The 60948-nt window shown below is 44.7% G+C and overlaps 2 protein-coding genes across 5 annotated transcripts in view; both read left to right on the plus strand.

Moving 5' to 3' along the window:
* Positions 1-15221, plus strand: part of celsr1a (cadherin EGF LAG seven-pass G-type receptor 1a) — a 64012-nt gene extending 48791 nt beyond the window's left edge. Inside the window, exons 10-36 of one of the 4 annotated variants that reach the window (XM_030113402.1) lie at positions 1-105; positions 218-403; positions 476-589; positions 667-841; positions 934-1075; positions 1729-1849; positions 2708-2891; positions 3607-3708; positions 4559-4650; positions 4939-5148; positions 5248-5431; positions 5520-5663; positions 5744-5930; positions 6308-6475; positions 6616-6742; positions 6826-7026; positions 9924-10098; positions 10250-10362; positions 10570-10649; positions 10737-10863; positions 10979-11104; positions 11217-11350; positions 12804-12904; positions 13010-13150; positions 13277-13543; positions 13634-14030; positions 14538-15221. The exon at positions 1-105 is cut by the window's left edge and continues 62 nt beyond it. In XM_030113402.1, coding sequence (XP_029969262.1) covers positions 1-105; positions 218-403; positions 476-589; positions 667-841; positions 934-1075; positions 1729-1849; positions 2708-2891; positions 3607-3708; positions 4559-4650; positions 4939-5148; positions 5248-5431; positions 5520-5663; positions 5744-5930; positions 6308-6475; positions 6616-6742; positions 6826-7026; positions 9924-10098; positions 10250-10362; positions 10570-10649; positions 10737-10863; positions 10979-11104; positions 11217-11350; positions 12804-12904; positions 13010-13150; positions 13277-13543; positions 13634-14030; positions 14538-14562 — 4128 coding nt within the window. In that variant the 3' untranslated portion in view covers positions 14563-15221. The remainder of the gene's footprint in view (positions 106-217; positions 404-475; positions 590-666; positions 842-933; positions 1076-1728; positions 1850-2707; positions 2892-3606; positions 3709-4558; positions 4651-4938; positions 5149-5247; positions 5432-5519; positions 5664-5743; positions 5931-6307; positions 6476-6615; positions 6743-6825; positions 7027-9923; positions 10099-10249; positions 10363-10569; positions 10650-10736; positions 10864-10978; positions 11105-11216; positions 11351-12803; positions 12905-13009; positions 13151-13276; positions 13544-13633; positions 14031-14537) is intronic. The other 3 variants (XM_030113401.1, XM_030113404.1, XM_030113403.1) reach the window with 3 other exon arrangements.
* Positions 15222-23299: 8078 nt separating this feature from the next.
* gramd4a (GRAM domain containing 4a) lies at positions 23300-60176 on the plus strand. Its single transcript, XM_030113560.1, has 19 exons — positions 23300-23658; positions 29467-29680; positions 34421-34541; positions 46949-47069; positions 48451-48515; positions 49959-50100; positions 50557-50582; positions 50744-50835; positions 51932-52023; positions 52593-52641; positions 52727-52798; positions 52885-52928; positions 53052-53161; positions 53666-53820; positions 55213-55357; positions 55994-56087; positions 56477-56567; positions 56682-56750; positions 56859-60176. Exons 1-19 carry the CDS (start codon positions 23630-23632, stop codon positions 56967-56969), a joined length of 1842 nt encoding a protein of 613 aa, XP_029969420.1. The 5' UTR covers positions 23300-23629; the 3' UTR covers positions 56970-60176.
* Positions 60177-60948: the final 772 nt, after the last annotated feature.

The following is a 60948-nucleotide window of genomic DNA, read 5'->3' on the forward strand; positions in this document are numbered from 1 at the left end:
ACCGTGGCCGTTCCCTGGTACATGGGCCTCATGTTTCGCACCAGGCAGCCTGCCGGTACTCTGATGCAGGCCAATGCTGGATCGTCTTCCACCATCAACCTCATGGTGGGATTCTGCACTGTCAACTCATTTTGCCAGATAAACTCGTTCATCATCGGCGTACAGTGGAAGCAGTTCCCCTGAATACTAACTTTTAGTTCGTTGTCCTTCCATCCAGGTGAGCCAGCAGCAAGTCCGCATGGAGGTGCTGCTCAGGCAGCAGCTGGTGGCATCCCTGAGCTTCTCCCAGGTCCGCGTCAACGACGGGGAATGGCACCACTTGCTGGTCGAGCTGACGAGCGTCAAAGACGGCAAGGACATCAAATACGTGGCCGCCGTGTCCCTGGACTACGACATGTACCAGGTGCGTGGTTAAGGTGGTTTAGAAAGTTAGTTTAGAAAAAGATCCGAGAAATAAATGTGTGTTTCTAAGCAGAGGTCGGTGGTGATTGGAAATGACCTCCCGGGTTTGAAGCTACAAACTCTTCACGTTGGAGGTCTGCCTGGAGAGGGGAACCACGTCATCAAGGGATTCGTCGGCTGCATACAAGTTGGTCTTTTTTCGCATCTTCTGAGATATTTCATTGTGTTTTACTGTCACTCGTAACGTGCGCTCTCTCCTGTCAGGGTGTGCGTATGGGCGAGACGTCCACCAATGTGGCAAACATCAACATGGCTCAGGGCCTGAAGATCCGCGTGGAGGACGGCTGCGACCTGGCCGACCCCTGCGACTCCAACATCTGCCCCGAGAACAGCCACTGCAGCGACGACTGGAGCACGCACACCTGCGTCTGCGACCCGGGTAACGCCCGCCGCCCTTAACACACGCCACGAAGCACGATGAACTCTTTCCCCCACCCCGGATGGTTGAAGGGTGTCTCTTCTCCGTCGCAGGGTACTTTGGGAAGGAGTGTGTGGACGCCTGTCAGCTCAACCCTTGTGAGCACGTCTCCACTTGCGTCCGCAAGCCGAGCTCCTCCCACGGCTACACCTGTGAATGCGGACTGGATTACTACGGCCAGTACTGCGAAAACAAGTAAGGAGAAAAAAAAATGGACAGGAATCTGATATCAGCAGTGCGTGTGTGTGTGTGTGTGTGTGTGTGTGAGGGAAAATAGAGAGACTTCAGTAAGAAGTAACCAAATATCAGACATCTATCGGGGATTTCATCTGGCACTTGTGTGACAGTTCATGTGAATAAGCAGCCCTCGATCTTGAAGCACTCGTTTCCTCCTGAACCCCGACCTCCATGATACGCACCGCTCCCCGTCTTCACCGGGATGTGGGATTCCCCCTCCACGCCTCGCTGAGCCTCCATAGGTGTTTAGTCTTTCCTGCCCTCATCCTGCCGCCCGCTCCGGATCGGATCGCGGCGCAGCGATGGAGATCACATCTCTCTCCGGGGAGGAAGAAGCCGTGTGCGTGTTTGTCTGATCGAGCCAAGCAGAGTCACTCATGTGGAGGAAGTTTACTCAGTTTGGAGATAAACTGTACTGATAATCAGCCGGTTGATTTGTTTTAGTCGGTGCCAAGTGAGTAACACATAAAAGTCAGATTAGCTGCCAGAAGCACTAAGGCATTGAACACTTTTTAACAATTCTGTACCGACAGAAAATCCAGATAAACTCAGTCATTAGAGAAATGACAGTTTGAACAAGCTTCAATTAATTTCTTATTTGTCTTTGGTAGAGTGGAGAGGCCTTGTCCTCAGGGCTGGTGGGGCAGTCCCATGTGCGGCCCCTGCAACTGCGACACAAGTCGAGGATTCCATAAAGACTGCAACAAGACCACTGGAGAGTGTCGCTGCAAGGTAAAACAAGCAGAGTGTGATTTTTTTTTTTTTTTTTACAAACGCAATGCAACACTGGAGTGGATTTCTTCTGGTTTGTGTTTCAAGCTGAAGAGAAAATATATAAATCAAAACTAGGATCCAGCTCAATACACACATTTCCCTTGGACAGTGCTTTTAAAAGTGTGGGACGTTATTTTCATTAAGATTTTTAAAATGACGAGAAGAGAAGCTTATTCTTTCTGAATTTACTGTATGAGCAATGAAAAATGAAAAAATAAAACAAATAAAAGAAGATAAGCTTCAATTTAAACTTTGAGTGCAACAACTACGACTGGTGCATGCTGGAAGTGATGCGTTTGGCATAAAATAGGTATTATCGGTATTTTCTTAAGCCTTTTCTACCTGCTATTGACGAATGTATAAACACCATGCATTCATTATGTGTCATGGTGGAAAAATGGAATGGTTTTTACAAAATTCATACAAAAAAAATCTGAAGATGTCAACGCTATAAAGTAGGATTTTGTTTAATCTGAAAATCAAGAGATGTTAGAATATTGATTTTACTCTTCAGTCTGCACAGCATTTTATTTCATGTTTGATTTATTCGTTTTTTCAGTCTTTGGCTTTCCAGTGAAACTTGAGCCCATCTTCTCCACTTTAATGACCTTGAATGTAAACGAAAAAAGAAAAAAAAATAAGTTAAAATGCAGACTACAGATGTACTGTAAACCACACCTTCATTTGTGATTTGTAATGCGTGCTCAGATGAGAATAAAAGAATTAAAAAAGAAGAAATTATCAGAACTCTGACTTTTCAGAATCTTTCCATTTACTGCAAACTCGGTAATCTGCGTCTTTTCCTTTTTCCTGCAGGACAACTACTACCGCCCAAAGGGCGAGGACACATGCTACCCCTGCGAGTGTTTCTCCACCGGCTCCGAGTCTCGAACGTGCGACCCCGTCACTGGGCAGTGCCTCTGCAAGGGGGGCGTCATCGGGCGCCAGTGCAACCGATGCGATAACCCCTTCACTGAAGTGACCGCCACCGGATGCCAGGGTACGTGGAAGCATCTGTTTCATGTAAACCAGCAATTAGATTTATTTACAAGCACATGAGCAATCAACTGCGTAACCATGGCGATCACACGATTTTAATAAATTAGATGGACAGTGATAAGAAAGAAGCATTCGGGCGTCTTGTGTCTGGAAATGTTCCGGGTTCACAAAGTGGGTCTGGATGAATCGGTGGAGTGTCAAGAGGAGACAAATGGTGTCGCTCACATCTGCTGGTGCTGCGCTCGGGCCGGCTTCACATCTTTGTCGCCACCCAGTCAAGCAGAAGAGGCGAGGCCGACTGTTGGGCTGAGTTGGCAGCGGGACTGCACACACACAAAACAGTCCCGAGTGAAAAGGAGACAAAAACCACAAAAGTCACTCCCAGAAACTGGACATTGCTCTGCTTACAGCTTGAGCCTATATGAAACCCCTCCGAGCTGGAGAGCGTGATGGGACTTGCGAGGACTCGACGGGACAGTGTCTTTCTTCTGTGTTCAGTTTTGATTGACAGAATGGCTGAAATGGTTCCGGTCCCAGGGATCAGTGAGATTTAAATACAGTCAATCTTAAAAATCAAAGTGAGTGAACACAGAGAGGAGAATTTGTGCCAATAAACCAAGTGTTCAGATGTGAATGATGACTTCTCACACCAGTAATCCCACTGTTTACTTTCTTTAAAATGACATTCGTGCTAAAGCTTCATTTCTTCTCCACAGTGGTGTATGAAGTCTGCCCGAAGGCCTTCGATGCCGGCATCTGGTGGCCCAGGACCAAGTTTGGGCGCCCTGCTGCCATGAACTGTCCCAAGGGATCCCTGGGTGAGCACGTTTTCCCTCCCTTTCCTGTAACTAAAGCCAGCACTGGCTGTGATCAGTTTTATTTCAGCGTAGTACAGAAAGATTTGACACTTTTTATCAGTTAAACGAGTTTACATTTTATCACCACTCTGTATGCTAAACTCTGAGGCTTCACAGTGCAGTAAGGCTCTCTGATTGGTCTGTTTGTGCCACGGGAAGAACTCGTTTGGTTGTAGAGATTTTTGGAAAGACACCAGAAACATTAAGAGCTGATAGTAATTCTCTTCTTTTCAGTCCTCAGTGTGTGTGTGTGTGTGTGTGTGTGTGTGTGTGTGTGCGCGCGCGCATTGATCATCGCGTCACTCGTTCCCAGTTAAACACTCTCACTTTCCTGGTTACCCTCTCAGCAACCGCCATTGCCATGGTTACCCCTTTGTTGTCCCCTAAAGCCCGTTGGGGGATTTATGTGCGAGCATCCCTCTGTGAACTCTCTTAGCTCCAACTGGCAGCCAACAATAGCATTCGAGGAGACTTTTGCATGCGGTTGGAGTCTTTTCTTAAACTCTGAAAGTGAGAGTTAGATCTTGAAAGTCTTGACCTAATTTGACTATTATTAAAACAGAATGCTGCCTTGAAACCTGATCTGACAACATCGTATCTGTCCTGGCACCACGTTTACTACACTTTTTGGACTGATATTTATTCCTCACATTTACCTGTACATTTAATTGCAGATCTCATTTGCCTTTGCAGCCTGAACTTCAGCCACGTAAACATAAAGTGAATGAGAAGTATAATAGATGTCGTGTAGATGCAGCAGTGACTGAGGTACTCATGCAATAAGCTGCTGTTTCTCTGACTTTTTTTCCAGGTACTGCCATCCGCCACTGCAGTGAGAAGGGCTGGCTTTCACCTGAACTCTTCAACTGCACCACAGTCACCTTCACTCATCTGAAGAAAATGGTAAAAACTCAACATAATAGGGCACACTGTCATTTTCTGCTAACATTTTTCAAGTATTTTCAGTAATTCTTGTTCAAATAACCAGAGATGAAAACTCTGCATTGTAAAGAAGCTGGTGTGTCTTTAACAAAGTGTAATTTGAGCGCCATTCAATATGTGATCTGAGTATTTGACCTTTTGTGTGTGAGCGTGAACCTAACACTCCAGCTAATCACAGGATTGACTGGTTCTCATTATTTTCCATCACCCCTCCCTTCCTCCCTCCCTCCCTCCTCCCGACTCGTCCAGAACGAGGACCTGCGTCGCAACAGTTCGAGGATGGACGGTGAGCTCTCCAAAGCCATCGTGCGCTCGCTTCACAGCGCCACCAACGACACGCCGCATTACTTCGGCAACGACGTGAAGATGGCGGGCCAGCTGCTGAACGACGTGCTGCAGTACGAGAGCCGGCAGGAAGGCTTCGACCTCACCGCCATGAGGGACGCAGAGTTCAATGAGGTAGAGAAGAGCAACTTCAAGCTGCTTGGAAAACACTCATTTGTACGCTCGTCGTCCATTAAGTCTTCGGTTTGAACCTGTTCCTTCCACTTCCCCCAGAACCTGGTGCGAGCCGGCAGCGCCATACTGGATCCTGAAAACAAAGACCACTGGGAGCAAATCCAGAGGACGGAGGGCGGGACCGCGTATCTGCTCCGCAGCTTTGAAGACTACGCCAACACGCTGGCCCAGAATGTCAGAAAGACCTACCTGAAACCCTTCACCATCGTCACGGAGAACATGAGTGAGTGGCGGACCTGCGTTCGCTTTCTCATCTGTAGTTAAACCGATGCATCATATTTCTCCTCTGTCACCTCGTGTGTGTTCTTCAGTTCTGACCGTGGACTACTTGGATGTGTCGGACCCAGAGAAAGCCACGTTCCCTCACTTCGGCGACATCCACGAGACGTACCCCAAAGAGCTGGGCTCCTCCGTCCACTTCCCGCAGTTTACCCTGCGCCCTCAGGTCCACAAAGGTAAGAACAGGAGAACCATCAACTAACTCAAGTTTCTTCTCTGCTTTCATGCCGCCTAAGCTCACACCTTTTGTTTACAGTCGTGGAGCAAACTCCTGCCCCCCCAGCTCAGACCGATGCCCCCGTGGAGGAGGAGCACACGGTGTCTGACAGGAAACGGCGCCACCTGGAGCCCGCCGCCCCTCTGCCCGTCGCCGTGGTGATCGTGTACAAGTCACTGGGGATGCTCCTTCCGGAGAAATTCGACCCCGACCGCAGGACTCTGAGGTGAACACGTGAAAAGAATCCACCTTCAAGCTCTGCGTCCACGATCACGACCTCTTTCAGCAGCGAACTCAACAAACTTTCTCACGTACTTTACTTGGATTAGATTACAAAGAATAATCCAGTTAACGGCTGATTTGCTGCAAAGAATACAAAGTGATGCTTAAGGGGGCAGAAATAGGCACACACACTCTATCTGAACCCTACAAACTCTAAAGTACTCTCAGCAGCGTGTACGCACCCCAAAACCTCTAATTATTCATCTTTTATTGCTATTATTAAAAAGTAAGAGTGTACATGTTTAACTACTGTATGTGTGTGTGTGTGTGTGTGTGTGTGTGTGTGTGTGTGTGTGTGTGGGTGTGTGTTTGGGTGTGTAGGGTCCCCAACCGTCCAGTGATCAACTCGGCCATCGTGAGCGCCACCGTCCACAGTGAGGGTCCGCCTCTTCCCACCATCCTGGATCCCCCGATCACCCTGGAGTACACGCTGCTGGAGACCGAGGAGCGGACCAAGCCCGTGTGTGTGTACTGGGATCACTCCATCAGGTGAGTCACGCTCTGAACACACAAGCAAAAGGATGAAGCACATATTATTGATATTTGTAAAATTATGAGGAAGATGACACAATTCAGTGAAACTTTTTGAATGATTTTAAGATCTGTGCTGACGCCTGTTTGTCCGTTAGCATCGGAGGTACCGGCGGCTGGTCCTCCAAAGGCTGCGAGGTGCTCAACAGGAACAGCAGCCACATCAGCTGCCAGTGTAACCACATGACCAGCTTCGCCGTGCTGATGGACATTTCCAAGAGAGAGGTACAGCTGCAGCTTCCCGTCCACACGAGATCGTTTCAGTTCCAAGTGGGATGAATGTCTTGGATCTGCTCTTTCTCCCTCAGCACGGCGACGTCCTCCCCCTGAAGATCGTCACCTACACCATGGTGTCGGTTTCCCTCTTCCTCCTCCTCCTCACCTTCATCCTGCTGTGCCTCTTACGCCGGCTCCGCTCCAACCTCCACGCCATCCACAGGAACCTGGTGGCGGCTCTCTTCTTCTCCGAGCTCGTCTTCCTGCTTGGCATCAATCAGACCGACAACGTGGTCAGTTATTTTTTTATCTCCTATAGCTGTTGGATGTCGTTCAAATTAACTTGTTTCCAATCGCAAAATCAGAACTAAAAACCCTGTTGAGGCATAAATTTAACAATTAAGTTAGTGATCAACGGGTGATCGACCAATGAAACATCAGCTATGCCACATCAGAAACATACGGCTTCATGCCCCCATCTGAAAATTTCCCAAGATGGGACACATAACGCCTGATTCATTCAGATATAAAATAGATCAAAATCAGTAAATTTACCGGAGCGTTACAGTAAATAAGTTCAAATTTGGGAAAAAAAAATGGAGAAAAAAGTCAAAATTTAAGGTACAACCCAGAGAATATGTTAGAATAAAGGTTGCTAACAAAAAGTCATGGTGGGCCAGTTGAGGAAATGCCTCTAACTATAATGACAGTCTCAAAACATAAAAATACATTTAGGGAGCATTTTCAGGCAGTGGACATCTCATTATACATTGGTTGTAGGTAAAGATATTCTGCACAAGGCAGGTGAACAAGGTTTTCACTAAAAATAATGCCAGAACAATTCATTTCCTTGACTTTCTAAAGAAAATTCTCCTGTGCAAATGTTGCAAAACATTCCTTAAATTCCTAAATTCCTGCATGTTTCTCTGTTGCTTACTGTATTACTCTTAAAGAAGTCAAAAAAAGATCTGGTGTGGCCTGCAGGCAGCCCAGCAACGGCATCTTAAAGCTTAATGAGGCAGGGCCTTCCAAAAGTCTTTCTTCATTCATCAGATTCTGTGTTTTGATGATTGAATAATGTGGGTGAAAGTCAGGAATGCGCTGCCTGCCAAGTTCAACCTGCCATAAGTGCATTTTAGTGAACTGACAGGGCCGGGTGGATGTGCCTTTGTCACTGTAAGCCTCCATAATTAAAGTGGCGCAGTTGTTAGCGGAGCGGGTTTAGAGTCTGATGGAAGGAACACAATGTGCTAATTGTTCTCGGCTGATAACGTAATTGGATGTTGAGTTTTGTCACAATCACAGCCTGAAACACGTACTTACACACACAGCGAGGGATCAAAAGGTGCAGGATTTCTTTGAAGTCAGCTCACACAGATATTTGGACTCACACACACACATACACACACACTCATGTGGCCCGGTGTTGGAGACATGCTCTGACTGGTACCTGTCTCCAGCAGCAGGCCTCAGGGTGGAAGGCCCTGGCACAGCTTTCCCAAAACAACTTTAGTTTTTTCCTTGATGACTCTCATGTATGTCTAAGAGTCGCGTAGCATCGTTGATCTCTTAATTGACGAGCGATCCGCTTGGTTTTCATCACTCCGAGTGAGTCTAGAAAATGCAGATTCACGGGAGCCACACGAGGACAGATTTAAAAAGCATTAAAGATCTTATGTGGACTTTTTTTCCTTTTTGATTTCTTGCCAAGAGTCAAAACAGAAAGTCAGGAGCGCCCTCATCTTTGTAAACCCTCACTGAACATTAGGTATGCTGTTCAATCCAACAGCTGTACTGAGAGGGAATTAAGAACGATATAAACTATAAATGAATGGTGGAGCTTCGAAAGTTGTTACAAGAATCACAAATGTGTAACTTTAAAACAGCTAAAATAGCTCACAAAGTTGAAACCACTAAAATAAATCGATCACACCCCCCTCATGCTGCGACAATCCGAGATAAATGTGTCAGCTCTGACTCGTCAGGCTGAACCAGATGTCTGCAAAAAAAAACCGTGAAGACAGACATGAAGACGTCGTCAGATCTGACCGTAACGCTGCAGCCTTCAACCAGATGTACGTCCCGGCTCCGGTAGTCACAGCTGAAGTGATCGGAGATGAATCCCTCCCTCTATCGCATATAACCTCCCTGCTGTGTTTACGTGCTCCGACAGCGATAATTTAGAGGCTTTATGGCAAGTTCACGCCTCGTCGTTCACGTGGCGAGAGACATGACGTCAGACGCATATCTCCTGCTTAGATACTCTGTAATTACCAGTGTGAAAACAAGAATGCACTTTAAATTTAGCCCTCATATCTAAAAGTTGCCCACAAATTAAAAGAAGTGCATCCAGAGTTGACAGAACTGAATGACAGAACGAGTGTAAGCTTCCTGATCTTCTCTCAACCTGACGAAATGATAAGAAAAACAAAAATCAAGCGTGGGAAAATTTCCAGTCCTTGGATAAGTTATGGTAGTTTTGACTCCTGCGCTGTAGAAACCTTCTGACTCAGTGTGTTTTGGCTGAAGTGATGAGTGGAGTCGAGTCAGCGTGCGTTGCGTTATCTGCAAGCCGGGGCAGAGAGGAGATTTTTAAATAACAGAAAATGAATCAGATTGTGTCTCTCCCAAACAAATCATAAGCTCCTCTGTGTGTGAGTGTGTGTGTGTGCGTGTGCAAAATCTCCATCGAGAGTCGACTTGTGTGTTTGTTTGTGCCAGAGTAGTGGAATGCTGCTGGTGTGCCTCGGGCTTTCTGTCGTGTGATTTATAACCCTGTCGAGGTAGTCGCTCTTTCTTCTTCTCTGATCTCAGAATAGCACTAAAATATGCAATGTCTGAAATGGCTGGGCATTCCCGAACACACTGCAATTATATAATAAACCAGAGACCTAGAGAAAGGAGGAAAAGAGGAGAAAACGCTTTGGGACAGTGTTGTATTACCTAAACGGACATGAAAACGTTGTTGATAACATGAACTAGTCTGATGTTGTCTGCTTGTATTTTTAAATGTGTAAATTTGTTGAAATCTGCAGATTACTTCAGTCACTTTGTTCTCCAAGCAAGTGTTGCACTGGAAACATCTCTTCAAACTACTACGCATCAAACTACTTTACTTCAATTCCAAAAACAAAGGGAAGAAAGTACAGCAAAGAGATAAATCAGAGATCTCCGGCTCTCTTCCTCCTAGTTTGTGTGCACGGTGATCGCCATCCTCCTGCATTACTTCTACATGTGCACCTTCGCCTGGATGTTCGTGGAGGGGCTGCACATCTACCGCATGCTGACCGAGCTGCGCAACATCAACCACGGGCACATGAGGTTCTACTACGCCATGGGCTGGGGAATCCCGGCCATCATCACCGGTAAGACGCTGCTTCACACCGGTTTGTGTAGTGAAGGCTGAGAAAACCAGTGAGGAGAGGGGTGAAAGTAAAAAAAAAAAAAAAAAGAATTTAGCTTTGTGAAACTTTTTAAGTCTAATGCTGTGTTTTTCACTTCCTCTTTGTTGCGCAGGCTTGGCTGTAGGCCTGGATCCTCAGGGTTATGGAAATCCAGACTTCTGCTGGCTTTCTGTCCACGACACACTCATCTGGAGCTTTGCTGGACCCATCTTTGTGGTCGTTCTGGTACGTGCAACAACTTCTAATGTCTCTCATGTATGTTTTTGTCTTTGGCTTTTCAGAATTTAAGGGTGCAGGAACTTTCAGTTCATTTGTTTTACTTCAGTCAGCATATTTTTTTGTATTGTTGAATTAAACATACGTGGGAAAAACATGCCTTCTCCAGGAAAACAGTGAACAAGATTGATCAAGTATCTCGGTCTTCCCCTCCAGGTGAACATAGTGATCTTCATCCTGGCTGCGAAGGCGTCGTGTGGCCGCAGGCAGAAGGCTGCAGAGAAGTCGGGCGCCATGTGAGTGTGTCAGCCTCGCACACTGCATTGATTTTCTGTGTGATTTTTAAAGATGGAAAACAAATGTGTGTGTGTGTTCCTTTCCAGTCCTGCACTGAGGATGGCTTTCATCCTCCTGCTGCTCATCAGCGCCACCTGGCTGCTCGGCCTGATGGCCGTCAACAGCGACATCATGCTCTCCCACTACCTGTTCGCTGTTTTCAGCTGCTTGCAGGTTTTCAACGCTTGCCAATTCTCAGTGAACACGTTTAATGTCAGGATTTGACATATGGTGGAATGTTTTCTTCATGTGCATTTAGGCATGAGCCTCTTTCTTTTTGCTGTCACAGGGCATCTTCATTTTCTTTTGCCATGTGATCTTCAACAAAGAGGTGAGGAAAAACCTCAAGAATGTCTTCACTGGAAAGAAGAGCGTCCCGGATGAGTCCAGCACCACGAGGGCGTCTTTGCTCACAGTACGTGAACAAACACATTTAAGTTTTGACATGTTTCAGTTAGTTTCTTAACATTTGTCCGTCTTCCCCCCCCCCCCCCCCCCCCCCCCCCCCCCCCCCCCCTTCTCTCCAGCGTTCCCTCAACTGCAACAACACGTACACGGAGGACGGCCTGTACCGCTCGGGCATCGGGGAGTCCACCGTGTCCCTGGACAGCACGCTCAGGTCAGCCAAGAGCCGCAGCAGCTACCTGGCTTACGCACTCAGGTACAACACGCTCACTGACCGCATGGCCGCTTCTCCTGCGCCACCTCCGTGCACGTCTGCCCTTCGTCCCGTCTGCGCATTTCACTCGTTTCGTGTCTCCCCTCTCCGCATGTTTACCACTAACACACACCCGAGCCCCCTAATTTATCACTGTGAAACACAAATACACACGTTCTGCGTCTGTGCCTTCCTTCTCTGCGTCATCTTAGAGGATGTTTTTTTTTTCCATTTCTGGCCAGCTTGCATGCGTGCAGCCAATTATGGGTAATCCTTCTGAAAGCACGGCTGGTGCATGGCCCGGTGGCAAAAAAAACTGATACACACATCCAGAAAATGTTTACTGAAATCAACCAAAGTGAACGAACACAACTCTGAGTATCACCGTATTCATTCATTCAGCTGTGTTGTTTTGCTGTGTGTGTAATTGATTGATTAAAAAAAAGCTCACACCAGTTATTACAACTGTTTAATGCAGGATCTCCTGAAACATAGATCATCTGTTGCTTCTTTGATCATAGAACTTATTACATAATTAATACTGGAATTTAATTATGCATATAATGTCAGATCATGTGAGTAATGTATTGAATCGGCGTCATCAATTTGTGAAAAATGGTATTTTATGGAAAGGTATGCATCAACATCGTGCCGTATGTTAAGTCATTTAAAAAACCATCTTCAGTTAATGTTACTTCTCAGTCATGTACATCTGTGTGTTTTCACTTTATCACAGGCATGTTTTCATTGCGGCAGAGTCATGTTACATTTACGGGCAGATTTGAGCATTTTTCACATCGAGCTTCGGCCTGACTGTGCGCCTCGGCTCGTAAAGCTGTCATCTGGGTAACGCGAGCCCGGACGTCGGGTCAGGGAGAGCAAAAACGCCGCGGGGGGAGAGTCGAGGAGGCGCAGCAGGCAGGGAGCAGAAACTTGAAAAGAGGAAGGAGGGGAGGAGACACGGGGGACGATGCGATCGTACCTGTTGAGGTGTGAATGCAATGTAATGCACACCTCTTCCCTGCAGCCGTTGGCTCGTCTTCAGCTGCTTCCAGAAGCTTCTCTCAGATCAGACATCAGACAGGTGAAGCCTCCAGAAGCAGGTTTGCCCCACAGGCGACTTGGGCCGCCTCATTCTGAAAGGACCGGTCCATCAATAGAGCTCGCTCCTGTCTGTTGGGATCAAGCTCAAATCCTGTGGCTGCTTGAAACATTAAACTCAAGGCCAAGGTTGAGGTGTGATAATGAATTTGCGGTCTGTCCATGAAAAACTGGCTGTAATCTGAAACACCTGAACCACATTTTCAGATGCAATCAACAGATGTTTGGGAATGAGAGACGCCTTGTGTGTCAGCTGTTCAACCTTAGAAGTCTGCCACGCTGTACTTCCCCTCTCCGTTTCCTCTAAACCTCCGCTCATTCTCCTTCCTCCTCCTCTCTGCCCTTGTTTTCCCAGGGAGGAGTCAGGCCAGAAGCCCAGCTTTTCTTCAGGAACTGCTAAAGGACACACAGACCTGGATGGACCTCTGTTCCACAGGAGCGGCTCCAAAGGAGACGGTGAGTTTTGCGTTTCAAATTCGATCAGGTCCGAGCGCCTTGTACCGCATCTGTCGCCCCCGGCTGAGGTCACTCAGACAGTAAAACCACTTTCCCGCCCATCAGACTCCGATTCAGACAGCGAGCTGTCGGTCGATGAACACAGCTCCTCCTATGCCTCGTCCCACTCCTCCGACAGCGAGGACGACGACATCGACGTCAAGCCGAAGTGGAACAACGAGAGGCCGGTTCACAGCACCCCCAAAGGTCGGTGTCGGTTTCCGCTAAGTGTGCTCTGAATAGATTAGAAAAAGCATTCATTCTTTTGGAAGATTTGCCAGTTTTACAACACAAACCGAAGTTCTTGTTCCACCCGTGTTTTTGTCTTCCCAGCTGACGGTGGGTCCAATCACGTGAAGCCTTACTGGCCCACCGAGGCCACCACGGCCAGCGACAGCGAGGACCCGGGCGGGGCCGAGAGGCTCCGGGTGGAGACCAAGGTCAACGTGGAGCTGCACCCCGAGAATAAGCTCAACCACGTCGGCGAGAAGGAGAAGGAGGCTCTCCAGGAGAAGGACAGACAGACTCCCGGCCATGCTAACCCGGCTCCTCCCGCCACGCCCAACAGCAACAGCAACCACCAGCCGGAGCAGAGGAAGGGTGAGACGGCAGACATTTCTGTTTTCAGCTCGGATGAATGAAAGAATCGGTTTCATCGGGCGGAGTCATGATTGTCTTTGTCCGATTCAGGTATCTTGAAGAACAAGATCAGCTACCCTCCTCCGCTCACCGACAAGAACATGAAGAACCGCCTCAGGGAGAAGCTGAGCGACTACAACTCCCCCACCATCACCTCGCCGCCGCCCAACAACAACAACACGTCCTCGTCTCCGCCGCCTCCCTCCTCCGTCAACATCATGGCTCCGCCGTCCCGCACGTCCTCGCTCACGTCCAACGAAGGCGGTCGCCTGGGCAACCACGGCGGTGGCGGCGGTGGCGGTGGCTCCCTCATTAAGCCGCCGATCGCCCCGCGGCCTCAGATCCCCGCCGGCCCGCCGCCAGCCGGCGTCTACAGGGAGACCAACGGGGGCGTGGCCATGCACTTGAAGTCCGGGACGGTCAACGGAGGGAACGAGTCGGACTCAGAGTAAGGCGGTTCGGGGGGAAATATATTTCCTTTATACACAGTGGATCAGAACCTTGATCTTAAACAACCTGTGAGAAATAAAATCTCACAGCTTCTTAATGTGCTTAGAAATACTATTCTAACATGTGCTCATCTCGCCAAACCTAATTCGACAAGTCATTTATACTTATTCAAGCATTTATTTAATAGATTGAAAAACCTTTGTTGAAGTTGTTCATGGTTAAATAATAACAAAAGATCTCTATTCACACTGCATGCATGATGTTAAAGTTAGATTTTTTTGAATTTGCTCAATCGCTTTGTCAATAGGAGAGGTTAATGATGTTCAGCATGAAATAACTCCACCGCCCTGTTTAAATCTGCTGCATGTTGACCTCCTGCATCCCTGCACTCACCCTCACCTCGCATGTCCGTGTCCTGTTTTTTTTTCATCCTCACATCCACCCCCTCCCCTGCTACCTCCCCCCCCCCCCCCCCCCCCCCCCCCCGTCTGTCCTCCGTTAACAGCGGCAGTAATGAGACTTCCATCTGACCTGTTAGGAAAACCCTGACCAGCCCGCCCTTGTGAGAGGAAGAGGAAGCCGGACGAGCCGCCGAAGACGAGGGGAAACCGAGAGGAGCCGAAAAGCTGAAGACGAAGGGGGAGGCCTGAAGGTTGGGCCGCGGTGGGGAGAAAAAGACTTCCCCGAGCCCGACCTGTCCGTCCGTCCCTCTTCTACATCTCCTCTCTCTGGAGAGCAGTATTACTTGCAGACTTCAGGACTGCCTTGGATTAAAAAAACAAAACAAAACAAAAAAAAAAAAAAAAAACAAAAGCAGAGATGATGGAAATGTGTGAGAAATACTAAAGGGAATTCTGTGTCGGACGAAGTGGAGCCACGTGTGCCAAAACCACGACGAAGAGTCAAAAGATGAAGAATCCTTCAAGAAATAATGAAACAAGAGAGAGACAGTCGGGAGCACAGTCGCTGTGGTACAGTCTCATCTGTAGTCCAGACCGATTTCAAGGACTACAAGTCCCTCAAGTGTCGGGTCCAGCCTGTCCTCAAAGACCCCGACACTGAACTGCACTGTCTCACACTAAGTGCTCTTTACTTCTTTTACCTTGATTTATTTTTTTTTTAACTCAAAGAAGGGCTTCTGCTGCCTTTCGCTGTATTTAGAGTGTAATTAATGTGTAGATAATTTTTTTTTTTAAAGGTGAAGAAGAAATGTTCTATTTTGTATCGCAGCGGAACCCAGGACGGGTTCGCTAAACTACAATAAATTAAAATTCACTTCGTATGCTGGTTTGAAAGACTCGGAACAACAGTCCCCCGTGCCTTCCTCCCCCTCCGAAGCCTTAAAGCGCTCACACACCGCGATGGCCTGTAGCAGGCTCTGTGGTGGCATGTTGGAAGATGTGTGAGAGTGCAGGTAAACAAAGAACAGGAAGGCCGAAACGAACATTAATCACACGTTATGAAGAGGACTTTTTTGTTCTTTTTCTTTCTTTCTTTCTTTTTTTCCTCTCTCTGTTGAAAACATTGTTTTTCAGTTCGAGCACTGTAGAACATGAAGCCTTCTTTTCCAGTGTCCGTCCGGCCGGTTTATGCAACGCAGCGCACTCCACGCCAGCCGAAGTCCTGAGGATTACGGTTGGAATTCAATCAACTTAACTCAGTTGTCCTTTAGAATTAAAAAATCGATCTTTTGGCACACAACGAGCTCCATCTTATCAAGTGAAATTTCATCAGATTGTTTTCTATTTCTATTTTTTTTCAATGACTTAAAAGTCAAAATGACACAAACTCCAATGTATTTTGCAGCTAATACATAAAAAAACTTGCATTACAGTACGTTTACCACTCACTGAATGCCTTTCTACACCCCAGTGTTTTGCCTTTGCATAATCAATGCTGTTTGTAACTGTTGTTGCTTTTTTTTTTTTTTTTGTATGATCCCAGACACTGGAAATGTTTTGTAACATATTGTATATTTATTTTTTATGGTTTCAAGACACTGGAAAGAAAAATATGATTGTGACTGTCAAATTAAAACCAACCTGATGAATTTTTTAAACGTCTTGTCGCCTTTGCGCCGCTCGGGAGAAGTATGGAAACGTTTGTTAGTTCACAGAAGAACCGATTTTGGGACTTTTTGGTTTCGGTGCGAATAAATTCAACACCGTAAACCTACAGCAGCACAGTTATGAAACGTCTATAGTAATATATGCTGGTATTATCTGCAAGTCTAAACTTTTAAGTCTCATTTTTGAATTTCAAGTGAATAGAAACTGTGAAGCACGGGTCTTAATAGCAGTTTCCCTCACAGACTTGTATTAGCTGGAAAAAGAGGAGAATGGGTTTGGAAGAACAGGTAAGTCAGTGTTGGAGTAATTCCAACAGAAGCAGGGTTCACACTGAAGACGTTATGTCCATACAAGGGCATGTAAGAGGAGACAGTTCAGTCGGTCTGTATTGTTCGTCTGTGTGTGTGTGGGTGTGTGTGTGTGTGGGGTGGGGGGTGGCACTGAGGAGCAAGTTCAAACTGTACACGACCTGGAGGTCTTCAGCGAGGGTTTACTGTCAGCTCGGGTAATACGTCTACTTGACAATGACCACGTGTGTAACTAATAATGACCGTTTAAACCGTCGTTCTCCGTCATGTCGGCGTTGTTTTCCACAGCAGCTGCAGTGGGACACATGGATGGATGATGAGGCAGCGAAGCCTCCGGGCACAGACTTGTTAAAGGCCTCTTCTCCACCTGTACCATGGAAGCAAGACGTCCTAACAGAAAAAAAAAAAAAGTGCCATGATTTATGTGTTTTGAGTCTTTGTTTTATCATTGTTTGCGTAATTTTGTCATTATTCGAGTTCAATTTCTTTATTATCATTTTATGCCTCAGCAGTATTTCTCCCCTCTGCCATTACTTTTCGCATCTTTATTGTGTTTCTTTGCCAGAGAGCTTCTCCTTTTATTTCTCCTTGTCTTGTTTATCGTTGAAGTTGTCTGTTTTTTTCTTTTTTTTTTTTACGAGACTCTTGCAGATTTCTCATTTGTTTTCCAGGTTTTTCCTTCTTATTTTAACTGTTAAACATGGATTTTGAGTTATTTGCAATAATTTTAAACATCTGTGTTTTCTTTGCCTGATTTGTGTCTATTTTAGTAACTTGCTGTGTCCACAAAATCTCATTTTCAGCAAACTGGTGCAGGTAGCAAAATTTTTATTTATTTGTTTTTTTTTTGATTCGCCATGTTTTTTTTCCTTTGTGAAAGACAATTTTGTGAGGCATGAATTACTAGCCACAGCTAATAATCTAGTAATGGCCTATAACCATGTTAGGTGTAATAAAACCAATAATAACAGTAATTTTCATTTGATTCAGGATTTCCCAGTTGACACCCTGAGGGCCGCTCAGTCAGAGCTAAAGGGCCACAATATGGCCCGCAGGCCTTATGATTCCCAGGTTTTACAACACATTCATGTAAAAACAGTATCAAATGTAGAAGCTTTATAATTGGTTTAATTGGTATGAAGGTTTTTTTTTTTTTTTTTTTTTTTAACCCCCAAGTAAATATTTTTCCCTCTATGTCCACATTTTTCCACAGCTAAATCCACTTTGTTCTGGTATTTCAAGGTAAGCCAGCTGCTGTATCTAACATCTCCCCACTGCAACACTTACATACCTTAGATGGTGGTGGATCAAAGGCCGGGGTCTGGTTTGGTTCTTTTTCTTCATGCCTCTGCTAAAATTACATAATAACCTTGTGGCATGAATGTGGAAAAGCTTCTCAAGGGTCAAATGTCACGCCCGGGCCCGGAGACCAGCGTCTGTGCCAGCCGGGTTGCATAAAGGCGTGCAGGTGCTGCCGCTGGTTCTGCCAGGTGAATTATTGTGGGAGGCAGAGTGAAAGGTGAGGCGTCGGGCTCGGGTTTCACAAGCCTGTTGGACGCTATAGCAACTGAAGGCAGTCCTCCCCTCAGGTGACAGAGATGAAGTGAGGCGCTTGGAACAGACGGAGCCTCTCAAAATATGATTTGTGGCGGGATTAGTTGTCACGAAATCTTGTAGTCATGAACCCTGTAAGTCTGAAGTATCTACACCAATCTGTGTGCATTCCCGTATCATCTTTTCTTGAAGTTACATTACTTTCACTTCTCTAATCAACCTGTCAAAACACGTCTCGTCCCATCAAGCGGCCCGTGCTTCATGTTGGAATAAAACCTTCAGCCTGAAACCCGAGGAGCTGATCCAGTCCAGGTAGCTGCTATCACACTGACCCTCTGCCCTCCTCTTTATCTCCTCACATCACAGGACTGCAAGCTCAATAATTTACTCTCCAGAGGACCACAGGTTGGCATCAGTGCAGAACACACGTGGTTGTTACAACAGCGCCATCTTCTGGTGAATGAAATGCACAAAACAAGCAACTTAGGGTTCACCAACAGTATGAAAGCTGCACTTAAAAGCACTTTTATAAACTGGCAGCATTAACAAAATAAGGACTTTTGTTGTCTTTGAGTCCATTTAAATCATTGTCATAACTCACCAAGTCATAACTTTGGTTTCCTTCAACATGATTACCTGGAAATTACCTGGATGATTCCATACTGTGTTTTTCACAAGTCAGGACCCCTCTCACCTGAATGGAAATTGCGACTTTTTCCATTAAAAATGAGCTATCCATTTATTTAACGGAAGTTTCTTGTACTGCATATCACATACATTTGTTATCATATGATTTAGTGATGTTCTTATATCTCATTCTTCAGAAACAGAACCTTGAATGTTGTGGAGGGGGCTGAGTACGCGTCCCTGCGGTGTGCCTGTATTCAGGATTACTGCAGATGATGTGTGATACTTTGACCTTGGGCCTTCTTTCCCCAAGACGTCCAGCATTCAGGCACATGGAGATGTCAAAGGTCATCCACTTCCTGTAAGTTAATAAAGTAAGTGTTTGAAGACAGACAGGCTTTCCAGGTCTGCAGTTTTCCACTTTTGAAGTACTTAACTAGACAGAGTGGGTCAATGAAGTGGACTGACTTAACTTTGTAGTCCAAATTACTTGAATGTATTACAACTAAAATTTGCATGTTGATATTAACATCACCACACTAAAAAAAGCTCATCAATAAATGAATAAATATTTTGCATTTTACTGGAAAAATTATTTGATAATCTGTAAATATGATTAAAAAAAAGAACAGTGGGTTCATATTGAAAATCCAAATCTAATTCAACTGAAATTATAGCAGTAATATACTGAATGCAATTACAAAAGGCTAAGTGAAAGAGCCGTTTTGGGAAGGGAAGAAAAAAAAGCTTTTAGTGCTGGCACACCAGCTAATCCTGATGTTTTTCTTTTTCTTTTTTTTTTTTGGACAGGATTTTGTTTTCGCACAATATCAAATCTGCACATCTGGCACGGAGCTGGATTGAGTGGCTGTTTGGCCGTTATGTCCAGCAGCAGCAGGCATTACTGACTGACCAGCAAGCAAAGTTAATTGGGGAAATCGGCTTTTTAAAATGCTTTCAGAATACAGATTCATCTGATTTGCTCTCTTTAAAATGAATGGGGCGAGTAAATATATTTGATTGAGAATTAAACAAAGTCAGATACAAAGGAATTAGGTTCAAATCAGCTAAATAAAATATCAACAGTCCATTATATTTCACCATACTTCCATTTAAAAATACATCCATATGAAATCTCTCCTTTTTGTTTATTTGCTGAAGTGAAACCCAAAGGAGGAGAGATTACTATTTAATCAACCATCCTGTCAAAATGTGCTTTGCATCAACAGCCCTGGCGTCTTTCCTCTCGACTGTTCCATCATTTACTCTCAATGCTCTGCCAGTTGCATAAGAAACACGCAGTTGTGCAACCCTCCAGAAAATGCCGGTTTGGGATTAAAGGGTTTATTACAGGGGTTTCTAAATGAGTGCAGGGAGAGGATTTAGGAAATCGCAACAGTGGCGCGCTTTCTAGAAGACACCAGAGGAAGATCAGAGGCCAGGAAACCCACTGTGTGCATGATGAATCCAGCCTTTATTCATTCTGCAGCTGCACAACAGGCGATCACCTTGTTTCTATGTGGAGATTATTACATTTACAAATCAGATTTTAGAAGGTCATTTATAAGGTTCCAGAAGGCTGCTGGGAGATATCAGAGGCGTGAAGCACAGGGACCGAGAGGAGTTTTGAGCAAAGAATGATCCGTTTCAGTGACCTTCAGAGTGATTATATAACAGGGATTAACAAGGAATTTTGATTGATTCCATAGTGGATCAAACATCTTCATAATAAATTGGTTGGGGGGAAAAAAATCCAACATAATCTTACCTAAGCTTGCAAAAAGTATGAGTATTTTACATTCCTGGTGTTGCACTAGAAACACATCAAGTTGGAATTCAATATATTTACTGAATGCAGAACTGTTCATGCTGATACACAATCAGATCGAGATCTATACATGACAGCTGTAATCGATGAAGCTGGAAGGAATCCCTTTAATCTCCCAGAATCCTTTCAAACTGAATGTAATTGAGTAAAATTATGATTTTGAATTGATGATGATTGCACAGTTTGTGTGTGTGTGGAACCTCATAAATAAGAACAGACTCTATTGAAGTCCAAATCTGTACTAACGCAGTACAGCCAGTAGGAGACATTTTATTTATTTGCTGTTTTAGCTTTTCCCCCTAAAAGTGTTTTTTCCTCCATCCAGTAACCTTGGCAGTGAAAGCAAATGAGTCTTTCGATTGAAACTTTATTTTCCTCTCACACTTATTCAGACTCAACCATGCTGCAATCCAACAGGTGGATTTTAAAACTCAGCATTTAACACCTGAAATGAAGGGCAATGTGCACCCTGTGGAGTAGGATACATGTTTTAATTGACAAACTGCACGACTATAGTCACTAAAGTCACATTTCACTTCACATAATGTGGCCCAAAAGACACAAGGCATCAAGATGGAATCTACTCTCCAACAATACCTGGACTTGCAGCTTCATTAAGAGCCACACAAACTGAAACATTGAAATGAAATCCTAAATTAGACGACCCGTTCTGCAGGTTTCCAGCCTTTTATCCAAAGTCGTGATAAAAGAATGATAACCTTGCTATGGAAAAAGCCTGTGGCTCCACGACTCACATATTTGAATAGTCAAATGAGAGGCGAACCCAAACGTGCGCCGCCTCTCTTGATGTACTGATGGTTTGAAATCCGACCTGCTGTCTTGTTAGTTTGTTGTTTTGCAGGTTGCTGACGATCAGTGTGTTTGTGATGGTGTGAAAACGTCTGAAAAGACTTGAAAGGTCAAAACTACGAGGAGGACTCTGGTGATCCTGGGCTCAGCAGACATCGAGCGTTGTTGTGGTTACTTCCCTGTAATCTCTGGTCCCATCTCAGGGGTCAGGAGTCAGTTGACTCCAGTTTCTCTCTCCCTTCCAATCCTGCTCACAATCCTCTCCCTCGCTGCTCATTTGAACTCAAGCTGCGACAAGAGGATTGGGGAAGCAATCTAATGATTTAAAGAGCAAACAGTTACAGGAAAAAGCGGGACTGCTTCAGTGAAGACGAGGAGAATCAGACATCCAGGAAAAATGCAAAGGTTAGTGTCGTTTTCTTTTTTTGTGTGTGTTTGTTTTAAGGATGTGATTTGCAGCTGTGAGCTTTCAGCTTGTTTGAGCACCTGAGGCGAGTATAATGGCACAATCCACCTTTAACGGCCTTGAAATCAATGGAAGCAGCAGAGACGATGGCTCATCGAAGAGAATCAGAATCATTGTGGTCTAAGAAACAAGGAGACAATAGATGGTAGCTGGCAGCACAAAATCAATAAGATGCTTCATATAAAACAGCTTTGGAAGTAGTTGATAAAACTGAGAACATTAAGTCTATATTTTTTTCTGTCTATAGGGGAATTTTGTAACTTTGCTGCAGTGTCAACCGTGATAAATGTTCGTCAGTAAATTTTAATAAATAGTTTCCACAGAACAATATGTTTTGTAAGTTCAGGAAAAAGAGTGTTTTCCTCAATATGATGAGATAATTTCATCACTGAATGAACAAAACGCAGGTCTTCCTTTTCATTGCAAATAATTTCATAGTGCTCAGATCATTTTTTAACTTAATTTGTCAAAACAAATTGTCTTTTTTGTAGTTCTTTAAATAACGAGTGACATTAAAACTGATTAGTAATTAAATAAATTGTTTCAGCATTCTGGATTGACAACCATTGTGAAAGTACATATTTAAGCTTTGTTATGAGTTTACACAGTCTCAAGAGGAACATGATGCCAAAAAAAAAAAAATCAGCTCACAACATAATCATCCTGTTAAATAATTTTCTTGATTTGGAAAAACAGATTATTTTTAACCAGGAGATAAGAGTTTTCTCCATGATCCTCTTAAGAGAATTTTCTTATTAGTTAAAGCTACTGTGTTCCCATGCCTACTCAGGAATGTGAAGTTATTTCCCCATGTTCTTCTTTTGTTGCTGTTTTTGGTGTTATTCTCAAGCAAAGTTAAACATTTTTTTATGTCTACCAGTCTTATTTGAGCGAGATTCCTCTAACACCTCAATGGCAGTAGATCACACCCTTTTCCCTTCAGATCCCCCAAGATTACCGCAAAACTGACTGCAGATCCCTTCTTTGATATCTCATTTGATGTTGATATGATATCTTAAAATTAACAACAGACATTCTTATGGATAAGTTGCTGAAGTTGGATCGCGTCTGTGAAACTACCAAGTCCCAGGAGAATATGGACTGGAGGTCATCCCACTCTGGAGTCTGCCATTAGTGTTGATCTAGAAGAATTGTGTACTCCAGCAGCGTTTCAGAATATTTCTGTTTTCCGGTGTGTACATGGGGACAGAGGCGGGGCACTTTGTGATAAAGAAACAGGACCAAAGAGACTGTTAATGAGGGTCCCGAACCTTAGATTGGCAACCTTTGCTGTATTCAAAAGGAATATATGAGGATCTTTTTTTTATTATTATTATTATTTCTTTTCCATTTCATTTTAAACGGAGACAATATGACTCAGTGATGCTGCTATTTATATCGATTGGTATTGACTGGATCACGAGCCCATTGTTTGCCCACCTGATGTATAATTTATGGCTACATGACAGTCGCAGCCACAGGGCGGTGGTATGGAGGCGTTTATCCCCACCCACCCTCCACCCTCCACCCCCGGTGTCGGCGGAGCTCCCGGCCCCTTTAAGAAAAGCAGCGCCGCACACTGACGACATTTCCCCGGCCCTGCTCTCCGCCAGTGCCCGATTCTGCGAAATCAACAAGAGGCGAAGGCACGGCGAGCCGCTCCGGTCAGAAGGCTCCATCCAGGAGGAGGAGGCGGCGGAGACGCAACTGGTATTTCCCCCCCACCCCCAAAACCAGCTCTCTCGTCTGGTTTTCCTCCATCGGCCCCGGTGCTACCAGCGGGAGACGACGCGCGTGGAGCGCGGGGAGCCAGGCGGTCGAGGCGGGGAAGGATGCGGGCGGTGAGCGGTTCGTCCCCGGGAGCCTGGCGCTGGTTTGGACGTCCTGAGCAGCAGGTGTACTGAACGGATAGACTACAGGCAAATCTCAGTGTTCATGAAACTTTGCTACGATTTACGTGCTGGGTAAGGAGAACCTTTTTTCTTTTATTTTTTTTAATGAAGAATTTGTGTCCCAAACATGACATCGTCCGTTTCTGCGTGTTATTTTATTTTTTTAATTCCCATGTGGTCTCCCGTTAGGTTGCGGGTAATTAAAAAAAGATATCGGACCGTCACGGTTTTGTAGGAATTAATAACCCGAGGCCTAACTTCTAACTGCGCCATTTAATTCAGTTTTTGTTCTTAAATAATCAAATAAAAGTCGCTTTTGTGTTGAGCAGCGTTAGTTTTGGCCTAGCCACTGGTGGTCCTCGTCAGTACAGTTTAATACTACTAAAACCACCACTGCAGCTTTTTAGAGGGACATTTCGCTCTACTCAAACTCGCACAAACGCCTTCGCCGAATAACACTTTATTGAATCTTTGCTGTTCCATTTATCTGAACGGAGCTCCTGCAGTTACATTGTATCGGATGCAGTTAGAATGTATCTGGACTGTGGTGCGTTCAAACCGGTGGGACACTTTGACACTCTGTTCCCTCTCAAATCCAACAAGTATTCATTCATAAACGAAGGGACTGAGCCGAAGTGGAACAATTTTATTAAGAAATTCCAAAGAATCCACATTCATGACAGCAAACTTCCATGCAAGATTCAATGTCAAGGCAAGAGGTGAACATTGAGATGAATAAAAAGTATTCTTCCCAGTAATGAGAACTTTGGACTTGTTCTTCCACGTGGTGTATTGTCATGATGGCCTGAAGCTTTTTCTATGAATTCATCCATCGTTCTTTTTTTTTTTCCAGTGGACAATATGTGTAAGGAAATGTATATATTTTGCAGGGATGATAAAGTTACCATCCACTATGCATTCATGCTCTGCAATTTCAAAATGACAGAACTGATCATCTTGTTAGAAAATTGTTTTCATGGATTGGCAGCTTTAATTAAGTCATACCTTTGCACAGGGCAGGAGCCAGACGCACAAAAATCAAAGAAAAACAACAAAGTCAATACACTTCTGAAACGGTGTAGCCCTGAATGTGATGTGGAAAAAAAAGAAGTGGTTCAGCTGTACTTGGTTTGAATTTGTGATGAGAGGTAAGACACATAAAAGAAGTCCAGCTTGTATAGAAAGTGTTGTGTTATAGAATTTGTTGTTCAGCATGACTCTGTTTAGGCCGACCCTAAATTGAGGTATTTTTATGGGAACAGCTTGTGAAGCTGTGTGGTTGTTTGGACATTCCCGTCGGATTCCTCTTTGATCTCTATCACTGCTGTTCTGTGTCCAGTTTTATGAGCTGGAGAGCAGACTGACCAATTGTCAAGGAAGTATTGATTGTTTATGTCTCTTCTTATATAACTGCATGATGAGATAGTAGCGGCAGGGTCGGACTGCTGCGATATGGCAAATACGTACATGAACAGGGCTGCAGGATAACAACAAGTGTGTACCTGTGGACTTCCTAATATATTTCACATTATAAGATATTGTTAACACCTGTAGAGAAAACCAGCATTGTTCTTGTAGTTTCAGGCTTTCAATTTGAAATCTGATAGGTCCTCACATGCAGACTGCAGCTGTTGTTGGAATAATAAGTGGGAACAGAAAATACAAGATATTTTTTGCTTGTCAAAAAAAGTAAATAAAAAGATGAAAAGAAATCTGCTAATGGAACAAATGATAATTTGCTTGCTAATATTTCTTCAAATAAGACATTCTATTTAAGAATCTTTTTTTTTTTCTTTTGCAATCCCTGTCATCCTCTTCATTTCAAGTGTGTTACTCATTTTGAATTCTGCTCTCCCAACACCTACTTGAAATAAGATTAGAAATTGGCATTTCTTTAAGTTCCCAGTGCTTTTTTGCCATAACAAGTAAAAATTCTCCAACCTGTCATCACGTTTTCACACAGTGCAAAAACGTGTTTGAGATTAATCCTAATATAACCTGTGAAATGTGTGTGTGCAGCTTCTTTTCCCTGAGTCAGCATAGTCAGCCTCCTGCAACCCGAAGTTCGATAAAGTGGTTAAAGAAGATGGATGGCAAACATCTGCTTTGTAACAACGCTGACAGATGGGCTGTTTCCATTTGTCAATATCAGTCATAAGATGCACATAACTCGTGTCCTAAAACCGTCCCCGCCACCAAAAAAAAACCTCTGTCTGATGTTTGCTTCAAACAAGTAAGCAATGACCGCCTTTTATTTTATGCCTGGTCATCTGCCTCCTGCCCAGAGGCTTGCATTAGTTGGTTAGATAAAAGCCAGCATGTTTTTTCCCCTTTTCTGACCTTTTTATTCTCCTGTCAGAATTTGTTGACGGGACTCCACTTCAACTGCAAACATTGCAGGATGCGTCTGTCTAATATGCCTTGTTAAAATTAATCCAATCTGCCCTCTCTTCCCTCCTTCCTGCATCGAATTATAAACGGCAAGAACACATTAACTCCTCCCACGCATTACAAGCGTGTGTTTTGTTTGAGATATGCGAGTATGTAAGTGGACTGGTTAGGGTATTTAGATATTTTTACCCTCTTTCAGTGACACCTGGCAGCTTGGTTTGTTTTCAGGTATTATCCAGCTTGACAGCAGCCCGATGCTTTCTACTCCTCTCGCCATCTGTCACCTCTCACTTCATTAGAAATGCAAGAAAGTGAACATGTTGCAGCTTTCTGGAACATTCCAGCCGCTGCCTGCTAAAGGTCACTCTAATCCCACTCTGTGTCTCAATGAGAGTCTCAGGAAACTGGCCAAAGTTGAGGATTGCTCCAGAGGTGTGTGCCTTGCTATATTTTGAGATGGATGATGATGATGATCAAGCTTCTCATCTGAAACACTCCACTGCAGCATTTTCACCTGACTGATGTTTTCTGGCCATGTTAGGCGGACTGTGGCCTACTTGCGTGAGCGCCGGAGCCTTATTGTGTTCGCGAGCGGCTCTTTGAGTGGCTCCTCTTGTGCCCGGGTGATCGACAGCAGTGATATAGGATGAATTGCTCCCTTCTCATGTCGCTATAGCATGCCAGTATCCTCTTATACACAGTCCGGGGAGATTGGGAAGGCATGCCTTATCAGAGTAAGATGAGAGCTTTGGTATACGGCAGAGAACTTGTAGGTTTATTAGCTTACCAGCGAGTGCTCCAAGTCAAGGAAATTACTCTTTATCTGAAAGTGTAGACCTACCTGAACCGAAAAGATTAAAGATGACTTGAAATGCAGTGTTTTGGATATTAGCATTACACGAACCTCAACACATCAGCAGATAATGCTTTGTGGACACACTTAAAAAAACAAAACAAAACAAAACAACAGCAGTAAAGTGCCAACCATGCTGTGACAAATATATGATGTTTGCTTTGGCTGCTTTCTCATAGCAGGAGGATTTTTCTTGCATAGTGGTGTTACCCTGCTATGTTTGCATTCCAGACAGCTTCTTTCAGCTCCTTTACAAAGGAAAGACAGTGAACAGTCAGCAGCACAGTGTAACGCTTGTGCCTTATCTCATGTGAAGACAATTAGAATTCACTCAGTGTTCAAACAAGCACAATTAAATAAATGAGATATTTTAATTGTACAAACTCAACACGTAGTGAAAATGTGGCATTTTATATCATGTTTTTCTGTTGCTAACTCAAGGACCACAACAGTTGTTGATCAGTTTTCTCCTAATTGGTTGATAAGTCCAGCTGCCGGATTTCATTGAAGCCATAGAAGAAGCCTGATTGGCTGCTGAAGTTAGTGTGGCCTGCGTGGCCAGGAGTAACCTCCCGCCACTACGGGTCATTAGCAGCTTACCGACAGACATAAGGTGAGACACACACACAAACACACACACACTCACACACAGGGTGATTAGGTTTGTTTATTGCTGGATCCATTAGTCAAGGGTGAGTCGTTTCACAAGCCCGATGTGTATCCATACACAAATCTAATATGATGTGTGTATGTGTGAGATGCCTTTTGGTTGTGTGTTGCTGCACGTGTTTCAATACTCAGGCCTCTTTTATACTGAACAACAACACTTCTGGAGAAAAACTCAATTTCAAGAACTGTTGGACGACATTTGTACATGTATTGCAAAACACTGGCAGGCGCCAGAAATTCCTGTTATCTGGGTAATATGGTGCAAATTTTGAGTGGATGTCCTGGGCCATGCGTATGTACTGCGGATGAAGCTCATGCAGCGTTCTCGGAGGTGTTTATGAGTTCGTACAGATCTAAGTGAAAGAGTGATAATGGCTGTTTGGGTTTAGATCACCACGGTAACACTCTGTGGTTTAGACCACCTCTTCCCTGTCTGCGGCTCCCATCTTTTCTTTTGTTCTCTCTCTTTAAGATGTTTTAGTTGAAACTGCCCTTGGAGCGCAGAAAGAAATCCTTAAAAAAGAAATCAAATGAAAGGGAGGTAGGTGCCCTGAAGGACGCGGTAGTGAAAGGAAGTAAATAATAGCACAGACTCGACTTGATGCAAAGTTTTGCTCTTACATCAGAGATACTTTTTAAGTGGGGAAAGAACTCTGTTTGAGGATCTCTTATTCAGGCCTCCTGAGCCGAACATCAATTTTTCTTCAAGTATTGTGGTGAAAAGACAAATTTGTAACATGTTTTTTCAACTTGTGTGTAGCAGTTTGTTTCTTTTGAATGAGTATTAAAAAAAACAAAAAAACACTCATATTTTGTCAATTGTAGTTTCTCCTAGGAGGTTTTCCAGCATTACGGTTGATAAGTTACCCCTTTTCCGTGTGTAACCACAGGCTGTTTGAGCAGCTGACCAGTGACGGACTGGGCCGCTGCTCGCATCGCGCTGTAAATGGATTCAGGTGGTTATTGTGAGAACAGATCTCATAGAGACAGGTGTCTTGACAGGCGGAGGGAAGTGTTTATTAACCTGCCACTCACCACATTTCCACTCGGGGGAGAAAATGTGAGCCAACCGGTCACATCTGTAATTTCCACTTACATGCGCTCCTGTGGGTGGAGGAAGGGGATTCATGATTCGTTGCTAAAAATATGTTTTGTGTACAAAACTCATCGCCTCAACCAGTCTCTCGTTTTTTGGTACGTATCAAATACAGTAACTGAACTCAATTTCAAGATGGTGCCTGTCTCTTTGTCCCTTGGCCAATCGTCTTGTTGTTTAACCAGTTATTTACCAATAAACAGTCTGATCAGTCAGCTTTCGACACTGGGCCAGTCACTCGAGCAGATTAATTCATCTCGCAGGATCACACATGGAGTAACTCCCCTTGATCCTTCCATCAAATGACAAATGTAAGCAATGAAAATGCAACCCAGGAGTGATCTGGCTCTGTACTCCGCTGGAGGCGAGGATGATGGATTGTTGTGACTTGCTACTACCCTACTAGTAGATCTCCTCAAATCTGTTTCATTACAGATTTGCCGGAAAGAAACAGATCTCTGCATCTTAAGTCAAACAGCCCACCGCTGATGTTTGTGTCTACATTTCTATTGTAGACACAAACATTAAACAGTTCGTCATCTGTGTCAGTCGTCGCTGCTGCCTCACCTATGGAAGATAAATCGATTGATCTGCTTCATTTCTGCCGTTTGAGTGACAGGATGTGGTTTCCCGTGCAGAGGAGAGCAAAACGCACTTGGCACGTCTACAACTTCAGCAGCATTAAAGATCAGTGGTTAGCAAATGTTAAGGTGAAGGAGAGGATTGAACTTGTAATGATGCATCTTAAACAAATACTCACCAATTCAACCATAAAGAGGATAAAATAACTTTTTTTTTCCTTTAGGTAATGTAATGAGAATGCCTTCCGATCAGACAGTTTCCATTAATGCCATGATTTGTTGTGCCGCAGGGTTGCCGTCCGCCATGTTAAGGTAAAGCCCAGGAACGCGGTGTTGACCATGCTAAAGCGCCTGGACAAGATCCGGTTCCGAGGCCCCAGGACGAGAGAAGACTTCCCGGATCTGGCCGAGTCGCCGCCTGCCTCCGACACCGAATGTAGCGACGACATGCAGCTGAAGCCCAGATCAGCCCTGCGGGACACGGAGGACGCCCTGCGAGACCCTGTGAGCGCTCACCTGGTTTCTTACCTGTTTGTGTGTTTCCGCTGGGCTTTATACTTTACAGAAATACCCTTTAATCCACATTTTTGCTCTTTTTCTTTCTATTTTTTATCTGCACCGAGTTGCTTCTGCTTGTGCAGAGTTCATCTTGACTGGAAAGGACGAACTGACACGGTGGCGCTTTTTTTTTTTTTATACATTCATAAATTATTCCTTCTGAAAAGTCTTTTGATCTCAGTGTGATCTTGCATATTTTCCTCAAAACAACAACAGATGGAAATGTACAGCATTCACAGTTTCAACTTTCTTTATCCTGGCTTAATTAATGCTGAGACTAAAAAAAAAAAACAAATAATCACTTCTCTGTGATGATTTGAAGAGGATGATCCAGGGGCTTCTTGTCACTATGAAGAAAAATGAAGGAGATGACAGAGATTCTTAGTGTGGACATGAGAGTGAGATGGCGATCAGCAGCAGACCAGAACGGAAATGGCGAAAGCGGCGGTGAGATGAGCAGATATTGGACAGCAGGAAGGGGAATGAGAAATGGAGGGAGAGAGGAGATTAAAGCGAGGAAAGTGATAAAGGAGGCTGAGGGGACAGGAATGTAGCCTCGTGAGATTGGAGTCCGAGATGTCTGTGGGGCACAGAACATCCAGGAGAAACTGGCGAAAGAGGACAACCTTGAGCCGCAGCCGCCATGACAAGTAGGTGATCCAGATTGTGTTTCCTGATCTGCTCTCCCCCCACATAGATTCTGTTCACTTCTCATGAGATCCAACCCTTTTTTTTTTTCCTCATCGCTTCTATCGACTGAAGCATTGTCGTCATCATAACGCACTGATGGAGAGATGCACTGGATTAGTCACTTGATTGTATCATTTCCTGAATGGCGGCCCAGGGGATCTCTGTCCGGCTTTCATTATTTCCTCTTCAAATGGATAATTGATACAACTGTTGCATGGGTGGGGGTCGTCTCTGTTGGTTTTTCCTACGTCACGTCCAGTAATGCTCAAGGCCGTGCGGTAAACAAGCAATTTTGAGCAAATTTGTTGTCGTGGCTAACAGTCCTCCTGGTATGCTCAACATGTGTCAGGATTTGAGCGCGGCTGTGTTTTAGTGTGAGCTCCCGCGCCTCCGCGAGCCGCTCGGCGTGTTTCTCCGTGTGCGCCGGTGTTTGCCCGCGCGACTGCCAGCCCACTGGGAAGGCCTCACCCACATCGCAGAAGAGTCTGATGAGTCACGCGCCAAAGCCCCGAAATAGACCGAGATAGCTCTTATCCCTGCTGGGACTCACATCTGTGCACATGAGACAGACACCCTCTCACACACAGAACACGCTGCACCTGAAAGGCCTCTGCTTGGTTTTTATTCTCAACCGGTCGGCGAATGAAGTCAATCTAAGCTGCGTCCAGCTCTCTGCTCTCTCCCATATCTCTTCTCCATTACCTCATAAACAGGATCATTGGTGCCCTTGGGCTTCGGAGTATATGCACTTTTGCCAAACTAACCCGTGTTGTCCATATTAAATGGGGAGACGTCACACGGCAGATGGTGTTCAGTCATTGCGCAGATGAGTGCACCTGACTTTACTAGATTCTTCGCGATATTGCTGCAGGATTAAGCAGTTTCCTCACCACATTTAATGCAGATATAGCCAGTATCTGTGGTGCGTTTAAAGCCTATCTTCATACCTCTTGCCCTCACTTCTGACATGTTGTAGGCTGTAGCAGATGTAGCAGATATTTTCACTGCCTGTAACAGTGAGATTAATTGACAGGCTTATCTACGATGAGTATTGCTACAGTGTCTTTACCTGCTTGAGCCTGTAATCAGTTTCTATTCAAAAACAAACCTTTTATCTCTCCGTTTTACAGTCAGGGCTCAACATCTCTCTGTAATCCAGAAGTGGTTCTCCACTGTAATCGGTTTGGATTACGCTCATGCATTGTAATCTTTATCCAATGAAATGTTTACAATGGAAGCATCACAAGTCGTTTTTTGTGGTTTTGATAAAGTGACCTTGCAGAATATAAAGATTCAGTGTTGGATATTGATTTAGAGGCTGACTTGACAAAATGTTGCTGTTTGCACCACTGCACATGGTGCTGCAGAGGAAGGATGTGGCTTTTTTCACCAAGCAAACTGCCATGCAAATCACGGTAGTTTCCCAGAATTGATGTTGTGTTAGCTGTTATTTATTTATTTATTTTTTTCAGGTTGATTTTTGAGTGCATGGGATGTTTATTAGTGAATAACAGCTGCAATGCCAGTACAATTTTCAAACTGTACTGCGTAGAATGCAAAGTAGAATGGACAGGGTTGGTAACCTGCAAATTCAATCTTAACCACATTATCAGTAACACAGTTGCCTTTTCTGCAAACTTTTACAGGTTTGTTGGCACTAAACCAGGAAAAGGGTTTAAGAATGACTCGGTTTTTATTTTCTGCCCGCTCGGTGCTTGTTCATGCTGTTTTCTTTCACAGCTTGCTGGAACACAGTTCTTTCATGAAAAGTATTGTATCTTAACAGGTCAAAAGTATACTTAACCTGCAGGGGGTGAGAAAATGGTTTGGAGTGACGCGGAATATGTTCACAACGTGACCTTCAAATTACACCCTCCGCCGTTTTCCCAGGGTGATGGACTTATCCAGCCTCATGAGAGTGGCGAGCTCAAATTGCACACAGCAACAGGGATGTTAAACGCATGTGAGGTCCCGAGAGCTGCTCGATTGAGCCAGCTGGGACATGTGTGTGTGTGTGTGTGTGTGTGTGTGTGTGTGTGTGTTAGTCCCGTACAAAGGTAACCATGCAATTCATGTCAACGCTTCAGAAGCAGTGAGGAGGAAAGCGGCAGAAGCCACATGACTGACACACTTCTGGGAGTTGATACGTCAACAAAAGACGCGGGGTGCAGTAAAAAGGATCTCCGATCCATTCAGAAAATCAGGCTCATGCTGGAAGTGGAGCAGGATGCGGCTGAACTGGAGAGGAGATGCAGATGAAGGTCCATACTAGTGTGGACACTCTGCTTGCAGCGGTGCCTCAAAAATCAGGACACTCGGTGGAGAGTTTAAAAAAAGAAGGATTAAATGTGACTTCGTTCATTCCTGTGCTTATCTAGTTAGACAGGGAAGCATAAATTATGGAGACACTGTAAAGCCAGAGTGTCCTGAACCTCAGCCCTGCCTCAGTGTTCATCTGAACTAGAAAATTCTTTTATGATAATCAAAGCAGCATCAAAAAAAGTTTTGGTTTTTTTTTATTTGTATTTTAAAAAGATCTATATCAATAATGGTACATCTTCGTGTGTACTGTGGTAACTATCATCACATGAATAAGAATGTGGGTTTAGGAACTTCTTTAAAAATGTATTTTAATATTTGCTGCATGTTAGAGCCCCATCTGATCACTTTTATTCTGCAAGCAGCCAGCAGAGGTGTGGAATATTGAACACGGAGGTCATGCAATAGTTAAGTTTTGTCCAGCGGGGCGCAGTGAGATTCCTGAGCTCACATGAACCACAGTCCTGAAAGAGGGAGAGAGAGGGGGGAACACAATAATTAATCGGCCCATAATCGTCCGGCGTGACGTCAGGACTCGACCTACTTTTATTAACTGGGAGGTTCAGACTGAGAGGTGACGACTGCGTAAAATGTCGCGGCGGCGCTGTGTTTCTGTTGCGCGCCGTCACTGAAGCGACACAGCGGGGGAAAATAACGCTGACCCGGTCCAAATGAAAGAATGGTGGCCGAGCAGATCGTAATGAAGCGGAACTTGTTCTGTGTCGCTGTCTGTGTCGTCTCTACCTCCCTGTCGTCCCTTTCATCCCCCCGGTCTCAATTCCGTCTTCAGTGAAAATCCCCCCCCCCCCTTTGTGACACACTTCCAGAGGAGGCGCTCATCTGTTTTCCTTTGAAGTACGACTTTATTCGGGGATGAGCCATCCGTCTCTGTGTCTCCACCATTCTGTCTTTTTTTTTGGTTCTGGCTTCCTCCCAAAGCACTTACTTTCAGGTCACTGTCGGTTTTCAGTTATTTCTCTCTCTCTCTCTCTCTCTCTCTCGCTCTCGTTCCCTCTTTTCCTTGGCAGAGAGCGCGTCAGTTCGACATTGCAGTGTGTCTCTGCAGACACACACAAACCATGCCGGTTGCTGTGGGGAGAAGCTGCTGCATCGAGTGTGTGTGTGTGTGTGTGTGTGTGTGTGTGTGTATGGGGCAGGAGTCTCTTAAAGGACCCTTGCTAAAGTCGAACGGCGATGCTCAACCTGCAGTGCTCGTCATCCGCCAGCACGGCCACCTCTCTCTCTCTCCACCCGCTCCCTTCTTTTCCTCGCCCTTCATCCAGCCTTCCCCCTGTTTTTCCTTCACATTTTCCGTCTGTTCCTCTCCTCTCAGTCTTTCAGTCTTTCCACCTTCGCTTGTTTAGCCAGCTGTGTGTCGGGGTTGAAGCCCTGAGTCAGTGCAGATTGAGTCATCCAGTATTGCTGTAGCCGGAAGACGAGGGGGATTCTCTCTCTCCCTCTTTTTTTTTTCCTCCCTCCCGCTTCATCATGATATTTCACTCCTGCTGGACTTAAACCGTGAACACATTGGCGTGAGTCATGGCACCATGCTGATCTGTGCATGACGGCTCATCTGGGATATCCCTGCTGCTTCGCTTACGTGCATGAATCCCTATTTATACCCGTGTGTGTGTGTGTGTGTGAGATGCTTATGCACGTGTGTGTTTGTGTGCACAGGCTGGTTCGGGGTCTCCAACCATGGCTGCAGCCATCCAGGAATTCCAGAGGTCGGAGTCGGACAGACTCAATGAAGTGAAAGGTCACTTGGAAATTGCCTTGTTGGAGAAGCATTTCCTACGTGAGTATAAACACACTGCTGAATACTGTTCCGAACACTTCTTGACATTAATTTTGAATGAGAATCTGGAGAGCTGGAGATCTGCATTCGACCGTAGAGACAAGATGGGAAAAACACATGCGGTGAACCTGAATGGGTGTTAGTATGTGAGGTCAACCTTCCTGAGCAATGGAGAAGAAAAAAGGAGAAGAGAGCGCGTGCAGGATGGAGTGGGTGGAGACGAGTGTCAGTTGTTGTGTGACAGTAATAATGAAAGGCCAGGAGGCTGATCCGGAGGTGGCAGGAACGATACTCCCGAGACTTTCCTCAGAAGAGGGAGCGGTTTCGAGATGAAGCTTCAGAGGCCAGGTGGAGACGGTCTGGACCTCTGCTCAGGTGAGATAAAGGGTGTTGGCAATGAGCAAAGGCTGGTGGGAAAGAGGAAGACCTGAGAGAAGACAGACAGAGAAGGATCCAGAATGCTTCTGCCCGGGAGAAGACCTGAAAGTGTGACATTAAACAGCAAAGCAAGAGTACAAGAATAGAGAAGTGTCTTGTAATGATAAGGCTAATTGTGATTTAGCGGATGTATCTTTGAAGCTACATCTTGTTTTGCATCATTTTGAACCAGCATGCCGTGATATCGTGGAGCTTTGTGGTTTTTCAGTGGTGTGGTTTTTTTGCACATTGCTGCATGCGTCTTCAGACCAGCTTCCTCATGAAGTGCTGCTTTGTTCTTTATCTCAACCTAAAATAACAAATGATACATTGCTGAGTCTGTTTGCAGTTGATTGCCACGGATACTAAAGTGACATTTTCCAAGTTCAAATGTTCTTCTGAACACCGTTGATGATAGCTGTCATTTCTAAAAGCAACTTTAGAAACTCGAGTTTACTCTGGAAGCAGCTGCTGATTTAATTATAATCAATTTGCTCTGCTACAGCAGAGCGACACACCATGAGGTGAAATTATGACGCAGTAGTGCGCCATCAACAACCCTCCCAGGCATTTTATTTTACCATTTATTTCGCCATGTATAGCTCTCCGATTTTAATGCCAGAGAACGTTGTAAGGTTGGTTGATTCCCCAACAAAATCAACAGTAAAGCAGCCTTTTTTTATCTGCAGTGAGAGTGGTAAAAAAAAAAGTTGGCGATATTATTTTTTAAAATGGTAATTTCACTGTTTACTTCTCCAGACAAAGTTTCTTCAGTTGCCTTGGAGACCAAGTGGTCTAATATGACCCCTTATTGACAACAGCAGACTTTTTCACTGAGCAGATCGACTCAAAAACATGCCAGGAAACTCCCACATCAACTGTCAGACTGGGGCAGACTGCCCAAACAGAAAAGACTATTGTCAGCATTCTGGGAGTAAACCTCTAAACACCTCTGAGTGGAACCTGGAGGCCGAACGACCAAGTGCAGGAAAGGTAAAGAGATACACAAAACTCGAGGCTAACAATCGAGTTCATTCAGCAAAAGTTTCATCCTGGAGGGCTGAAAGGTTTTCTTTCAAAGCAGCACGGATGAATTCAAACTTTTGCTTTTTCTCCTGTGGAAAAAGCAGACCTTTGTCATGTTGGAGTAAATGAGATCGCAACCAACCACCTGTCTGTTCCAACACTGTCATATCAAACCATCTCCAGTCAGCACCGTGTGACTGAAAGTGTGGACTCCAAGTAAGCATTTTTTTTTCTGCTGTTTTGAGCTTCGAGGATGACCGCTAATGTCTGTCTTTAAGTTGGAGGAAGTCATCTTCCAGTATCGTGACTCCTGACACGCTTCGTGATCTTACCGCTGAAACATGCTGACCTCGGACGTTCGGTGTCCTGTCGTCACTCGTCTGGTGATACTGGTTTGTCAGATTTTTTTTTTTTTTAGATAAATACAGAATGAAGGACTTCATTACATGTACTTTGAGTTTGTTCGGAGGCACTGAGACGTATCAGAATGTGTAATGCTTATATCCACCCCAGTTTAAAGCATGGCTAACCTGGTATCCGTTAGAGGAACTGGTTGTCCTGTGCTGCTGAAGCACGTTGTCGGTCTCGTGGTGTTTAACGGACTGTGAAGTCCTCCCCTCCCTCCTCCCTCCCTCCATGTCTATTAGAGTGAAAGTGAGAGAGTGTGTGTGAAAGAGAATACCTCGGGCGATGTCCTCTCTCATAATGCCAGTGCCTGAGCTAAAAGGGCTGGATTCATTGTCACACTGTCAGGATGCTAGCTAGAAGAGCTCCTCTTTCAGGGATCTTTTTTTTTTTTTTTTGCCTTCCTGTTTGCCCTTTTCCTCCTTCCTCATTTTTCTCTTAGAAAATAATAAAATCCCTCGGAGCTCCCTTCGACTTTTTCCTCCTCAACACTGACTTTCTTCTTTGGATTCTGCCTTCTGTTCCCCATTCTCATCCTGTCAAACTGATCGTCCTTCAGCTTGACACAGCGCTGTCCTGGAGACACAAACATGTAGATTTTCACTCACCCAGCGTCCTCTTCTGTGAACACACACCTGTGCGCCATGGCAGATAAACCAGCTGTGGCACCAGGTCAGAGAGTTGAAATGTTGCCGATGCACCCAGGATGGCAGCCGCTTGGCATTTAGCAAGGAGACACGGGCCTCTTATAGGTGACCGCATGTCGGTCGTTAAAGGGTAGTCGCACTTCAAGGATACTGCCATGTTGCATCCTTGCAGCCCGTCGTTCTCTCATTTATTTTTTCCATTACATCCTAGTTATTCATTTTCCTCATGCTCCTTAATTCTCACCTTATCTCCCCCAATTATAATTTGGCTTTAGGGAACACTTGGGCATGACAATCCATTAGCACCTAATGGAGTCTTGAGCACTCTGCCCCATGATTTAGTTGTTTATTTCATTACATCTGCTGCTTTCCTTTGCGCTCCGCTTTGCTTTCATGTGCCGTCACCATACAGTAAACAATCTGATGGCTCGCACAGTAGCGACTGTTTGTCATTTCCTCAGCTGTGAGCTAAGAGCAGATGACTGCAGTCGGTCATTAGTTGGAGCTATTGAGATTAGTGGAGTGAAACAAGAGGCTCCTTGTAGCAAGAAATTATGCGTGTATGTGTTGTGCAATGGCTTTTTAGGTAGTACATGGGAAAACAGTCTACTGTCCAATGAGAAACTTGACTATACTGAACTGTTTCCTCTCATTTTAAGTCTACTTTGTCCTAGTTTTATGAGACAATAGGTGTCCACTTTAACCATGTTGACAAGTACATTGAGTCTATGACTGCTCAGCTCGGGATGTGACCACTTGTTACGGAGCAGCAGGAGGAAATGTCCAGTTTGCATTAGCAGTAACTTAATATAACTCTGACAAGGCATTCGGAGAATGGACAGCGAGCAGCGAAGCTGATCTCTGTGAGATAAAATTGAATCTGTAATGTGGGACTTACATAAATGCTTTGTTTCATTTAACCCGTGATGTTTCCAGTGTGATGAGCGGTGGATTCTTGAAGGTGCAGTGTTTTCCATTTCATCTTCAAACATTTAAATAATTGATGTTAGAAAAAAGATTTATTTATACCATCTCAAACGCACGGGCTTTACTTGTGTCACTGCCCGTTTTTTTAATACCCTTCAGGTCCTGAATGAGCCTCAAATTTATGTTGTTACAATGTCGGTGGAGATGAAAGAATTTATTTGGCATTGAGAGAATGAGATGAAGCAAAGAAGACCAAACAAGAAAATGAAAAGGAAAACTGAGACATAAATTATAAGGTGTAGTAGTGCGCTTGTTTTGTGCATCTCTGTTCAACCCAAGAAATAATTTAGTCTTCTGGTATTTCTTTCACATTCACAGTGAAGTGAGTGTAGGCGTCTCTCTCTCTCTCTCTCTCTCTCGCTCTCGCTCTCTCTCTCGCTTTCTCTCGCTCTCTCTCGGACTTTCTCTGTGACGTCTTCCTCTCTGCTGCCTAAAATAAAGCCGGGGCCCACGCTGTATGCTAAAACAAACACACTGCCTCAGTGTATTGTCTCCTGCCTTCACAGGAGGCGCGAGTTTCTATCCCAGAAGTGTGTGTTTGTGTCTCGTGTGTGTGTGTGTGTGTGTGTGGACACATCAACTGATGCCTTTTCCCTTGGCATTTGTTGTGACTGACCCGTGCTGTTCCGCCGACACTAAACTGGTTAATTTGTAACCGTGTTTCCGGACGTGAGATCACATAGAAAAAGGCTAACATTTGCAGCGGGGGCCGTGATGGCCTTCTGCTGTGCTGCGCTTTCTTCAGCTCGCCTCCCTTCTCCTTCCTCTCTCCTCACGGACGCCTTTATTTATTCCCAGCCTCTCATCTGGTCCCTTCTTACGTTTGTGTTTATGCACACACACCCCACGACACACTAAATCAGATTACTTTAAAGGGCCAGCGTTCTCTTTCTATGTTTCCAGTATTGAATAAATGCATTAGTTGCTGCGTTAACCTCGTTTTGCCTGGACTGAGGAGGAAGGCATCGCTGTAAACTCAGCTCTCTGGGTTAGCTTCAGTTTTTTCAAGAAGCTGTTCACAAATAATGAATGGTTTTTCACTGCCCCCCTTGAGGATCTTGAATGTTTTGTCAATGAGACAAATGTCTTCATGTTGTCATAGAGGAATAACCACTACAAAATCTGCTGTAGTGTGGAATATTTTTTGTTTTCATTGTAATGCATGAAAATCCCATTGTTTTGTTTCGAAATTGATGGAAAGGATGAAATATTTCTATATTTCTAACAATTTAGGTGCATATGTCTTCTCTGGCTGGCTTCACCATCCATTCAGCGCAGCTCTGTTAGCCTGGAGATTTATAGCAGCAACCGCTGAAGGTTACAACACAATGCAAGGGAGGATTACACAACAGTTTTAGCATACAGCTGCAGCGTCTCTGCATGTCATGCCTGCAGTGCCCAAAGTGTGTGTTTCCCAGTCTGCATCTGGGCACGCTTTCTCAGCTCGAGGATTTATAGCAAGCACTCGGAGAATGCAGTTTCCTCGAGTGATAACCCCGTGATAGTCCAGTGATTACAGTATTACCTTAATGGAGGCAAGAGCAGAGTATTATATCAATTGTAATCTGTCCCGTGGGTGACGGAGCTGAGCTCAGCTGACCCTCCTGCTAGCAGTGGAAATCACCTCATGTCCTTACAAGAACAGGCTTAATTTGCAAAGCATATTCTCTTCCTCTCTTCTCCCTCCTTGGCTCTGTTTTGTTAATATCCAGTCTTTCTTTTGCACTTGTGTCTTTTTCTTTTTTTTTTCTTTAGCTTTTCTCTCCCATTGCTCTTCATTCTTGGCATGCTCACATTTCTACTTATTTCTCAATTTGTACTTGGATCCTATAAAGACAGCACAAACACATGTTGCCAGTATGTAGGCAAGCTGGCTGGTTAGTCACGCTGACGCTCTGAATATTTCTTCTGTTGACATCCTCCCTTGCTCTGGCAGACTAATGCGTGCACATGTCAGTGCCTCCATATTCTCACATTGCACGCCGTAATAGAAAAGCCCTCCATTAATTGGCGTTTATTGGTTTCAGATCTACTTGTTCCATAACGTTGGAGAGTTGTTTGTGAGTGTGTGTGTGTGTGTGTGTGTCCTGCATGAGGTCTTGTATTGAAGGTCACTGCAGGGGAACAGGCCATGCTTTGAGCTTTATAGTGACCGGCGGATCGATACGGTGTCCTAGCTGCTGCCCTACATCACATCAGGGTACAGAAACGAACGCACACGATCTCGGCTCAATGCAACAGCGGCACATGTCAACGCAAACACAATCAGAGATGAAGCGCTTTCTTAATGCGGTGCTTTCTCCGCAATACTGTCAAGCGCATGATTGAATTCGGTGTTCGCAGGAGCCCACCTGGAATAACAAGTGCATCCCAGCTGTGATCGTTCTCCTAGAATACACATATGGAGGACTCTTATCCACCTCCGATATGTTCTTAGCTTTGTGTTTTGTTTACTGTATGTCTCATTATACTGCAGCACTGAGACATCAGTGATTTTTAGGATTGCCAAAATGCCACAGAAACTAACCAGGAATTTCAGTGTCTACTTTCATCGGTGACCTTTAAATCTGAAGCTTTGAATTTCTGCAATTTTCGTTTTAAGCATTTTCCACTGAATAGTTATTAAGGTGCACAAAGTCCGACAGCTGATATGAGGAATAGTTCAACACGAATATACCAAGGTTTTTTGGTTAGAAAAAAAAAAAAAAGACAGTAGTATTGTGCCATGTACTCATAAAGACTGAAACTGTTGAAAGATTTTTTTCCTGCTATCGACTGGATTGTATCGGCCTTGAAATGTTCAATGTGGAATATCTTGCAGTTTATTCCCCACCTGCTCTCAACAAAACACACAAAAACAGCAGGCAAATACTAATTGCATTGAATTTGCCAGACAAAAAAAAAATAAATAAACAAAACAACAAACTTGGTTTCAGGCGAAAAGGACGTTAAAAGGGAAATACAAAAGGAAATAGGATTTCAGTAATTAATAAGCATCTTGCCACCGTGTAGCTGAGGCATGCAGACAAAAAAGTAATTGAAATGTCTTCGTTTAGTATTGTTTGAGATAATTATACCAGTGATTGAGTATTCTGCTGCTCCCCGTCTCATTGCTCAGAGATGATGATCTTTGTGGCTCTAAAGAGGCGGCTCCAGTACAGGCTGTGTGATAATGACGTTTTCCATCAGGTTTGTTCAGGAGATAACCTTCTGTCATTGGTGAGCCATTGATGCTGAACGGCCTTGACAACTGCAGAAGCTGAGGTTTCTCTGACAGCGATTAAAAGCGTCTTGTTTTATTGACCTGTAAGAGAGGTAACCTAATTTCATGTATCCCCTCCTCATTCAGTCATCATTCTATAGAAAGATCCAACAGGTGTCAACATGAACTGAAATGTTAAACAACACGGTTCTTCTAATTGAAGTTGTCCGTTTTATATGGTGTAAAGCAGCGGCTGAGTTACTGTAGCAACTCTAAATCCCTCCCAAGGTCGCACTGAGGTGTAATGGTTGGCACTCTTGTCTCACAGCAAGAAGCTCGCCGTTTCGATCCAGGGCTGGACTATAAATTGCCCATCGGTGTTGGTGTGAATGTTTGTCTCTCTGTTTGTCCCGGTGACCCGTTCAGACTGGAGCCTGCCTTCACCTTAATTAGATCCGGCCTCATAAAAAGGCGGGTCGATGGAAGTTTGTCCTCTCGTCCTATTGCATACCCATGCATTCCTCGTCTACACTGCTTCATCCCACGGAGGATGTCTGACGGGTGTCTGGAGCAGATTCCGACTCATCATAGAGGAAACAGGACAAACGGAGAGAGTGACAGACAGACGGTCATCATCATTTACAAACAATAACAATTTCAGTTATTATTTGACCTCAGTCACATCGCTTTTTGACAATGGAAAACAAAGTACTTGGAAAAACCTTTGTGCTCACAGATCAAATTTGTGCAGAGTTTTCCAGTTCTGAGTCTTTTTTCTTTTCACTGTGAAGTGGCAACGTGCGTGTCATCTCTCAGAAACCACTAATGTGTCCTCAGAAGTCTTAATGAATCAGAATTAGTCATGACCAGATATCTGTTGTAATGAAATCTGTGATTCGATTACTGCTCTGCAAACAAGCAGATGGCCTCCCCTCTGCTGACAGATCGATATTAGATTATAGATCATTGTTTATCTGAATTATTTATGGAATGCTACCAATTTTCACCATGCAAACCTTTGAGCTTTCGCAGAAACATTGGCTGGTATATGCATCCTCGTACAGGGAAGTCTCCCAACTCCCCCACCGCCTGTCAGGGAGCCTCGGCTCCGAGTAAACAACATGTCAGTAAAGACGGCGTGAGGCAAGAAAGAAAGTGGTGCTGAGATAAAATCATGAAATCAAACTAATGTCTTACAGAGGGGGAAGAAAAAAAAAAAACAAAGTGAGTGAGATCTAGGCCATCCAGAGTGGAAGGAGGCCACTGAGAGGAAAAAAAGGTTTTCAGACAGACTGAGCACAAAACAAACGCTTTCAAGTACAACTTTATGAAAACTGCTGTAAAACAGAAGAAAAGCAGTGACTCATTCACGTGTGGCCATCTGTAATTTGAAGCTGCATCGTCTCTTCTCTGCTGAAAGCACAGCACTGATATTTTGTAATTTGACACCGGCCTCTTCTCTGTTTCTGCTGTGGGCCTGAAGCAGAGGACAGTACAGTAAGATCTGTGACCTCTCCTCAGATAAACCTGATCCAGGTGATTTAGCCTCATTTTTGACCCTTTGATTTGAACATTCAGCCTAAGTATTGAGTTGAGTATTCAGCCATTCTGATTTGGAGTTGTTGAGGTGAGACATGGGTGGTTAAAATTCCAATTTAGTGCTGAAACCCTCCAGCTGCCGGTGCCAGGCTCGTGTTGTTATCTCCCCACTGTCTTTCCGTTCCCTCTCTCCTCGCCCGGCGCTAACAGCTGCAGACGGGCCGAGAGCCACAAAACTCGGCTTTCCTTTCCGTTCGACTCCACCGGTGTTGTGGCAAACACAGGGCTGAATGGTAACAATGAGAGACCGATGCGAAGCAGCTGATTTTCTCTCTCTCCCTCCCTCTCTGTCTCGTTCTTTTTTTTTTTTTTTTTTTTTTGAACCCCCCCCCCTGTGCCCCCACCTTCCTTCCATGAAAGGAGCCATTGTCTCTGGCCTGGATTGAAAGACTCGCACAGTACTTTTCCTTTGAGGTCTAACAAACTTTGCCTGGTTCGACCAAAAGCAATTAGCTTTTTTCTTGTGCGGTATGTAAAGCGGTCATGCACGTCTGTTAAGTCCTCACACATGTGCTCCTCAGACAAACAAACCTTAAGTGGTGAGAAAGAAAAAAAAAAAAAAAGAATCAAATATGCAATGAAATCCTCAATCATGTGTTCACGTTCATGTAAACCTGCACTGACACATGAGCATGTGTAATGCGTGCCCGTTGGTCAAGTGCAATGTGCTGAGAAATCTCAGATTCCAGGCCCTCTTACTGCGCCGGCCACCCAGCAAAGCCCCACCTCTCTCCACCTCCGCCGCCTTCCTTCTCTTTTTACCCCGAGCCCAGATCAGACCAGCTCTGATAACTGACCATCACTCTGCGGAGGCCTGCTGTTCCGCCGGTGATGATTCGGCTCGCATCAAGCTCTCCGCTCTCTCTCTCTGGATAAGAAGCATCAACACGGGGCGCGTGTACTTCAGGAAGAGTTTTTTAGCTCATCACTTGGCAGAAAGCGGGTAAACGAGCCGAGTCGGTCCAGAGGAACCTGCAGCCGTGGCTCGATTTCAGGAAAGGCCCAAAGCGGCCACCCTGCCGTCGCGGTCCTGCGGGAACGCGCCAGGGACCGGCCAACTGCAGCGACATGCCGGCACCTGCAAGATGGAGGACTGCACCTTTGACAGCTTTGAGCTGCTTTACAATGGAACCGTTCATAAGCTCAAGCGCCATAAAAGTAACCTCAACCTCAGTAAGTTTTCAACTTCTAACAATGAAATTTGAATCTTGAATCCAGATTGTTCCGGCTCTACTGATGTTTTTTTTTTCTTTGTTCATATTGCTGGCTGTCATCATTTTTTGACTGATAAACATTAGTGTATTCGTTGAAATGCGTATGATAGTCAAATGTTTATATTAGGCATCTCTTGCAATCACCCTTTTCTCTTTGTTTATTGTCATCAGCCAACCAAACTGATATACTCTCCAGATGTATACAAAGACATCTGTTTGCGTCAGCCTTTAACCGCAATCCAATCTTTACATAACGGCTTTAGATTAACTTTACATCTTGAGCTCTGTGTCATGCTGAGTTTGAACATTGTCATGAAGACAGTTAATCACAGGACATTGCGGTTTACTTTTTGTTCTCTCACAAAACCTGATCAACATCTGGAAACCAGAGTTTTCCCGCTTTGGGGGAACTCCATGTACAGTTAATTATTCCTTATAGTTGTGAACGTTGAACACAAGTGAATGAATAATGTCCAAAAACTGTGTTTTGCTCACTTTTGTACTCTGAAGTCTGTCTTACCATTACATTATACAGACTTAATAAAAGTCTCAAAGTGCTGCTTGGAAAAGTTTTATATAAAGTCTGTCATGAAATTGATTTCCTTTTTCTTTCTTTTTTTTTTTCGGCCAATAAATCCGGATTTGATGGAGTCACCGTTCTGCAGAAGAGGGTCAGAGTGATTAAAAGTGGCGATTCTTGGCGTGGCTTTTCGCTAATCTCCTGTCTGCTGTCTGTGTTTCTAACAAATGGTCTTGTTACCAGTTGTCACAATGGCCAATGAGGCCGGACCCCGCAACACAGGAACCCGGGGCTGAGACTTATATATAGAACTCAGCGGTCCAATTTTAGAAGCGGGACAGACGTGTTGACAGTGTTATTAATGTGCTATATGTTGCTGAGGGCCGATGAGAGCAGTGATTGAGCTCCTTTGTCTGACACACATAGAGCGTATTGTGTCACGCTGTGCTGTGCGGCACGTTGTCCCCCTTTCTCGTGTAACGCTATAGACTCTTTGGAGCGAGGCCTCTCGCTCTCTGGTGTGAGGAAGGATACGGTCTGGCGTGGAAGGAAGGAAACTGCTGGGAGGAAATGTATGCGGAGGATCTTAAATACATCGGAATGATAACACACGGGTCGGAATGAGAGCGGGGGGTTTCAGTGTAAAGACAGGAAACTTTGCGGGCGTTGGTGCGGCACAGACAATGGTGAACAACAGGTACTTTAACAGATTATCTTAAAGCACTCCGAAATGTACAGGTGACCCAATTACAGAGACAGTTCACACAAGGTACACAGACATTAGCCGAGAGGTCTGACGCTCCCCACACCACCCAGCATGTTGATGTGGTTTATAGTCTGTTTTGCCACCATGTGGTAAATTTCAGGGAAATTTCCCATCAGCACACCTCCCCGCTTCCCTTTTTAATCAAGAGCATATCTCTTTCTGCCGAGTCTTTTAACAGGAAGGACACACTCTCAAGTCATTTTAAAGCAATTTTCTTTCAGGAGTCATGCTATTTATCCTTGGGTTTAATATAGCGTAAACTACTGATCTTATTGAGCCGACACCAGCCTGGGTGCACATGTGCCGATGTTAGTCATTTGTCTAATAGGTTTACGGGCGGCAGTGGGCACCCAAGCCAGCGTTAAGCTGCTTAGCCCGTTGCGACCTTTGGCCGATCTTTAGTTCATTCTTACGCGTAAGCGCTCGGCTACTCTCCCTCCTGTTTACATACTCGTACATATTCACTGGAACATAAACACATTTTTCTGTCAGCAGATGGAGAGTGGGATACAAGCACACTGATACAATACAGTCAACCCACTGAGCTCTAATGATTATTTCCCTTAAGAACTTTTACTATAGCAGATCATTTCCACAAGAACTCAGGTGTATTTTTACTCAACCAGACGTGCCACAGCAGATTGTGAAGAAAGTTAAATTATACAGTAGATGGAGCTGCATAATGTCCTCTACCAGGACCGGCACCCAGGGTTGCAGCTGACGGTGTGGCTCCAGGGGGTTCAGCCAATGAAAGTTTTATTAACGTTAATGGGACCAGCTAGCGGACGAGAGGGAGATGAGATTGGGCGATGAGAAAGTAGCAGTGGAATTCTTGTAACATGAATCCTCCGCTGCCTCTGATGAAATGATTGCCGAAAGAGGAAGGAGAGAACAGGTGATTTATATTTTAATTAGTCGGAGTTTCACAGCCCAGCTTCTTCCTCTGTTGGTACCTGGGACGCTGCAGCTGCTTCACACACAATGTGTCTTGTGTTTATCGATGTCGGTGCTCAGTGGCACAGCATGGACTTTCATAAATTACACGTGTCCACAGAAGATGATGATTGAGCATCCAAAAGTTGTTTCAAGAGCCTTCAGCTTTTTATATTTGCATTTAATTTTCATGATGGAAGATTTAATCACAGCTTATGTCTGCTAGATTTATTTTTGTGTTTCTTTATGGTCGAACATAAAATGCATGATGCAGCTATTTATTCATCAGTGCTCCTGCACACGTGCACACTGTTATTGCCGTCCCTCCTCCAATATTCATGTGCCCCTTTAGCCGTGGACAAAAGACCGAGAGGAAACTCTGCTGATGTTGCTCCCCAGCCTGAAAAAAACAAAGCCCCGATATCTGAAACCACTTGATGCTGGGAGCTAAATGACATGAGGAAGCGTGGGGGACAGGTGAAGGTGAAGGATATAGATGGATGGAGAGATGAAATGAGATCCGCACAAATCGATGACCTGAGTTGAGCTGGAGCGCAGTTAACTGTACCACATAAATCCAATACCAACACCTTCATCCATTCTTATTGGGGAGTTGTTTTTTTTTAATGATGCCTTGTGGTGTTTTCATAGAAGCATTAAGATACTGATCTCCTGTGTTTGTGTTTCCCAGAGGAAGAGTTGAGGAAGCTGCGGGAAGAGACCAATGTGGACTCCCTGCGGCAGGAGCTGGAGAGGGAGCGAAGCAAGAGGATAGACCTGGAGCAGAAGATGAACGAGGTGCTCAAAACCAGGTGAGACCCGAGAGGCGCGTTCGCAAGGCGGACGACAGGAGGTGAGAATCGAGCGCACAAGACGGGAAGCCGTGACGGGAAGCCGTGACGGGACGAGGACAGGAAACTGTGACGGTGCACTTTGTTACTTCTCAGCTCAGCAGGGTTTACCATAGGTCGCTGTGTGAGTGTGTGTGTTATAAATAGACGCATCAGCAGCTTGGTAGGCGGGGAATTCCACAAGGAGGTGTGTGTGTGTGTGTGTGTGTGTGTGTGTATGTGTTTTCAGGGTGATGGAAAGAGACAGGGAAAAAAAAAAAAAACCAGACAAGAGTCACGCGCCGCTCTTGGGTGTCCGAGTGTCCGCTGTGACACGGAGGAGAAACACACCCTGATCCTCACAGTGATCATGTACGGTGTGTGTCGGCGCCTCTGGCTGCCAGCGGGAAATTCCACTGGTGATCTCCAAGTGGATTACCAGCAGAGAAACCCACCCCCAGGAAGGCCAAAGATAACTCAGGAGTTTATAAGGAAAATAATTACAGTAACCTGGGAATCTTCCTCTGGAAATGTTCTCAACAAGACTTTTCTTTTTTCATACCAATTCCTGTATCTCATTGTGTGTGGCTGTGGAGTTTTCATCCAGGAAATGATTTACAAATGCCCCAGTGGGGAAGAGAGCTAAAATCAGCACACTTTGTTATACTATCATTTATGGATATCACCAAGAAATATCCTAAACATCTTGTTTTTATATATTGTAGCAAGGACTGATAGTACAGCCAGTCTTTGAGGAGCAGCTTCTTAACTCAATAACTGGCCTGAGAGGCTGAGTTCTTCACTCCTGGATGACGATGGACGATCACCCAGTGGAAATAAAAGCATCCCACTGAGTACATACTCACTGGATTTGTGAGCAAATTTACTGAATCAGGCTCACATTACTATTTACACATTTTCACAAACGCGGTTTGGGAACGGTTCCTGCAGTTGGATGAAAAACAATGGCTCTACCATCAGATCCGCTAAGAAAAGCCAACATGCTTCTAATAAACAGTTTTTCTTTGTTTTGTTTTCCCTGCGTGTGTTATTGTTTATGAAAGGGGAGTACAGCTGCTCTATTTATTGCTCCACTTCACAGCTTTGTGTACGATCACTATGACAGTTTGAATATTATGTGGATCTGCTGTAAGCTTACAAAAAAAAAGAAACTGCTCTTGGTTGTCCTCTTATATCATTGTCTTTGGCAATGACAGTTAAATGGTTTATTCTCTGCATGTCATCACATGAATTTCCTCAGCGGCGAGAATGTGGCTGACGCAGAGAAGTGAGACTGTCTCATAACCACTCTTCCTCTTTTTTGTCTTTCTTTCTTTCTCTGCCCACCCCCCACCCCGGTCAGACTGGAGGACTCGCCACCTCAACCTCCCCGAAAACAGCAGCAGTCGCCCTCAAACAATGGAACAGGTGAGACCTGCACGGGACGTGACCGAGTGAGGAAGAAGGAAGAGGAGAGTGTGTGTGGGAGTGGAAGAGGTCTGGGAGCGTGCGTGTGTGTGTGTGTTGCTGGAGAGGTGGAGATGTAGGATGCGGTGCAGCTCGATACTAACGGACTTGGTCGGAAGTGTCTGTGGGTTACTTTCGGACATCCAAGCGCTGCATAACAACAGAAACACGTACAGGGTGCTTGTTGTTGTGCAAGAAGCACCATTAATATGTGGAAGTGCACTAACGGGAGCTCGTTAGAGCGTTAATCTGTAGCCATGTCAACTGGATTGTATCATTTTTGTCCGTTTTTCAGAGTTTCTGTCAAAGTTTGACTTCCAGTGACCCAGTGACTCGTATGTGTGTGGTTTTAGAGACGAGGAACGGGAGGGGGAGACTCGGGCTAATTTTGGAAAATGGGTTATGATTGTGGATCGTTTTATCTGGGGCAGACATGCCTGAGCTGTAGCTAGTGTTGGAACTGTGTGTGTGCTGGATATGTGTGTGTGTGTGTTTGTGCTGGCTGGGTGCATGGATGGATTCGGATGCGTTTGGTTAGATCATTTGACAGAGAAAACATGTAGAACTGGAGCCTGAGTGATTTGGGTTGATGTGGGCTGCAGGAGCTCTGTAAACCACAAATTCAAAAAGCATTTTAAGGAAATGCATCGTCTTCTTTTCAATCTTTTTTCCAATTGTGTGAGGAAAATGTAGCCATCATTCAGTTCCTCAGTCTGTTTTTCTGGAAGCGCACCTGAGCTATAAGGTCTCACAAGGCCTGTCAAAACAAACTTTTTGCTCTAAAGTATCACACAGCAGCTGTCTTATCCCCGGTACATGCCTAAATCCATCGCAGACAGGATATTTGTTGATTTAGAGCAGGTTCAGCCTCAGCTGAGATACATTCAGCCTTCTACAGAATGGCAACTCCATTCATGCTTTGGTTTTCAAACGTCTGTGGGTCAGACCAGTAAAATACTGCCACAATAATCTTTAAATTCCTTTTTATTTTCATTGTGGTGCAGCGTACACATGATTGAAAGGTCTATATTTTTGCAAAACCAAGCAATTACTATGGGAAAATTAATATAATTGCAACATAAAGCTAATTTTAATGATGCTTTCTGGTGCTGAATACAGGCTGGATTTGATTTGACTCCACTGGCATGTACCATTACTGATGAAACACAAGGACAGAGGGCAGTGCAATTAGGAACACCTCATTATTGTAACTGTAGTTTTTAGTATAGTTATTGTATCTATTTCTGACTGTTTATACTTATCTAACATGTACAGTTATCTAACAGTTCCACTGACAGCTCTGATCTCATCAATTGCACAATCATGACAGATAGCCGCTGTCGTTGGTCCAGGGGATGAAAAATGTGCAAACAGGAGCTGACAGGATCCATTTGTTCCCATCAGCCGACAAACAGCAGCAGAAGGAGGTGTGGAGCTCGCGGCTGCAGAAGTGGCTGTACGAGCGCTTCGGGGTTTACATCGAAGACTTTCGCTTCCAGCCGGAGGAGAGCACCGTGGAGGCCGAGGAGCCGCTAAGTGCTAAAAGGTGGGTGAGAGCTGCGCTGGAACATGAAGTATCCGTCCTCGGCTATCGATTTTGCGGGTGTTCGAGGAAAAGGTGCATCAGACGGCGGCAGGGGAGAAGGGACGGTGTACAAACAAGCTTCAGCTGCAGCCCCGCGTTAAAGACCTGCAATTATTTTTCACGTTATTAAAGGAACATAGAGTTTTCAGACCTTGAATGTACACTGTGCTTATTTATCATTACGTGTGATTATCCATCATTGTGCCAAGAGAGCAGAGGAGAAAATCGAGGCTTTGTGTTCTCGGCTTCTTCTTTCTTTCCTCCTATAAAAGCGAATGAGTCATTCCAGACTGACGAAGGCCGAAGTGTCCGCTTCTTTCCCACACATGCGCGATCAATTTTCATACATAGAGAATACTTCTACGTGAGCACCTACGTGTATTCTGACCTTCAGTTTTTTTTTTTTTTTTCCTTCAGGTTGACAGAAAACATGAGGCGACTCAGTGAGTATTCAGAACGAAGCTGAAGAGAAACTGCTCGTCAGCCACTGCAGCACGCTGCAGCACGACTGACACCAAGCTCCTCCAAGCCTGTCATTTGACATAAACACCACTGAATATGCTCCGTTTTTTTTTTTTTTTTTGGTTTTGTTTGTTTGTTTCAGAGCGAGGAGCCAGACCTGTCACCAACTTCTTAAGGAACCTCTCCGCCTTATCTAATTGGCACTCTGTCTACACCTCAGCTATTGCCTTCATTGTGAGTGGATCCTGTTTCTGAACACATGCCGGTTATGCCAATTGACGTTTTTATTCTGTTGCTGAAGTGCTGAAGGTTTAAACGTACAATGCATCATGTTTTAGTTTAATGTGAATAAATGTACGGTATGAAATTTGTTATGATTTATCTTCCATAGTCATAAGTTTATCCCAGTTTTTTCATCCTTGCTGTAAAAGTTTACTCATAAAACCGTATAATGAGTCTGAGAAACTCCAGCAGGAGTAATTAAGCCAATAGATTTGGCTTTAAGTTAATGGCCAGTAGTGTTGTCTACAGATTTATTTACCTAATAGTCTGTGAGCAGCCAAACAGAAAAGCTGGAGAGGCAAAACTGTGAAAACTGGCCATCTATAGTATCTCAAAGGCTTGAATTAAATGTCACATCGTGCCCATTTAAACACAAAACATAAAGATTCAGACCCATCTAGTCCTTACAGCGCTGACACATGCCACATTAAGTGGGAAATTAACTGAATGGTGAAGTAATTTTTGCTCGACGGTGACAGCTGCTGAGGCCTAATCAGATTGTGGTTAATGTCCCCTGTCAGTGGTTTTACTGAATTATCTCCGTCCCATTGATTCTGACCGGCTCAGTCTGTAGAAACGACGCTGCTTCAGCGTTGACGTGTGAGCGACGGCATCTAATAACCGAAGTGGAGTGCTTCAACTCGCCGAGCTCCTGATTCTGTGCCTTCAGACTCTCGCCAGTTTGTCTTTATTAAACGGTTTCTCCAATGAAGGCAGCCAACTGTCGCTGGCCACTCGGGAATAATATTTAGAGCTCGTTCTAAATATTTAATGTGAAAGTTTGGAGGCTGCACAGAGAGCAGCAGCTGCTTTCAGCATTGCTAAGTCGAAACAAACGAGTCTCGTCAACACACTGAACGCAACGATTAAACTTTAATCAGCATCAATAAGCAACAACCCTTAACCTGAAGAAGCACCCACTTAATGCATATTAGCTGTGAAATGTAACTCGGTAAACTCTCATCCCTTTAAATGAACTGACCTTTGAACTCTCAAGCTGATATTGATTATATTGTGTGTTTTTTTTTTTTTTTTTTTTTGCCTTCAGATTTACATGAATGCTGCTTGGCATGGCTGGGCCATCCCCATGTTCCTCTTCCTGGCCATCCTGCGCCTGTCCTTAAATTACCTCATCGCCAGGTAAAAACATGCACACAGCTTTCAGTCAGCCTTTTCAAGGAGACGCACTTTACACACACACATATACAGTATAGTAAAACAAATTCATACAGAAAAAAAGTGATATAGATTATCTGAAAGTGTGTTTTCACACAACAAATGTGTGTATTTCTAACAAACACTGACTGAAACTCGCTCCAGTGTGGTTTTTCCTCAGAGTTCATGCTTGTTAAACTAACCGATGAGTCAGTGGATGTTGTTCTTCTTATTGCCTGCCTCCTTCCCATTATTTGCTCGGATGAACTTGAGCCCGAGGAAGGAGGGAGGCATTTAAAGGACAATCAGTGGGTGAATAGTTTATTGTCGCTGTGATATCAAACAAGCGCCGTCCCTTTTCTCAATGCCGCGGATGCTGGCAACCGACGCGTTAGGGGGTCAATCTGAAATTAGCGCACATTAGTACTTGTCAGACGTTCGTCTAGACGAACTAAGTAGAAAACTGGGCCACTTTAAACCAGAGAGAAGATTATAGAGTGAAAATGATTTATTCAAAATGAAAACAAGTTTTTTTTTTTTTTCCTGTTTTGCAGAGGTTGGAGGATTCAGTGGAGCATTGTGCCTGAGGTGTCTGAACCAATGGTAAGACGGCGTGTCATCCACCGTCTGGTTTCCTCCGGATGTGCTCGCTGCTGCAGTATGTGACGCCGGAATGTGTTTCACGCAGGAACCTCCGAAGGAAGACTTGACGGTGTCGGAGAAGTTTCAGCTCGTACTCGATGTTGCACAGAAAGCGCAGGTGAAGCACAGCTTCTTGTTCTCCAACACATCAGCGTGAGGAAACCTGGACAACCAGTCCAATCAGTGCTTTATCTGTCTTTGCAGAACCTTTTTGGTAAAATGGCAGATGTTCTGGAGAAGATAAAGAAGTAAGTTCAGCATCATGATAAAATTCGACATCAATAGTTTTTTTTTTTTTTTTTTTTAAATCTTCCTGAAATTCTGACACTTCTCCTTTTTTTAAAAATTTTTTTTTAATCTTTTCCGGTCAGCCTGTTCATGTGGGTGCAGCCGGAGAGCACCCGCAAACTCTACATCTGCCTGTGGGTGGCGTTCATCACCTCCTGCGTCCTGCCGTACAAACTCATGGGCTTCATGATGGGTGAGATACGCGCAGACAAGCGCTCCTTTGTCCGGCCGGCGTCCTGTAAATACCGAATCAAAGCCTCGAGTGAATGTAAATCCTTAAAACTGCAATCCAGCGCACAGACAGAAGCATTCACTTGGTGAACTTGTGTAACGGTTGTGCCTCAGCCTGTGAGGCCAGCTGCAGGCTGTTGGCACGCGCATCCACAATATTAACTACTACTTTGTTTACTTCCCTGTGTTTCCAAAACGCTGTTGATGCAAATTTAGTTCCCTCATTAAATTACAATTATATGAAAGACGATAATGTGCAATTTTTAATGGTTTTGAGTTTTAAAATGAACCAAAAATGTAGGAACTTCTACAAATGCGAATCATTTGAGGATTTCTCACAGGGGAAGTGTGAATTGACCTCGTTTCGTCTTTTCACTTGCTCTATTTTAACCCCCTGTTGCATAATTTTCTAGAGAATCTCTTCTTTCATTGATTTTTTTTTGTGTGCGTTTTCCCCTCCCTGCAGGCCTGTACGCCGGAATCAAATTCTTCGTCATAGACTTCCTGTTTAAGAGCTGTCCGAAGCTCCGGGACAAGTACGACACGCCCTACATCGTGTGGAACAGCCTTCCCACCGACCCCCAGCTCAAAGAGCGGACCAACGCAACCGTGTCGCGGCGGGTACGACACACACACACACACACACACACACACACACACACACACACACACGCCTCAGAATTAAGGTGAAACTAACTGATCTGATAGTTAAAGCTATAGCAGTACCAAGCAGGCACAGAACTTTCAGAATAACAGCTGCTATTTATTTATCTTCATTCCAAATCAGATTTTATTGTTTGTCATTTTCACTGCAAGTTTTGTAAAAAACAATTTGGAGGGAAAAAAAAAAACTTTCCGCATTACACCACTAGAGGGAGCTCGGGTGCCACCACAGTTGGCTTGATTTGTGGTGTTGTCAGCGCGGAGGAGTGTGTTAGGGCCCACCTCTCAGCTGCAGGTCGGCGTCAGTCTTTCATGTAGACAGGAAGTGTCCTCCGTCGGCCCCCCGACCCCCTGCGGTGCGGCAGAACGGGGAGGAACAAAAAAAATAAAACGTTCCCCGACGCTTCAAAGTATCGGTCGTCTCTTTTCAATATTAGATCACAGCCGTGCCAGGCACTGTTGGTTCACACACACGAGTATTGCGAGTGTGTGTGTGTGTGTGTGTGTGTGTGTGTCTCTCTGCTGTGGCCTGAGTCACAGGTGTGCTCTGTCATTTTCTCTCTCTCAGCTGTCTGGCACTGAGAAGGTAGGGACTCTGGTGTGTTTCCCCTTCGGTTCCTCTACTGTGCCTGGGTGTGCTGCCAGCTCACCTCCGAGTGTGTGCGTGTGTGAATGCGAGTGTGTGTGTGTGTGAGAGAGAGAGAGACTCCTTGGGACTGTTGTAAAGAAAATGGATCAAAATGTCACCGTAGACAAAAGTCAGCAATATTTGAGATTTTTTTAAGTATCATGATATTCTTCCATTCCATCATTTTTTTCTTAATTATTACTTTTTTAAACTGCTGACATTTTGAATCCATTGACATAGAAGCCCGGTGAGAAGTAGCATCGTGTTTGGAATAGCTAAGACGCACATAGAGCAGAAATGTGAAGTTTCTCATCTTTGAATCCTTCCTATTCCCCTCATCTGTTATGGAACGTGACGTTGTACCCGGAAATGTAAAGCCAAGCATATTTTACAACGGGCTGAAACTGAGCTGAAACTAACAGGCGAATGTGGTGTGTGCTGAGTGACTGATGGCCTCACTCTGCTTTTGCACGTCACACCTGAGCCTGCTGCGGACCAGCGCACAAGCAGCCACAAAACGCCGTAATGAAAGCCAAGGAGCTGTTTTTAAGTTTGGCCGATTGTCTCCGTAGAGCTTGAACCGTTTGTAGACGAGCTCCCAGTAACCTCCAGCTTCTCTCTTTTCTCTTTTTCTTTGTCGTCTCATGTTTTAACTCATCGCCTCCTCTTTTCCCATGATTCCTTCTGTCCCTTCCCGTCCATGTCCTCCCTCCACCCCTCAGATCCAGCCGGTGGTTTCTCGGAGCAGCCTGGCCACCGTCCCCTGCGGGGTCAGCAGAGAGGACGACACCGGTCGCTCTCACAGCACCAAGAAGGGAGCTTTCCATGAGATCTTCAACCTGCCAGAGTCTGAGCGCCCTCTGGCGGGTGAGGCACCTTACTACAAGCTTTAAAAATACAATGTTGCCATTTAAAGTTACGTTGTAGTCTTCACAGATGAATATGTCCATTAATGAAGCATCTGTTCTTCATTACGGGATGTTTTTCTGTCTTTAAGTCACTTCAAGATTCATTTTTTCCATCAGCTGACAGGAACATTTGTCTGCTGAAGCTGCACAAGAGGATGAATTTAAAGGGATCAAGTTAAATCAATAATAGATGAAAACTAAAGTTTCCTGTTTTTAATAAATAAATAAATAAATAAAGTCCTAAAAAATGGTTTTAAATGTAATTCATTGTTCTTTATATAAACTGTTTCCCCAATTATCTTTTCTCTATTTTAAAATCCTTTATTTTCAGACAAAAAAAACAAGAACAGGAGTTGATCCGTGATCCATGTCATTATTAAATATTAATGAGGCTGCTGCATTCACTCTAGTATTACAGTAACACACACACACACACTCAAGAATACATGTTTCAACACGACAAAACCACTCCACCTCAAACTGTTCACGATGCCCCAGAAAGGTGTCGTGTATCGATAATTCTGTGTGCTGTTTTGCTTTCCCTGAAGTCAGAAACGTGTGTTCCGCTGCTGACAGCTCGCGTTTTGTGCTTCAGTGTGTGAGAACGGCTGGAGGTGCTGCCTGATCAACCGGGACAGGAAGATGCCCACAGACTACATCAGAAACGGAGTGCTGTACGTCACAGAGAAGTAAGTAAAACTCCGATTCCTCCAGCACACCTTCGACCGCGGGAATTAAAAGGTTTCTTGTCAAAGCGAAGCAAAAAGAGCAAGAGATTTTTTTTTTTTTTTGAGTAAGACTGCACAGACCCTGGCAGCAGTATCAGTGGGTCAAGGAGAAAAAAAGTGGTTTCGGTGTTGTACATTTAAGTGGCCCAGAGCGTCTCCTCACGCCTCCATATGTCTGTGTCAGAGCGTCAGCGGTGGATCGAGCAGGACGGCTCTCCTCCTGAGAATATCTCTCGTCTTTAAATCTCTCTGCCTCGTTGAGCATGCGACTGACAAGACGTCCGCTCGGCTCAGTCTGTGATTTTGCGCCCTCCGTCCTCTGAACGTGGCCCGGTTTCTCTCCCGTCCAGTTATCTCTGCTTCGAGAGCTCCAGCTCCCGATCCAGCTCCTCCAAGAAGAATAAAGTCATCAAGCTGGTGGACATCACTGACATCCAGAAGGTAATCACTCCCAGCCGCACTACGTTTCCAGGTTCTGAATTCACCTCTCTGTTAAATCATGATGTGAAAATATGAAGCAAAAAACTTTTTTTTTTTTTTTTTCCTTCTTCACAGTATAAAGTCTTGTCAGTCCTACCAGGAAGTGGGATGGGAATCTCTATAGCCACTCCGTCGACTCAGAAGGTACAAACTAAAGAGTAACTTAGCAAAATAACTAGAATACCAGAGGAAATGCGTAGTTTCTGTTTCTGGTGTGGATCAGTATTAATGCCCGCCGTCTGTCTCTCGCAGCCTCTGGTGTTTGGTGCCATGATCCACAGAGACGAGGCGTTCGAGGCCATCTTCACCCAGTACATGAAGATGATGACCACCACCAAGCCGCCAGCCAGCGCGGAGCTCTAGACGGCCCGGCGTCCCTCCTCCTCTTCCTCCTCCTCCTCCTCCTCTTCCTCCTCCTCCTCCTCGTGAGGCAGAGAGCCTCCTGAGTCTCGGCTGAACTCGAAAACACTGAAACTCCACACCCCGAGCCGTTTCCTCGTCGGAGATCACCGAGCGGCTTCGACATCGGTGAATTTTTTTTCACTTCCGGCCCGGTCGGAGGGGATTTACGAGGACGACGCCCTCGAATCCGGGGGTGTCGGTCGGATCGCGGACAGAATTAGCTACGCGAGGAGGATCGGCGTGGTTTTTATCAATCAGCTGGAGGCTGGAGAACAGGGGGGGGCCGGCCCCCCCCCGCCTTCCCACCTCACTGACCAACGCACTCGCTGACGACTTCTTCACCTCTCACTGGTTTCTGTTTTGCATGTGCGAGCGCGCGTGCGTGTGTGTGCGTGTGTGTGTTGAGGTCGTGTTTTTCTTTTTCCTAAGTCAGCGGAGTGACGTCAACTGTAGCAGGAAGATTTCAAGAAGCGTGGATGTACAATGTATATCATCAAAAAAGAAGAAAAAAAGATTCAAAAACAGGTGTTTCGTCAAACTGCCAGACACACGTAGGAACAAAGATGTTTTAGCTTTATGAATCACTGAAAGAGCAATCGGTGCCTCTCGGCAAAGCCCAGCAAGACTGTAGGAGTGTGTGAGCGGTCAGTTTTTCCTTTTTAAATGTTTCGATGTGTATTTCTAGCTGTGAAAATGTCAGATCAGTATTTGACTGATGGAGCCTTTCTCTTAGTTTACATTGCTGCTGTTTGATTATTAGTTTGTCGTCTTTTTTTTTTTTTTTTTTTTTTTTTTTCTGTTTTGAGACACATTTCAGCAGCGACATTGCTTTGTAGGTTTCACTGTCGGTCACACAGACAAAAAAAAAAAATGTATACAGTATGTGAACTGTGCAGTTTATTTTTCCAAAAAAATGCCTTTGTTTTTATGATTTCTCTTGTTTTGTGAAAAAAAAAACAAAAACGCCTTTTTAGATGAGTGTAAACTGTGTTTCTGGTGCTGATGATTGTGTCCAAGACAAGAGCACAATACTGACTGCCATCTGGAGACGAGGCCCAGCGAGCGATCGTTTGTAAATTCCTCTTTTTAAAGGCACAATCTGCACAAACGGCGATAATTCAGTCCCCACCCCCCCGCCCCCGTCCCCGCTTTTCTCCCTGCACTTTATCAAAAGCTGGTAACTGGAATTGTTTTGATTAGATTTGAAACGCTCACCACTTTCAGCTGATCAGTGTTAGCCGTTCGTTCGTGAAGTCTTGATTGTATTTCTCCGTTTTTATTTAGTTCCATCCGCGCAGCGCAGAGAGAGCAGGAGTGTTAATTCACAGCAGCGAGCCTGGCAGCCTTGGAGCTAAAAACAGAAGAGAAAGATCTATTTGATCAATCTGATTGGATTCAAGTACACGAGTGTAAATGTAGTTGTTTTGTTTGTCTGTGAGGTCCAGACCGAACAGTGTCGCTTTATGTAAAAGGCGCCGTCGGGGGGAGTGAAGCTGGTCTTTGCTCCGGCCCGACGTGTAGAAATTCTAATGCCAAACTACGTCAGACACTCGGCTGTGTTTTTATAAGGCGAGTGGAGACACGACGCAGGACAGGAAGTCTCTGTTTCTCTGCTGCACCAGGTTTAGTTTCCTCACTGGACGAGAGGCCGCCGCATTTGAATATTTACTTAAAGAGGTGGACTCGTTTCTACTCGCTGGCGGCTTCGGTGATCGTATTTAACTTGCCGTCACGTTGAATCAGGACTGGATATGAAGCTGCCAGAGACGCAGCAGACCAGTTCAGACAAACACATTTCTCTTCTGTTCCTTCTTCTTTTTGAGCAATCAGTGTGATCTCTGAACCGGAGGAATCGCTCGTCCCCGCTGTCTCACTGTGTAGTCTTAAAGCTTTTACCGGAAGCCTTCTTGTAGTCTGGTGGGTGTTTGGGCTGCGCTCAGAACAAAAGAAGCACAGAATGTATCACAATATAAATGTCTAGCATTTGTTTTGCCAAATCTTAATGTCTTTTTCTTGTGTTTTCTTTCTGCCATATTCTGCCTACGCTCATGTTTACAGAAAGTTGTAAAATCTTTGTTTTTTTTTTTTCCCCTCAACGGTCCAGTTTGAGTTCCTTTGTCTGTGGAGTAATGAAGACTGGTTTATTTTAAACTGATTGTCCCTCATTGTCTCTGAAACGTGACCGTCTCTGCCCACGAGCCGCACAAACACCACGACGAGCCGTTTCAGCTCGCCCAGCACGTCGAAGAGTCATATCCGCCGCCGCAGCGCCTGGTTTCAGTGTCGTGGAAGTGACCGTGTGCCACAGATCCCCCGCTTCAGCGCAGAGCGGAGACGGTCGCCGGGGCCTCGAACGCCAACATCGGCGTTTCGGACGTGAAATTCCCACTTTGAACATAGAACCAGTACATGGGTTAAAGGAACTTCTGTTGTTTAGCTGAATGAGAAGATTGATGATATTCTTATGCAGCTATTAAAATAATTTTTAATGATTCAGTTTCTGTGTTTTTATATCAGAAAGATGTTTCTGGTATGTAATTACTTTTTTTTTTTTCAATTGAATTTGAGCTCTTTTACTCGGCATATCTTTCACTCGGTGAGCTTTGAGGCCAAAACGCACAAGAGGAGAAGACTCCATGGTTTGCAGCAATTTAGAAAAATAAACTTTTCATACCATCCATCTTCAAACCTGAACCGCTTCATCCTGTGCATCGTCAATCAAACCCAAATAAATAGTCCGATGACTCACTTCTCAATCTTCTCATTTAACTTTGCAACAGTGGACCTGAAGCAGTGCTGTTGTCCTTTCGGGGTCCCTCTGGGTTCGAACCGGTGTCCCTCATGGTCGTGTTAAATATGCAGCTCCTCCACGGTGAGCGTACAGTACGGTGTGTGAACTGTACCGCAGCTCCCGGCTCTGAATATTTGAGAACCTGAGTGTTGTCTGGAAGCACTGCGGTCATCACAATGAGTAATGAATTAGTTAATCTGTTTCAATCGCTTCTTCTTTTTGCTTTTTTGTTTTCCTGTGACGGAGGACATTTGTATACAAATTATTGTACAGTGGAGGAAAAAAAAACAAACCGCTGGGTTTTTAAAAGATATGTCTATTGTAAAGCATAATGTGATGTACATTTTTTTAATTTAAGTAAATGAATTTAAGCTAATGTCTTGCTGCCTTCTGGTCTTCTTTCAGTTTTTGCTGCAATACCCCGCGCGGCCACATGAGGTCACTGTGAGACCTGATGTGAAGCCGTCTTTCAGCTGTCTCGTTACAGCCCCCACATCCTGCCCACAGGGAGGTCAAAGGTCAGGGTGCTTTCACATGTTATACAACCTTCACCAATTTCTCTCCATCTCTATTCTGATCAGAAGGCCAGTGGATCAATAGTGAGGAGGAGGAGGAGATGCGCGTTTTCACCTTTTCCGAGGCCTTGGACTTCAGAAGCAGCATTTTACTGCATTTTCTTTAATTGAAAGACTTTGCTTCTGCGCTCCGTGTAGAAAATAATAGATCACTTTATGCATTTTAAAAGCAGATTAGATGTTTCCATATAAATGCAAAGCCTGTTGTCTGGGCAGACTGAAAGGAAAGAAGCTCTGAGTATTAATAATAGTAAGGATAATAATAATAATAATAAGTTCAAACTGAACAAAGATAAATTTAAAAGGAAATTTCAAATAAGAGAATCGGAGGGAAGTTGAGAAGTAAATTCGAGCCAGCGGTCCCATAATGAGATTTTTCTGAACTTTGTGAGGTGAAGTCGGTGTGTGAATGAGTTGGCAGACGGAGCCGTCGTCACGCGGCGCCGTGGGAGGGGCGGCGATCAGGAGCTGTTCAGACCAATTTGCATTTTGATGGAAGTGATTTATTTTAAACTCCTGCGTCTCCAGTCACAATAACGGAGTCGCCGGCGCCATTCGTGGCAATGACTTCTGA

Source organism: Salarias fasciatus, chromosome 17 (genome assembly GCF_902148845.1).
Source record: "Salarias fasciatus chromosome 17, fSalaFa1.1, whole genome shotgun sequence".
Lineage (NCBI taxonomy): Eukaryota > Metazoa > Chordata > Actinopteri > Blenniiformes > Blenniidae > Salarias > Salarias fasciatus.

Coding starts and splice junctions, on each gene's coding strand:
- gramd4a (XM_030113560.1), top strand. CDS start 23,630: ATGAAACTTTGCTACGATTTACGTGCTGG. Junction 52,799..52,884: donor ATGTTGCACAGAAAGCGCAG/GTGAAGCACAGC, acceptor CTGTCTTTGCAG/AACCTTTTTGGTAAAATGGC. Junction 53,162..53,665: donor ACTCATGGGCTTCATGATGG/GTGAGATACGCG, acceptor CCCTCCCTGCAG/GCCTGTACGCCGGAATCAAA.